The sequence below is a fragment of the Lytechinus pictus genome, chromosome 18 (genome assembly GCF_037042905.1).
Source record: "Lytechinus pictus isolate F3 Inbred chromosome 18, Lp3.0, whole genome shotgun sequence".
NCBI classification, from domain to species: domain Eukaryota; kingdom Metazoa; phylum Echinodermata; class Echinoidea; order Temnopleuroida; family Toxopneustidae; genus Lytechinus; species Lytechinus pictus.
In genome coordinates this window covers 6,014,099-6,086,187 of record NC_087262.1, presented here as the reverse complement: position 1 = coordinate 6,086,187, position 72,089 = coordinate 6,014,099, and the positions used below count along the sequence as shown (strand labels likewise).

General features: G+C 35.6%; 3 protein-coding genes across 5 annotated transcripts in view; 2 read left to right on the top strand and 1 right to left on the bottom strand.

Moving 5' to 3' along the window:
- Positions 1–8,685, top strand: part of LOC129281323 (PH and SEC7 domain-containing protein 3-like) — a 16,242-nt gene extending 7,557 nt beyond the window's left edge. Inside the window, exons 4-7 of one of the 2 annotated variants that reach the window (XM_054917264.2) lie at positions 353–497; positions 914–1,057; positions 2,365–2,739; positions 7,327–8,685. In XM_054917264.2, the coding sequence (XP_054773239.2) occupies positions 353–497; positions 914–1,057; positions 2,365–2,739; positions 7,327–7,332 (670 nt within the window). In that variant the 3' untranslated portion in view covers positions 7,333–8,685. Of the gene's footprint in view, positions 1–352; positions 498–913; positions 1,058–2,364; positions 6,392–7,326 lie in introns of those variants that run through there. The other variant, XM_054917263.2, reaches the window with a different exon arrangement.
- Positions 8,686–20,870: 12,185 nt separating this feature from the next.
- On the bottom strand, positions 20,871–33,838 carry LOC129281954 (cytochrome c oxidase assembly protein COX18, mitochondrial-like). The gene is made up of 7 exons (XM_064113136.1): positions 33,429–33,838; positions 29,053–29,148; positions 27,994–28,596; positions 26,994–27,144; positions 25,401–25,522; positions 24,402–24,509; positions 20,871–22,211 (listed from the first exon to the last, which is right to left on the bottom strand). The coding sequence occupies exons 2-7, from the start codon at positions 29,104–29,106 to the stop codon at positions 22,035–22,037; spliced, it is 1,215 nt and encodes a 404-aa protein (XP_063969206.1). The 5' UTR covers positions 29,107–29,148; positions 33,429–33,838; the 3' UTR covers positions 20,871–22,034.
- Positions 33,307–41,688, top strand: LOC129281628 (uncharacterized). 2 transcript variants are annotated; one of them, XM_064113137.1, is made up of 7 exons: positions 33,307–33,830; positions 36,289–36,420; positions 37,902–38,029; positions 38,659–38,869; positions 39,391–39,687; positions 40,433–40,553; positions 41,146–41,688. In XM_064113137.1, exons 2-7 carry the CDS (start codon positions 36,297–36,299, stop codon positions 41,303–41,305), a joined length of 1,041 nt encoding a protein of 346 aa, XP_063969207.1. In that variant the 5' UTR covers positions 33,307–33,830; positions 36,289–36,296; the 3' UTR covers positions 41,306–41,688. The 2 variants fall into 2 exon arrangements, with proteins under 2 accessions (XP_063969207.1, XP_063969208.1); XM_064113138.1 differs by lacking the exon at positions 33,307–33,830 and adding an exon at positions 35,914–36,014.
- Positions 41,689–72,089: the final 30,401 nt, after the last annotated feature.

Sequence of the window (72,089 nt, the reverse complement as noted above, 5' to 3'; positions counted from 1 at the left end):
TGTAAAATAGCACGCTATTTACGAATTATCCCGCTAATTCGCAGATGTAGACGCATTCGCAATTCAACTCGGGATTATTTATTCACGGCGTCAGACCACAATGCGTTGATGCCTTGCTCGAGCACGAATTGCTCTTCTTGCGCTCTTGAATCTCGAGATTAATCGCGAAGAGGGCTGATCGGTCTAAAATCTTGAGATCGAGCAAAGTCGGGCTGGTGCAGCATCGCCTACAGGGTCTAGAGGAAATGAGATTAGCCATAGAGGGATTAGCTAAAATTGGAGTTATTCTTGTAACTATTGGACCACTGTTTAGCAGAAACTGAATTTCTATCTTGTTCTTATTTTATTCCAGTGATGTTCGAGATATGCAGTCCTGGATGCAGGCAGTAAACCTAGCAGCGGCAGTTCATTCCTCGCCGCCCCTTCCAGCAGCAGTGGGCTCGCAGATGGCATTCAGGAGACCCATATTACCAAGTGCTTCTTCAAAACTTGAACCAGTAAGATAGAACCTGTACAATAATGAGTGGTTTTTGTCTCATGCCCCTATTGCCAACTCACACTGACTTGTTCACTAAAACTGCTAGTACAGAATGGTAAATGGTAAATTGCGGTGATTTTTTACCAGATTGCTAAGAAAGCATGAATGCTTGTATAAAGCAAACAACCAGAGGACCGTCGGCTTAAGGTCCTCTCCCAGGGACCTGGTAATGAGGATTAATGCCTTACCAAAGGGCACTAGCGCACCAAGTAGGAATCGATCCCAGATCACCGGAATTTGAAACCCCCGCTCTACCAACTGAGCTATCGCGCCTCTTGTTTTTGGTATGTGGCATTATATATCAACAGGCTTTCATATTCTGGATCTGTGATTATTACATTCAAATTTGTATACATTTGTCTCTTTTTTTTTAAGGCTCAACAGCTAGCTAGTCATGACGAGAAGATTGAAGCTTTAGAACGGGATTTAGAGGATCACAGAAGCTATCCTCCCGACAAGAAAACCAAGACGAAGATCATCAAGGATTTCAAGACCAAGGATGAATATTTGGAATATGAGGTTTGCAAATCCCATGGTGTCTTTGGTGTTGATGTCAGCATTGCTGTTGGTGTTGATATGAGTCTTAAGTGTCAGTATTGGTGTTGGAATCGATGTTGGTTTATGGTATTATTATTGTTATGATTATTATTTTTTATCATTTATACTGCGCTTTCCCATTCAGCCCAAAGCGCTTCCAAAGAATCAATAGAACCTATGATAAAGTTGGGGTTTTAATGCTTTTCTTAAAAAAAGTGCTAGTAATGGACACTGTCTAAGTGGCAAATCATTCCATTATTGAAGCTGGTATCATTGCTGGTGTCGGTGATGTTGTGAGCGATCTGGTGTTGGTGTTGGTATTGGTTTTGGTATCAGTATTGGTATTTGTGATGGAATTGGTGTTGGTGATGTGGGTGATCTGGTGTTGGTGTGTGGATGTCAGTGTTGATGTGGACGTCAGTGTTAATATTGTTTGTGATGTTAGTGTTAAGCGTATAGAGTTCTGTGATCCCGATGCCTCTCTTCTAAGTCTAAAGATTAAGACTGCTATTGTGTGTTTTGAGCCTGCAAACTAATGGATATATCAGCTTTTATCACCAAGCCAGGGCCCCGTCTTACACAGAGTTACGATTGATCCAATCAATCGTAACTCTATGGAAATCCATCAGTGTCATAACTTTTTCTATAGGAAATTTGCACAGTGTCCTTTGTAAACAAAGAGAAGCACAGTGAATTTTCAAGAAAACAATAAATGCATGAATATACATCATAGTTAGAACATATTTTGAACAAACATGAATAATGCATGTTGATGTTGCTGGCCGTCCATAGTTTTGATTGATCCGATCAATCGCAACTCTTTGCAAGATGGGGCCCAGAAATCCCCTGGTGATCTGTGTTTGATTTACCTTTTATTCTGGAAGTAAAGACCTCAAGATTGTAAAATAGTTGACCAATTCTATTAGTGTGAAGATCTGGCCCGCTTTGTGTGTGGGACTTACCTGAAAGAATCTGTCTCTCTTTTCTCATATGGTAATTTGAATGCTCTCAAGTTACCATGACTCGAGGAGATCATGAATTGAAGTAAAAATGGAGGAAAATGGGGCGGTGCTTTAAAAAAAAATGTTGCCATGGAAATGGAAGTCTCATGGAAATGCTCAGTTGAGGGATTTACCATTGTCTCGTTGTTTGGTGTATCATCTCACATTGGGATTGTATTGAAGTCGAAATTTAAATCATAATATGTGTCATCATTTAACTAGAACCAAATGAATGATAACTCTCATCCATTCTGCTAACCTTTTTTTATTTTTTTTATTCTCCTACAGGTTTCAAGATTCAAGACATACATCTACCTGCTACGTTCCCAGCCTTTCAGCTCCTTGCCAGTCCGATGTGCCCCGCCCGCGCCGTTGTCATCATCATCAGTCGCCAAGCGATCGTCTCCCGCTCCCGTTCCGAAGTTCGCATCCTCTCATTCCTCCACGTTATCGCGGTCCGCATCGGCTCCGAACCAACTGCCGAAGGTCACATCGTCGTCGTCATCGCTCTCTAAATCGTCGTCGTCAATGAAGGCCACCGTTGGGCAAAAGTCCCCAGAGACCAACTCCAAGTCGAACCTGCGTCGAAGCAACTCCAACGCGGGAAGCCATCCCGATCCTTCCGAAGAATCGCGACCGTTCCTCAGGGATAACACCAACAAGGTACACCGAAGCTTTTCGGATCGCTATAGCTACCGTATGGCAATTAATAATAGTATAAAGATGACTGAATGATTGCATTTGAGATATAAACCTACTTCCTGTTCAGCATTGAGAAATATCCCTTTTTGCTACATAATTATTGTATTGCTTCTGATAATGACTGCAGGAGAGGGATCTCATATCACTCTTAGATTTATGGAGCATTGCAAGAAATATGCAAGCGATTGCAAGTCTATTTTGGGTTCCGAAATCAGTCTTGAGTCCTGCAATTAATTGCAAATTTGCACTCAACTGCTGCTTTGCTTATTCTAACAAGGAGTATAAATTGAGTGTGCCAGAGTTTGAATTGATCTATGAATTGTAAAATTGCAATGGAAAGTTGCGATTGATTGCAAATATTTTCCTCCAACCCCCTAAAGTCTTTACATAATATGGTTTCTTATCAATAAGAGCCTTCACTTGGATTCATCTGTTTAAGTATTATTTTTACTAACAGTATCAATAACAGTATAATTGGTTCAAGTATTATGGATTGACTGAACTGTCTTTGCCATATTGCAGACTAACAGTATCAAATAACAGTATAATTGGTATTCCTCCTCGGTCTGCTAAAAAAAAAAAAATATTTGCTGAAAAACATTAAATGCAGATTATTGTGGGTTTTTTTCATGGGTAATTTTACACCATTTGAATATACATAACCCAGAGTAGAACAAGATTCATGACCAGTAGACGTTATGTAACACCACTGGAATTTGCCTTATGGTTAAGTTAAAGCCATCATCTCACGATTCCCTGGCCTGACCATTGTCCGAGGCTAAGCAGGCTTGGCCGAAGAATTTCTCGCTGATACACCGAGTTTGCTCTCCCCCAAAGATGTCTCTGTTACAGGCATTTCCAATGCTTTTCACAAAGTCTGGGGTCAGCCAATGATAAGCTACTCCTCATGAAAGCTGATGCCCATATTACTTTAATGCCCGGAGCAGGGTTTGAGCCAACGACCCTCTTATTAAATGTCAAGTCCACCCCAGAAAAATTTTGAATTGAATCAATAGAGAAAAATCAAACAAGCGCAACGCTGAAAATTTAATTGAAATCGATGTAAAATAAGAAAGTTATGATATTTTAAAGTTTTGCTTATTTTATATGCACAACTCACTGACATGCAAATGAGAGAGTCTATGATGTCCCTCACTCACTATTTCTTTTGTTTATTATTGTTCAAATTATCAATTTTTACAGATTTGACTATAAGGTCCAACTTCACTGAACTATAAAATGTAAAAAAATGGTAATTCCACATGTTAAGGGATGAATTAAACTCCTTTCACATGCCAATGACGAGAAAATTAGAATATTTCATATAAAAAATAGAAAAGAATAGCAAGTGGGTGATGTCATCAGTCCCCTCATTTGCATACCGACCAAGATGTTCATATACTAGTAACTGTGTTGTGAAATTAAGTAAAACTTCAAAATGTCATAATTTTCTTATTTTACATCCAATTTTGATGAAATTTTCAGTGTTATGCTTCTTTTTTTTTTCTTTTTTATTGAAATCAACTTTTTGTTGAGGTGGACATGCCTTTTAAGAGAAGGGAGTCCCAACTATTACAACCATGACGTTTCACCAAGCACTTACATACTCTGATACAAAGTCTATTTTCGACGAGACCGAACATGATTTAATGATAAACAAAATTGAATCAAGCCAAGGGGTACTAGGGCAGTGAAAATTGGTCACTCAGTTTCTAATCCATGTAGTTGATATAAACATGAAAAATATTGGATTAAGCTTACTATTAAAACCTCTATTTACAGTGCAATAGAAAGAGCACATTATCTCGTTATGAGCTGCGTTTATTGGTATTTTGATATAATAAATTCCATCATTATGCTTTGCTTTGTTTTTTTACATGGCAATACAAATGCCAAATACTACTTTGTACATAAAACTGTCAAGTATTTTAATTGATATCTGTATATTTCACTCAAAATGTTTTTTATACGAGCTTTTATCTTGTCAAGTCTAAATGAGTTGTGAACATTGTAACTTTGATTGAAAATGTTGCAAAACGTTTGATAGTTGTCTCTCTGTATTAATTTTCAAAAGTATATTCACGACTACAATAATCTAGCAATATACATGTATGCCTGCAGTACATTGAGTTTTATAGTATTTATTCAACAGTCAATGTTTGTGTAGATAGTAATGTATCTTTTACAAGGTATTTTAAAGTATCTTTTACAAGGAAAATTGTTCAGCTTTCCTTGTCTGTGCAATTAAGTTTTTATATATGAGATTGTGACGAATTAGAAGTTACTTGGGATATTTGGGGATTTTATTAATATAACACTTTGTTTGCCTGTAAGACTAATAGTTCAGTACAATGATCTAGTTTACTTTTATTTATATAATACGAGCTATATTTCTACAGGTTTCTGACATTAATGATAATAACGGTATATTTACCCAGGGTAGACACTTTCAAGTTTCAAGTTCCGAAAACTGTTCTTCCAGCGGGCTTTGCTATTATTATTACTCGGCTAAGTTAGGCTACCTATTCAGGTGCACACGGCGTTTTGAGGAATTACTTCCTGCCGGTACCCAATTACCTCCCCTGGGTCGAGTGCAGCACACTGTGGATGAATTCCTTGCTGAAGGAAATTACGCCATGGCTGGGTTTTGAACCCACGACCCTCTGTTTCAAAGTCCAAAGGCTAATCCACTGGGCCACAACGCTCCACTGAGTAATTGGTTATATTGCCATGGCTGACAAGTATTTATTCCTCAGGGGATGTCGAAAACTTCAAAGAATATTCTTCTTCCGATCTTATTTCAATACTGCATGTCTGCTATTGATTCTAACGATACCATCGTCAGTGCGAGTCAGAGAGAGGTTGACACATATAAACTGTCCATTTATTCAAAAATTATTCTTCAACAGAAATAATTTGTCATCGTTTTGCGAAATTGTTTTTTATATTATACCATAATTCTGTGGTGAATATTCATGCTTGGACGAATAGAAGAGCATGTCAATAACATGAGTTGTCTGACAAGTTGACCGATCTGGCAACTTTCCCTGATTTTGATTGGTTGAGAAGCGCTGTCACTATGGTAACTGTCGGATAAAATGTCTGACAAGTCCTTTCATTAAACATTTCCCATTCATGGAGTTCACCTTTTTTATAAAAGTAGTATATTTATTAATGCATTCAACACTGGGTTTAAAATCCATTTTTGACTCACATAGTGAATAATAATTTGACCAGAAAAAAAAAGAAATACCATTCATACAGAATCCCTTTCTATAATGGTAATGTAAAAAAATGAGATATTTTGTTGAAAACTTTGTTTTAAAATTCAATCCTATTTTGACTTGCTCTGTGAATGTTAAAGTGACCGAGTCTATTCATTTTTACAGGGTATTAACACCGAATTATACAAACCAATGCTTATCAGTATTTAATGGCAATAATATGGCCACAACTACCATACATATCATATCAAATCTGTAATTAGCCTTTTGTCATATAGCTTTTAATTAAAGACTGGCACTTGCTTCTGCTAATGCAGTTACTACGTACATGTAGCATATGTATTTGTTTTCATGGGATATCATTTTAGGGGTGAAATTGCCTACATGTTAATAAAAAGAAAAGTCAATCAATAGATTAAAATGAAAGTTCAATGAAAAATGGATTTATTTAAATCCAATCTTGGAACTCATATTGAATTGTCCAGATTTTTCCAAAAGAACCTTCATTTTATAGGCACCTTACACAAGGTTTGTGCCGTGTTTGATAATGATAATAAAAATGATGTTCTGGTTTATATAGGGCTTCATACTTTAGAACAAAGTCTCTTAACAGGTGTATTACAGGAAATCCCGCCATAAAGGTGCCAGTCCTTTTTTTTTTTACATTGGTGTTTTCATCTCCCCATTATTTTGCGTATGATGAAATATGGAGATTAGCAATCCTTAAATTGCTTGCCGGATTCCTGCAGGAAACTTTTAAGGGAAAATAAAGTAATTTCAGCAAGCAATTATTTCATGAGAAAGCCTTTAAAATCAAGGATAATTACCACCATATTATCATAGATCTAGTTCTGGTACATTGAAATCAACTCGTTTTCGTGAAATCACGAAATCTTAGCTGAAAACCGATAATTCTGATGATCACTAACACAAAAAGGCATATGTGGGACAGTGTATTAAAATTGTTGGGGAAAAATATCCGACATTTTATGGAATTCCGTGCTTATTTTGCTCATTTCTCAGCAATTACGCACTTTTTTCCAGAGACATTTGGCACATATTTTTTTATTTATTCATACATGTACAAACACTTGGGTGGTCATTTAATTGGATTCTGTTCTAACTCATTTTGAGATCGTTACCAGAACTGATATTTATCTTTAAGAAATTGTCCTCTATTTTCATATACCTGATTAAGAGCACTTACCTTCTATTAAACCAGCACTCAGCACACTGATTCCCATGTTTTTGTTTATTTAAAAAATGTATTGTAAAGTGAATCATTCTAATTTTATTATCAATCTTTTTTTTATTCCTCTTTTAGGTATGATCTTCATACACTTTTGGATGCAATGCTAAGTATAACTAAAGAAAATCTCAGTAATTATTTGAGAGAAAAAAAAATGCTGAATATAAAAGATTTTTTTTTTAACCAAGTAGCAACCCATGCCAAAGTATGAATTCCAATTTTTGTTTTTATTAATATTTGCATGCAGTGATATTACATGACTAACTCATTCTAATAATGCAATTTTATAGTTTTATTTGTACTAAAACCTAATTGCTCACATTGAACAAGAAAGCGCACAAAAAATATATAATTTTATTTACGGTCAATTGAAACCTTTCCTGACAAAAACAGTAACAGTAGATTTTAAAAGTTTTATAGTTGTCTTAAAATGTGAGCAATTAGGTACTTATTTATTTGCAGTTCAAAGGGCCCCTTTCTGAAAGAGACACAATCAGCCGCAGCTTCTAAAATCAATCTCAACTTGGCTTTCGACCAATCATAAAAGCTCTTGTAGGACTTGTGTTTGATTTTCTGAGTTGTGTTTAAATGGTTGAACTCTTTCTGCAAAAGGCCTGGATCTTTGTTTCATTTTATTATCTATAATTGTTCATCATCTTCAACCTGTATAATCTTAATCATTTCATTATCTTATATTTATCCCACACTTTCTGTTTTTGTGCTTATGGGCCAAGATTTTGAACTCCAGTGTGCTCAAACCATAGTCTTAATCAATGGTTTAACTATGGAAAGCCAACCGTGATGCAAATCTTTAAACTAGATAATCATATTTTTAATCACTATTGGTTGTCAAATCTTTACAAATTATCTGGAAATGACAATACATTACCATTCATTCATGGAAAATTGGCCTTGTAGTTAACACAAGAAGCATACAGTTTAAACACTTGTATTAATTAGGGTCTCAATTTTTTTATGCTAAGGTGGGATAGATATGCTGAAAATATTCAATATATATATACACTTTTATCTTTCCATGATTTTAATCCAGACGTGGACCATGGTTTTTTGTTAAATCAGAGCTCAGAATATGTGACCGTGTGTTTAAAAAAGCACATTGTGTCAGGTTTTCCTTTTTGAAGGGCTGGCAAGGTTTAGTTATGTTGGGTTTTATTTTTCAGAGTAAACAATGTAGTAGTTACATTACCTCAGCACTCCATCTTCATTATTCACAAAAGTGTTTCATGATTGTCAATTTTTTTATGAGTTTCATTTTATTACAACTACAATTTTTTTTAATTTCTAATATGATTATACGAATTGAGCAAAAATGCATTGAATTCATGATTTTTAATTCTAGAGAATTTCTCATCTCATTTTGATAAAAAATTATGGACTATGTTCCAAAATTTATGCCATAAATCTGTTTTCATTTAATTGATGTTTCTCTTATATTTTCCTGCTTTTATAGACATAAACTTTAACTTTTAAGATGGACTTTATGTTTAAAACTGGGGTGCAAATTACAGGCCCTTGACCTTTGTTACTTTTAGTCCTCAATACACTGCAAAAACTCCGGTGTTGATTTAACACCAGCCCGGAATCTACATGTATATATGTCCACACCGGAGAAGTATTGAAACAACACCAGTTTGGAATCAAACCGATGCTGTTTTAATACTAATTGGTGTTGTATATACACCTACATGTATCTGGTGTAAGACCAAAACGAAACTGGTGTTGTTTAACACTTCTCTGGTGTGGACATATATAGATTCCGGGCTTGTGTTAAATCAACACCAGAGTGTTTGCAGTGTATACTCACACCTCTGCCTTATTACACAATCCATCATGATTAATCATACAATTGATAAGTGTGATTGATTGCACGTCATAATCAGTGCAATCAATCATGTAGTTTTGTGTAACAGGTCCGTTGTTATTCTGTTGGTTCCCGGTTTCACGAGCGTCTTATGAAGTAGCTCTGTAGGGAAATGTTGTGGTACGGGAAGGTGTGGCATAATTCTGGTTAATTTGGACTTGTGCTCATACCAGTTAGTCAAATCTCAATATTGCTCCAAGCCACTAGGGCCGTCTGTACCAGCCCGAGTTTTCAAATTAGCGCGCTATTTCTGATCCGGCAAATTATCCCGATCTGAACAATCTCGAGATTGTTTAAACTGGAGACGCAATTATCGCGCTAGTTCTAAGGATTAATCTTGAGATTGCAATCTCAAGTGAACTTGGGATTATTTGCAAAATAACACGCTATTGTACGAATCATCACGCTAATTTGCAGGTGCAGACGCACTCGGGATTATTTATTCACGGCGTCAGACCACAATGCATCGATGCCTCGCTCGAAATTAATCGCAAAGAGGGCCGATCGGGCTAAAATCTCGAGATTGAGCAAACTCGGGCTGGTGCAGCACCGCCTCCTGTGACTAAAGCCAATTAGCGGTATTCTCATAGCAGTGGTTCAGATAATTCTAGGCTAACGTAAACCACATTTTTATGGAGTGCCATTTGCTGCCTCGTTCATGAGAAGAAATCATTTTTAATTGGTGAAAAGTTCTTTAAAACATGAACATTTTGTTGTGAAAGGACAAGCATGGGATAAAACAAGGATACAATGGATTATTTCTTCATTTTATTTGTAGTGAATGATAATAGCTATAATGATAATAGAATGATATTGTATACCCAGTGCAGCCACTTCATTTCCAAAAACTGTTCTCCCTCCGGGCCCTGCGTAAAATGATAATGTCATTATTACCCCGGATATAGCTGGGCTGCCATAAGCATTTAATGAATTTCTTCTCAAATACCGGGTATCCATCTACTACGCCAGGGTGGAGAGTAACAAGGGTAGATAAATGCCTTTCCAAAGTGAATATCAAAGAAGTGGGCTGAAACCTGGCATTTCATCGGAGTGTGGAATAAAATTCTTGTTTAGTCTGGAGCTAAGCCTAGTTTTAATGATGAGAGTATCAACCAATGGGATTAGACCAATTGGCAATTTACTCACATGTTCCATTTTGGTTAGTTTGTTGTTAAAACTTTCCATTTTGTTTATTTTTGTTGTTTAAATAATTTTATGGCATCTCCCATACCACAACATGTTTTCTATTGAGCTATTGTATTAATCCCACATTAGTTTTTTTTTTTTTTTTTATAATTTAACATTTTCTTTTGCAGAATCTCAGATTTCCATCAACAGTCTTATTTCAATTTTTTATTACTATTTTTCTTTCTATATACCAAGTTTTTAATATTAAAATTATGTGATATTTGCCCCATTCCAAAGTTATGTCATTCCCCGTCACAATGTTGCACCGTTTTTCCTCATATTTGAATAGTGATTTCATCATATTTATAAAGTATTTTGTCAATTCATAATAAAAGCCATACTGTAAATCCAAGTTTGATATATGTTCTACTTAATACATGGAGATAAGTTTAACAGGGTCTGAATTGTTGTGGATTTATATTGTAGACTATCCAGTTTTGTATCAGATAACATAGTAGATGAGACTGAATAGTCTCTGTGCTTCAGACTTGTTTTCATCACAACTCTTACAGAGAGGGCAAGCGCATAGTTGAATGAAAATATGATTATCATGAAATCATAACAATCGCGTTTACCTGTTTTTTCTTTGCTACATAAACTTTGATACTTGGCAAATTTTAAGTTGATTTTTAAACATCAATTTCTACGGGGATCAGTTTTTAAGAGAGGGCAAGCAAATATAGACAACTTTCTCAATATCTAACTTTTCTATAACAAGTGGTAAAATGGACATCGCACAAACAAGTTACACATTATTTATTTATTTATTTTGTTTTATTTATTTTATACTGCAGGGTAGGCCTGTTCAGTTCTTAAAACTGCTTTACAAAGGCGCCCTGCAGTTTAAAATACATGTCAAGATAACTATGAACAACAACAACAACAACAACAAACAACATCAAAAAATGCATATGAACTTCACAAGACCTCTGAATGTAAAATGACTCACTAATATTTATTTCTTTTCAAATAAAAAAAAATGTATATATAACGTTTTGACATGGTAAAAGTAGTTTATATTTTTCAAACATGTATACAAATTATTAAAACAATGGAATGTGCTTTATCTTACAAAACAAAGCTACGCATGATTATTAAAGGGGTTGTTTTATTACATGTGCTTCAGGGCCAATTATTTATTGTGTTCAGTGATCAAATTGGCAATCTTGATGAAGACAAGGCTCAAACAGAAGCCAATTTTTAGTGTGATGTGCCATTCAATGCCTCATTCTTCTATGCTGCATGTAGGGTCGCAAAAATCAAAGTTCTGTTCTGAAATGGGGTGGTACATGTATTTTTAATTTGTCTCAGTCAAAAGTAGAAAAGAATTAAAGCAATTTATTGGAGATAAGTATGCTGCTGAACAATATTTTCTTATGAATGAAAATTGTGAAATTTATATAAATGAACTTCACACTTCTCAATTGGATTATGAATAATCTTAGTATATTTTTTATAATGAAGAGGCACAATTGTAATTCCAAAGGTCCACAAGCTGACAAGCATTGGATTAAAATTGAATTTTAATCCAATGCTATATATGAGAGACTTTATTGCAACCATTAATTGGGGTTGGATTCAATTAAATTTAACTTGATTTGATTTGTGAATGTATTCAGATCATGAAATGTGCAGTCAGCTAAATGTACTTATATTCAAATAAGCTTTTGCCTACCCCTTCTGCCCCCAGAAGTTTTTTTAAATCTTTTTTTAATAATGCAATTTATGATAATTATAAAAATATTGTTGAAAGGAATGTTAAGGATATGCACCCTTAAGCGGTCATTATTTTATTTTTCTGTTAGGATGAATAAATATGGATTTTAATTCGAATGTCATAAAAGGTCACATTCTTTTAGGTAAATAATTTTTGAAACTACTTTATACTGTACTATTTAAAAATTAAATATTTAAAAAAGATTATTTTTTTTTGTTAAAACAAATTTTTAGCTTCCTTTATTTTATTTCAGACATGTGCTTGTACTATGATAAAAATTATGTTGCTGCCATATTTTGATTTTGATATATTAATTTGAAGATGAATAAATTCCAGATAAAGATTTTAAAACTTAATTTTGTATTCCATCAATTCATGCTTAGCCACTGATAACATATTTTTCACTACTTATTTTGTTTTAATTTATAAGGTCTCAATTTTCTTATGCTGAGGTGGGATAGTCAGGATTTGCTGAAAATATTCAATATATATATATTTAGATGTATTACTTTCATAGTGTCAATGACGAAAGTGTTGAATCTGTATCTGGACTAAACAGATTAGTTTTATTTATCTTTTTATATCTCTGTCAGAAATAGAAAAAAACCTAATTTGATATTGTTTGCAATGAAATGTCAAGTACAGTAAATGTTGATGATGAATTTTAGAGATATTTTTTGTATTATTTTAACGTGAAGGATAGTTAATATGAATGTCTGTATAGAATGTGTAAATTCTGAAAACAAAACAGAAATGACAATTCAATATGGTTCAGATGAAATTTATATTCTTCCAAAATGTTTATAGTTAAGTAATATTTAATATCAAAAGGTATTGATAGAATAAACTTTGTCAGAAACAACCAGTGGTGCTTTGTTTTTGTTTTATTTCTTTGTTATTTGCTGGGGAAATCGTTGTATAACTCTTTTTTTTCTGGTAATTCACGTAAAGTGTGCATGGATTAATTTGTTTTTATAAATGGCATTTTAGTTATTGCATGCATTCATTGTGCGAGTCTTTAGAAATGTAACTTGCCCTTTCCGATGTGCATAGACATTGAGACTATAAAGGACCTCCATGTATTCTGCATCTGCACAATGACATAGTGAAGGAGACCAGCTCCAAGGGGCGATCTTGTGCGGACAAGTGCCGACCTGAACCAGACCAGACGGGAGACCTGTGTTGGAACCAAGCCTGCACAAGTGCAGTTCATTCTTATGTACAAAATCAAATTTTATTTTGTGTGGGATGAGATGCAAATAATGCTGCTTACATGTACAAGTCAAGAAATAGATGAGAAAAGATAAACTGTGTTACATTCAAGTTATCAAGACTTATGCTTAGACACATCTGAAGACATTTGACACATAACAACATTTTCTTAAAATCTGGACACTTTTTATCAAAACAGTAGAAAAGGAACCGGTTCATTTCCAATTCATCCAATTGCCAACTCATCTACTTTCATTTGGTCTACCATCATTTCGTTCCACTATCCACATGGTCTTATTGCCAATTCGTCCACTCACCATTTTATCTGATAACCAGTAGGTCCAATAGCCATTTAGTCCATATACCAGTTGGTCTAATTGGACTAAGTGTTCATTGTGCAAAATGAATGAAATGGATATTAGACCAACTGGTTATGAGACGAAATGGTGATTAGACAAAGTGATGATTGGGCCAAATGGTTAATGGACCCAATTGTTGTTAGACAAAAATGTTGATGGATGGAATGGCATTAGACTAAATGAAAATAGACCATGTTGCGACTGGACGAGTTGGTAGTGGGTGAATTGGCAAATTACCCATGCAGGAACCTACATGTTGGCATGTGTAGCATGTATCATTTCAAAGATGGGCTAGAAACTTGAATTTACAGTCCCTAACTTCCCATCCCTGTTATGGGTGTCAAATAAGCAAATTTTGCATGGCTACATCACCCTGTAAACATAAAAAGATACAAATGATCTTTACAATCCGGGGCCCGTTTCATGAGACTTGTTACAAAAACAAATTTTCGATAACAGTTAAAAGCTACTGAAATCTTTCAATCTGATTGGATGATAGTAAATTTGTTATAGAAACTGATCATTTTCTTATAACAAGTCTGTATGAAACTTGACCCAGGTTTGACTATTTGTATATAGAGTGCCATAGACTTATATTTATAATTAATTGAAAAATTAATTTGTATCAGATTCTGTTACAGGGTCCTGATGCAGTACAGGATGGCATTTGTGTGTGGGTGTGTGTGTGACAAACTTAAAGGGGTACTCCAGGCTGAAAATATGTACTGGTGTATCTAAATAAATAGAGTAAAATGCTGAAAATTTCATCAAAATCGGATAACAAATCACAAAGTTATTGAATTTTAAAGTTATGCAATATTATGAATTTTGTCATAAATATTCATCAGGTAGGCTGATAATGTCACATCCCCACTTTCCTTTTTCTTATGTTATATGAAATCATAATTATTTACTTTTTTCATACATGTGTGAATGATATGAATCCCTTATGATGAAATAAGTTGCAGTAATGAATTTCTAATGCACTAAATCAGTTGTCAATACAATTTTTTAAGTTCTAGGTAGAAAATATTTGAATAAACCTAATTTCATACAATAAAATACAAAAGAACAAGTTGAGATATGACATCAACAGTTTGCTCATTAAATATTCATGAAGACATGCCTAGAACTGTTTCACTGGAATAATGCAAATCTATAAACTGCCATATCTTTGTTATTCCTTGTCCGATTTTGATCAAATTTTCAATGTTTTGTTGTCTGATTTTTCTCTATCTATTCAAATCGTATTACTTTCGGCCTGGAACATCCCTTTAACAGTGATTTTTCTAAGCATCAACACTCTTATTTCTCAGCAAGATACTGCTACATTAATTTGACTGCAGATCGACTTTCTGTGAAATGCACCGGGCTGCATTGTTTGCTGCTGCAAGATTTTTTTTTTTTCCCCGACAGTGGTTGCTATGGAAAGTTTGACCTGAAAGCTCATTTGAATACAATACTGATTTTTTTTAACTTTGTGTTTCATTACATTTTTTATTGTAAAAGATTAATCATTAATATGTGAAATTATTTTGTAAAAACTGTTGATTGCTGCTGCTTATTTTTAAGAAGTTCATGCATTTGGTGATACTTATATCTTCAGTAAACTCATGAATTATGGATGCTTTTAGAATGACTCGGTCAGTAAAAATAAAACAACAAAAAACAATACTATACAGTACTTCACTATAGATACATACATGTATCTGTTACAATTTTAAACTTCTTATGAGGAAAAATTGTCAAATATGTAACTATGCACCCATAAATACTGAGAACTGCTGCATGAAATTAGTGAAACACTTTTTTTTTGCATGAGACTATACATTATGCTACTGTGTTTCAAAATGTTTTCATCTAAGGCCTAATGTCTTCAGTAAACTCGTGAATTATGGATGCTTTTAGAATGACATGGTCAGTAAAAACAAAACAAAACAAAAACAGTACTATACAGTACTTCACTATAAATACATACATGTATCTGTTACAATTTCAAACTTTTCTTTTATGAGGAAAAATTGTCAAATGTGTAACTATGCACGCATAAATACAGAGAACTGCTGCATGAAATTAGTGAAGCACTTTTTTTTTGCATGAGGCTATACAACATGCTACTGTGTTTCAAAATGTTGTCATCTAAGGCTTAATTTTGTAGTTTGAGATCAAATATTTACACCAATATAATTACCCATAATTGAAATTTCCTTTATACACAAATCTGCATGTTTGGATTTTTTTGCATGATGCATGAAATCAATACACCTGTATCACAGCACTTCCACTGCAATATTGTATTTTGTATTTTTGAATATGTAAGCATGTATATAATTGAATGAAAATTTGCGGGGGAGGGAGGGGGCAGGATAAACCCCTGTGCATGTAAAACTTTCAGATTATCAGATTATTAGCTCCACCTTCAATGTAGATTATCTTGCTATTTTTATTTCTTGTTGATTAATAGTATCGTGTCATAGTAAAAACATGTTTCATAAGGTAGATGTGATATAATACCCCTCTAGACAGAACCTCCGAAAGTGACACTACGTAGGATTTTATCCTAGAAATATGATTTTTTTTTTTTTGTTAACTTGTAAAAAAGATGATTTTTAAAAAATGTTTTTCATAATTTTAATGAAAATAGGAAATTATTATTGAAAATTGGATTAAAGAAAAAAAAAATAGGATTTTTTTCTACAATTAAGATTGGCAGATCTCCCCCCCCCCCTTCCTCTCCCCCATTAAAGAATAGAAAAATTCCACATATTTTGTCCTGAATCCTTATAGTGAATTTGTAATTTGCACTCGCTATTGTGACCGTTTTAACCCCTTCTTAACCCGGCCTGTGTATTTTTGGCCCTTTAGCTGCCCCACTCTCTATCTCCATCCACCTCTCTTCCTTTGTAGTCTGCTGTGCAAACCCTTCACTCGAGTAAAGGGTCTGAATTGCAGCCTACTCATGCCTTGTGTACTCATGAAGGCCCTCTTGCTGAATTGAAACAGCAAGTTTTGTATTGTGCCAGTCTTTGCGTGGAGACACACTTGTTGATCAAAGTTTCAATCAGGGTCTGTGCCTGCAGACTACTTCCATTGTACCATACCCCCTCCCTATCTCTCTTTCTCAACCAGGGTGACCAGATTTGGACAGTCGAAATACAGGACACTTCAAGGATAGATCAGTGGCGTGATGAGCCCAATATTTTCAGAGGGCTTAGCAAGGCATATGGGGCAAAATTTCTTTTTAAAAGCTGAAAATTTTGACCTTTTTATAATTGGATTTTTTGAAAGAATTTGACAGAATATTTTTTTTTTCAAATGTCATAATATTTCACCCTTTTTCCTTTCTTCCCACTATGCATATGAGGGGGGGGAATGCAATTCTTGAATATTCTCAAATAAATGTGTTCAAAATGGTGAAATACGGGATAAAACGGCGTCCCGGGCAGGGTCCTACGTGACTTGGGACAAAGTGCTGAAATAGGGGACTGTCCCTTGAAATACAGGACGTCTGGTCACCCTGCCCTCAATGTCCAACTCTGATGGTAATAATTTATGTACGTGTTAGTGTAACTTGTTAATGTTTGTCTCTATCCATCCATTCTCTCTCTCTCTTCCTCTCTGTTTCCCTGTAGATGTTGGAAGTGGAACCAGTCTTTCAGCTCCCTCTGTTGAATGAGGATACCTTCTCAACCGATCTTTAATAAATAATGATGAATGATTTAATATATCGTTAGTAGGATGAAGTATAATGATTTTTTTTTTTTAATGAAAAAAACTGTGCCCCAAGTAGGCTGAATATTGCTGAATTGTATGTTGTCTCTTTATGAAAGCTTAAAAGATTTTTTTTTAAGGTTAAATAGAGATCTGATTTTAATGTGTACAAAATATATCAGTGAGGTCAAACCGTTTTTCTAACGAGCTGAATTCTATTCATAAGAGATTTAATATTGTTAATGTCCATAGGTCATTTCTGCCGTCAGATGGTAAAACGGTGTTCTGAGAAAAATGACTTTAAAGTTTAGAGGTTTGCGCTTTTTTATGAGACAGGTATAATGCATTTTAGCAATGGGAAAAGAAGAAGCATAATTAACACTAATAACTGAAAAATTTTGTGCTTATTTGGGGTTATAATTATGAAATAAATGAGATTTTTGTGTAGATAGACTGTTTAACCACAGCACATGTATACACTCATACTACACATCATAAGATGGTAAAATGGTCTATCTTCTAGGTAGATCATGAACACAGTATTGCCTTACTACATAAAAAAAATACATAAAAAATGCTAAAACCTCTTAACTTTAAAGTCATTTTTCTCAGAACAGCGATTTTCGAGATAGACCGTTTTACATGTACCTCCAAACGATATTACCAACAATGGGCTAACTCAAAGATAGACCATTTTACCATCAAATCTGCAGGAAAATACAAAAAAGTACCAAGATAGCAGAAATTATCTCTAAATCAAGACATGATGGGATTTTCTCGATAGCACCTTTGGAAAGAGCGCCCTCACATTAACAGGAAAGTGAATTTACCTCAAAAAGTCAAATTTTCGAGTTGGACCGTTTTACCATCTGATGGCCGATTTACAAAGGAATAGATGCTAATTTTTTTTAAACCACTGCAGTACTCTTTTGAGTTTGTGTATTTTTATACAAAATCAATACTTTTAATGCCACATACTTGCGTAGTCATAAAAACTAAGAAAACCACATTTTCCATACTGTAAAGAGAGTAATATCTGGAATCTTTGCCTTCTGATAATTGTTGATTCTTCCAAAATCTTAAATAGCATTTATTTTGAAATTTATGTATAATTACATGTATGCTTTAAACAAAATTTATATTTTATACAAATTACTCTTAAATGTGATTTGCCTTTGTTTATGTGTGAAGTGAAGGATTATTTGATAATGCAAGCCTGACACATTTTATTCAATTATACAAATATTCTGCAAAGGCAAATAATTTGTAGATTAATCAATAACAAATGTCTATTGTATTTTGTACTTAAGAAATTATTTTTTAAATATATCTTTGTGATGTCAATATTAGTGTCTTACCCTCTCTGCTTCTTTCTATCCCTTACTCTCCCCTTTTCTCTTTATTTTCTCATTTCTCATATAAATGTACGATGAAGTTGGCACTAATAAATATATAAGCTTTAACTTTCTTGTTCTCATTGCATGTATATTACATGGTGTATTACAATACATTGATTGAGCTTGTATCGTATTTTATGAGAATGTGCAATGTATGCATCTTGAAAAGTGAGCTTGAAGAAAACTATTAATTTACATAAAATGTTGACATGTTGACATCAAGCAATAATAAATTGCATTCATTTTTCTTTCAAGAGCATGAATGACTTTCATAGAAGTCATTATCTTTTTTTTATATAACGGTATATTGTTATAATTAGCTGTGCATGAGCACTATGACCGGCCATTTATTTGGCCCAACGCGTAGATCAACTAATAACCAGTGAAGAGTGGTCATTAATAAAGCATAATTAAAAGTCATGATTATGAGGATGGTTTCTCAAATAACAAGGATTCCTGTCATTCTCTTTAAATATAAAACATGTATTCATACACATCATTTTTCGTAGGTATTAATTGTCAGCATTTGTTACCTTTAAAGACGGTCCAAATGCGCTCGGCTATGCCTTGGGCGTGTTATAACTGTTCCAACGGTACTTTTTGTGTATATTTTTTACTAATGCCCTTGCTGATGTGCATCATTTGTATTATAACTATCAAGATACGCATTCATTTATATCATTATGGCCTTCTTTACTCTGTACGTCCCTTTTGAACATGTTGTGAAAGAGGGTCCTCTTACTCTCTCACTCCCTTCCCCCTCTCTCTCTTCTCTCATTTTATCTTCTCTCTCTCTATTCCTTACTACTCTCTTTACTACTTTACCTTACTACTCTTCCCTTTATGGCCCATATTCTCAAAAGAGGGTTCAATTCTCGCTACCCCAAATAGGAACAAAAATCTCATAATGGGCGAGACGAGATAATTTTCACTCTGTCGGGTCGTCATCACCACTTCCGGTTTAGAGTCATGCTCGCGCGATGTTCGCGATACTGAGTTTTCCACCACGCTGAAATCGATGCCAATCAGCGTAATATGTACAGAGTATAATACTTTTTATTTCATTTGGTCAGTTTTTATTCCATTTGAATTATAAATAAAAAAAAAATATATATTTCACGTGAAAATAATTTTTATTCATGTTTTTATTTGGTTATAAAAAAATCAAACAAATAATGAATATCTTAAAATTTTGCATTTAGCGACCGGCCTGACATCACGATCGTATTCAACTAGACGCTAAATATATACAGCATTCATTTCGTTCAATTTTTCGTCGACCACAAAATGGATAAAAATCAGTTTCGGAACTTAAAAAAATCTTAACTGACAGATGAATACCGTGCAATGGAAAGCGTCGGGCAGAATTAGTGACTTTAGCAGAAAAGGCCGTTAAACTGTATCATGAAAGAGAGGGTTGTGATCACGAACTTTCCGAGCGAAAGCGACGTTGTGTTGTTGTGCATGACGGCACTGTTGATCTGAATTGCAAAACAGTGCATTGGACTTCCGAACAGGAAGTTATAATACCGAAAAGCTATCCCATAATGCAATGCGCGTTACAGGGATTTTTCCGGATCTCGGCGAAATCGCTATTTGGGGTAGCGAGAATTGTACCATGGTACAAAACCATGGACTGCAGATTTTTAACATAATTCTGCTATTTCATCGCGTACATGAAGTTAAATCCAATTAAATGCGCGCATTTGGCAAAGTGCGCTTAAAATGAAGCGCGTTAATGAAATCTGCATAGTCCATGGTTTTGTAGTGTACCACGGTACAATTGAAACCTCTTTTGCGAATACAGGCTTATGTGTCTGCCCGTGCTTCATTTTATATGCCTCTCTCTCTTTTTATCACTCTCTCTTTGTGGCTCTCTCATTCTTTTATTTAAATCAGTGGTGTTCTTTTCACTCTCACCTTCCATTTTCAATTTCTTCCATGTGTATTCAATACTCCTCTAATATTTCATGTACATACTGGTATTCTTATTGTACCATTACACCCTAAATTCTCTCTAAAAAATACCCTAATTTAGACCCGAGCCCACATGTGAGCTGGGGTCCATGGAAAATGGTTGTGAAAACATAATCTGCCAATCTCCCACAGGTTAGTAAATGTTTAAACAATCATACATCCAAACAGCAAAACAATTTATTGTTAACATGTTTATTACATTTCATAGATTTTTTTCAATACAATATGAACAAATATCTAATAATACATCACACAAGCTTTGATAGCAATTCCCATATTGGAACTCTTGGCATAATCATACACCACATTCCTAGACTCAATCACAGGTTTGATATAAGAAATATCTTTTTATCTTAGCATACCCTTTGGAGCAGCAAATGTCATAAAGGCGACAAATAATCCTTTTATCACATTTCCAACATTTTTGAAGCATTAGAGTGAAAAATAATGTGACTGCCTGAGCACCATATCCAATTGAAGTCTATTCATTGACATGGTTAAGTGACTTCATTGTTTTTTTTTTTAGATTAAGAGCTAAGACCTGAAAAAAATGATTTTCTCATAATTTGAGGTACAAGGTCTTGTCACCAAAGAGATGATTAATGACGATGTGCATCTCTCAGATCACGTGGCAGTGCTTGCTTATTCCATTTCAACAGGGATCTCTCTTCCTGACATAATAATAATACATTAGTAAGTGTGCCATTCCCAAATAGAAGCACTTCAATGAGTTGGAGGATGTGTGGAAGATGCATATCATTACCATATCAACCAGTCTCCATTGGATTAAAGAGGAATAGGAATGATGATAGAAAACCAATAATATATCCCATGACAGTGAAAGTTAAAAGTAATAAGCCAAACCTTGGTTTCCATAATACAGTTAAACTGACCCAAAGTTCCCTTAGTCACATAATTGCCTTTAGTAAAAGATTTTTTAAACTAGACTGTATGCAACACACATCAAGTTATTTACCTGTTCTGAGCCAAATTTCTGTGAGGTTGATTAGCTTCCTTTTAAGAGATAAAACTAAGACAAAGTTTTCAGTATTTTTAGGGGCTTAATTGAATAAATGTTACTGGTGCATCAAAAGGCTTTCTTGGCGTATCTAGCTTTGATAGCTGCTTTCATTTCATCGACTGGTTTGTTCCATTTCGCTGAGGGCATGAGGGATACCAAACATTCTGCAGATGGGAGGACTTCTTGCTGGTGAATCGGAAGGCTTTTTTTGGCGTATCGAGCTTTGAGAGCTGCTTTCATCTCATCGACCGGTCTCTTCAGTTCGCTGGGTGCATGGGGGATACCTAATTTTCGTCTCACAAGAAGACTTCTAAGTAGATCAAAAGGCTTTCTTGGCATATCTGGCTTTAAGAGCTGCTTTCATCTCATCGACCGGTCTCTTCATTTCGCTTGGTGCATGGGGGATACCTAACTTTCGTCTGACAGGAGGACTTCTTAAGAGAGCTAGTTGACCTAATCCACATAGACTGGACACCAACCAGTAGAAACTCACCGCCTGCAACAAAAGAAGATAATCACATATGTTGAAGATTATAGGTAAAATACAGAGCGGAATGCCCACGGTGGTCTCACCTACAACATGCTATTTGCATACTTGCCAAAAAATAATATATATTATATTTCTTATCCAATACTCCACAACAGTTGTCACAGTAATATGAATACACAGGGTAAAACAGCAATTTTCTTTTCCCCAAAATAAGAATATTCCTATTTTAAGAAGAACAGTTGACAGGCATGTATTTGTTTTTCTGTGGTTATGTGACCTGGAAATTGTTTCACATGATCTTGTTTTTTTTTATTTATATTTTTTATTGTGTACTCAAAACTGATTCACAAGGTACAATTACAGGTTTATACAAGTTAGATAAAAAAAAAAAACATTAAAAAATGCTGCATAATCTTATCATGTTTTTTCAGCAGTAAGATATTCAGATTTTTACTTCATCTTAATGAAGGAAAGAAGGGAATGAAAATTAGGCTTTTCTTTTCTAACCTTACATCAGTCAATATAAAAACGAGTCCAGAGAAGGAAAAAAAATGTATACAAAAATAATTGTGACGGTCTTTGCTACATCCAAACATTCTTTGGAAAGTTGACAATTGCACTCCATGTTTAACTCCAATGAAAGGTGTCACTCTAAAATTCATGCCAGCATATTGGCGGTAACTTGATCCCTCATTTATGGTTCTCTAGTAAAGGGTGGGGAGATTCCTGCTCAAAAATATACAATGCATCTTTCAGTGGTTAGTTTCTTCACTCGAGGACAATGGTCTGATTCTCAGTGTTGTAGTCAAGGCTCAAACCTCCAAGGCCAAGGCTTTAAAACCCAAGGCCAAGGCATTTCAAACTTTCGATATGTGGAACAATGAGCAAACAATGATTAGGCGACAGACATGGCACACAGGGCAAAATGTATAAAAGGTGTGAGCGAGCGAACTGAGTGAGCAAAAGTTTTGACCCTTGTACAAGTGATTATGCAGCCCAAAGTCCCGGGTAGTGACTAGTCACTTGTAGGTAGTAGGTCCCTCAAGTTGTATTTGTCAGAGTTTTGTGGAAAGATCCACTTGTTGATCAACGTTTTAATAAAGGTCTGTGCCTGCAGACTATTAAGTGGGTGGGGACTATGAATAGTTTTCATAACTACTTTTAATATTCTGATTGAATAGTATTTAAAGGGGAATGAAACCTTTGGAACAAGTTGGCTTGTGTGGAAACAGAAACATCAAAGAAAGTTTGAGAAAAATCAGACAAATAATGAGAAAGTTATGAGCATTTAAATATTGAGATCAGTAATGCTATGGAGATCCTCCTTTTGGCAATGCGACAAAGATGTGTGATGTCACATGTGAACAACTTTCCCTTTGAAGGACTATAAAATACCCCCCAAATGTTTCTTTTTGCTCTTTCTTATGATGATACAAACTCTTCATCCATAATGTATTCTTTGAAAATCTGTATTACATGCCATCATATAGAAAGAATACATGATCTACTGATAGATGTGATGAAGGGGCAGTTTATTAAAGTGAAATATATACAAAAGTAATGGGAAAGTTGATCACATGTGACATCACATATCTTTGTCGCATTGCCAATGGGACGATCTACATTACAACGATGATCTAAACTTCAAATGCTCATAACTTTCTAATCATTTATTAAAATTTTCTCAAACTTTCGTTGATCTGTTTCTTTGATATTTCGGTTTTCGTACAAGGTATCTTGTTCCAAAGGTTTCATATTCCTTTAATATTAAATGGAAAAAAAAATGTTATGGTATTTAAATATTTCTGATAAAAGTATTTCCCAACTTCCATACTGAATAGTATCTAATATAATCTGGAAATAATATGGTACTGAAATATATGGCATTGCTCATTACTGATGATTTGGAATAATTTGATCAAACAAATGACACCTTGTTGGTTCCATGACATTTGCTCTGGCGACAATTGCTCCAATGGAAAATCTGCACGTTAAGTTAAACCAAACATAAAACATAACCTCCAAAACTGAATAAACCCTAATCCTTATCTTTACATTGTTCTGAACCAAAAACTCTTTTACAATCCTAACTCTAACCCTATGCCCTCTGAGATAATTAAGACCGGAGCAAATGTAGCAGGACCCAATGTTGTGTCACCACCTTGACATGCTGAATTTAAAGAATGAAGTAGTTACCGATGGTAGCATAGCAGCAGCTGGTACAGAACAGATGGCCAATATCCTAAAGGTATTCTGAAGATAGTGCTGGGTTCTCGTTAACGGACCTCTCCTCAGTGACCATAGCTATCAGGTTACAAGAAACCGATTTAAGGAAAGAAGTGGGAAGATATCATTATCACCATGCAGATGAATTTCAAAATTAAATGTAAAAGAAGGTTATTGCAGCAAACAATTATTACATGAGAAAGTCTTTAAAATCAAGGTTAATTGCCACCATATTATCGTAGATCAAGACCAGGTACATTGAAATACACTCATTTTTGTGAAATCATGAAATCTTAGCTGAAAACCGATAATTCTGATGATAGCTAACACAAAAAGGCACATGTAGGACAATGTATTAATATTGCTTGGAAAAATATCAGACATTTTATGGAATTCTGTTCTTATTTTGCGCATTTCTCAGCAATTACACTTTTTTTCCATAGACAATTTGCACATATTTTTATTTATACATACGCACACTTAGGTGGATATTTTATTGGATTCTGTTCGAACTCATTTTGAGATCGTTACCACAACTCGTATTTTATCTTTTAAGCCCATTTCTAACTATTTGAACTTCAAAACCTATTTACATGAGGTAAATTCTATACCGTGCACAGGGTAAACTTAGCAAAGGAAGATAAGTGAGATTCCAAGACTGCCAGGAATTTTAGTAACTTTACCCTATACTTTCCCTTGTAAACTGCAATGGGAAAAGAATTGCAATTAGACTCCAACATGAAAGCATCGCACAGTCTCAAGCACAAACAAAAATATTTAAGACTTGTTTCAGATTCTCATTTTACAGGGCCCTTTCCATATTTTTTCAATAAATCGTGAATACTAAATCTATGTTTATCAAATCTTAAATGATGCAACCTGATTCCATAAGTGCAAATTTGTCATAAAATTTTTATATTCTTTTTATTGAAAAGCTTTACGAAACAACAAACTGATTATAATAATTACCTCAACTAAGGTGACATTAACAAGCCCAAGAAGAATTGCTAAAGTGAGATCAGTCTGCATAAGGTCTGAAAACCAAAGGAAGCCCTCGCTGGCCAATGCTGGTAAGACATCAATGTCGAGTTCTGGGAATAATGAAATATATGACAAAAAACACAATGTTGATTTTAACATTCTACATATGTTATCACGGTCAATGAAAATCCATATTTAAAAGAAAAATGAAAATCCATATTTTATTGTTCAAAATAGACATGAAATGAAAAACTTAAAAATTTGCTTTGTCCAATTGATCATGGGCTCGGCAGCCGCTGAACAACACCAGATCGACGAGGCTCTATCCCTTTTATTGTTGAACACAAAACATGGTAGCAGCAACTCCCATCTTTTTACGTCTTTTGGTCTGACGCGGCCAGGGTTTGAACTCCCGACCTCCCGGTTGTGAGACGCTCTACCAACTGAGCCAACACACCGGTCATCATATTAAGAGTTACAATCAAACACAACTTCAAAAAATCAAATGTAGCTAGGTTTTCAAGAATCAGAAGCAGTCATTTTGAGACATGCTTTTGATTTTCTACTTATGATTAAATGCAACAGTTTCTGCAACCAGCTCCAAGAATACAAAAACATGACTGTTAAAGTCAAGGGTTAAAAATTATACAAAGTTTGCCACAATTAGCTAACCATTTTTTTTGTTTGGATAACCGGAATCCCACCGAGGTTTGCATATCAATAATTAAATCAGAGTTCACAACTTAAAGATATTGTTTAACTTTGTGAGCAGCCGATTAAAAAAATTCTCAAACCAAGATGAAACATGTGTACAAGTGCATGTATTAGAACTAATAAACCCTGAAAACAACCATTATTGAGAATGAAAAGCTAAAACTACAAGGCAAACCCCGATTTTGTAAATAGGCGTCTTATAGACGCCTAAATAGTACACATAAGTGTATGGGATGAAATTAAGATGGTGTTTTCGGTCACTTTATATTTCAATTTTTGAAGCACTAAATAATTATTTTCGAACGCAATTTTTTCTGGGCTTCATTTTTGTAACATATCACAGACACATGTGACAAGTATGACCTTCTAGCTCAGATTTTTAAAAAGTCAAACCAATGTTAGCCAATCACTTTAAGTGAATAAGGCATTAGTTATACTAAAGTAACAAATACCTATACGAACACCGTACAAACAATTTCTATACAAAGCAATGGTATAATAATACCGGTAATAATAATGCAGTTCTTGTATATCGCATATCACATTACTGTACGTCATAACGTCCCTATGCGTTTCCAGTTGACTTTGAGAATGGACACTGAGATATTACCTGGCTTTCGCTCCCGCAGCCCTTTACAGCGCGGTGGCATTTCAAGGAATAAATTCCTGCCAGGTACCCATTCATCTCACCTGGGTTGAGTGCAGCACAATGTGGATGAATTTCTTGCTGAAGGAAATAATGCCATGGCTGGGATTCAAACCCACGACCCCGTTTCAAAATCATACGACTAATCCACTGGGCCACAACGCTCCACTATAAAATCATTTGTACGGAGCTCGTAAAGGTATTTGTGACCGTAGCTTTACCTGTTGAGAAAAGTTCTGGGTATTTCCCTGTCATCTGACCAATAGAGGTGGTCATGCACGACCACACACCAGCCTGCCAGAAGGGGAGGTAAGAAAGCTTGTAGGAACTGCAGTGGTTGCGATAGTGGACGTTACTGACCAGCATTCGGACCTGTAGAGAAAGAAAGAAAATAAGAATCGAACCAGTTTGACCGATGGCAGTTGCGTACGACCACAGACCAGCCTGTCCATGGGGTATATAGGGAAGCTTGTATGAGCTGCATCAGTTGTGGTAGTGGACATTAATAATAGGCATTTGTATTGCGCCATCTATCTAGATATAATCTATTCCGAGGCATAATTACTATGAGCAGCCTTCCAGCACCCAGTGCATGGGTACCCATTCACCTCACCTGGGTTGAGTGCAGCACAATGTGGGTAAATTTCTTGCTGAAGGAAAACATGTCATGGCTGGGATTTGAACCCACGTCCCTCTGATTGAGAGACGAGAGTCGTAACAACTAGACCACGACGCCCCCAGACATGACGTCCATTAAGCCCCTCTCACATTAAGCGATCCGATGCGACGCGATTTTTCACGAAATAGCATTTTGCATTAAATATGAAAGTTCCAAGAAGTAAAATTATTTCATTTAAAGTTTGGCATACTGTTAGGAAAACTACGATCATATTTTTACTTTGCGGCAAGCCGTATGGTCGGAGTAAAGTCCAAAGCGGCTTCAAGTCGCAGACGATGATGATGCCATTACGATTTGGAACTGAATTTGTTTTTATTCATTCAGGGAGGCTCTAACTGGACTGAATTTCAATTTCAGTAGTCCTACCACTATTCTGAACTCTGATCCGTAATATTTTATTAGTTGGAATATCCATATGTTATCACTATTAATTTTAAATTCGGATTGCAACGAATCGCATAGTGTGAGACAGGCTTTACTGACCAGTGAACCTGGATCCATGACAGATATAGATAAGAATTGAATAATAAAATAAGACTTACCTCAGTAGTAAAGACCTTAGCCATGTGCCTCTGAGACCAGCCTTTCTCCTTGGCGAGTATGGCTAGCTGCTGCTTGATCTGCTCGACGTAGGCATTGATCATCGGCTGAGCATTCTCAATCCTTGCAAAAATCATCTGCTGCCACACGGCAAAGGGGAAGACAACCACCCCTCTCAGCAGAATGGTTGTGGCCAGAATAGTCAGCCACCAGGGCAGTCCAGCATTGTCGTGAATGTACTCCAGCAGCTCGTAGCATTTTTCTGTAGGGGTGGGGACGTATATGCTTGAGGTGGCCTCCTCCCCTCCGGAAATCGTGATTCCAAAGGAGCGTGTCGACGTGTACACGGGAAATAAGTTTACAGGCGACGGTTTTGCGGTGATTCCTAGTATTTGCTTAGCGTTCATTTGTAAATGGGTACGTCCATGTTGATGGTTTACATTGCAAGTTTGTAGAAAATGTGAAGGGAAAGTTCTTCTGCTGCATTGGCTTAATGTCCTGACGTGAATCTTGAAAGACCGCTCCTCTCTCCTCATATGACACTGACTGCATGGATGAACTAACCTTACATACAGCATGCGATTCGAACTTGCTAGATGGGAAACCTAGATATAAAGATATCAAAATATTCACAAAAATATTTAGAATTCCTTTTTTTTCTTCTTCATTTCAGAGGGATGCTCAGATGTATTTTTATTTTAAAACCAGTAATTTTGACTTCAAATACTAAAAATGTTCTGTAAATAGCATTGCATAGTATCCAAAGTCACCATTATCATCACTTCATCATCATTATCTATTTATCATCTTAATCTATCTAGAATGATTAAAGTATAAAGAACAGTTTGGCATCATCATCATCACAACTGATCAATTCTAGTCATTGCGTGTATTTCTAGGCATTCAGGTAAAATAGCAAACAAAAAACTACCAATAGTACCATCCATTACTAACGATTTTTCATTGTTTGTCGGGGGGGGGGGGGTGGGGGGCGCTGTGCTTATTTTTTTCCGAACTTTCTTTCCTTTCTTCTTAAACAAAAGCCTTCTTCATAGACTCACCTGGGAGCAGACCACAGGAATTCTCATTCCTAGTTGTGTTGATATCAAATACATGGTCAAATTATTTTAAATTCTTCTCCATGAATTCGCTGGGCTCTGAATAAAATGAATTCAAACAAGAAAAAAAAACATATAATGACTTTCATATTAATCACATGAAGGACTACCTTAATTCTTTACTTTCAACATCATTGTACAGTACAGGGGAGACCAGGGTTAGTTGGAACATTTTTTACAAAAATGGCTGTAAAATCCAAATAGATTTTTTTCGAGAAACAATCAATATATCAGCTTGAAGCATATATCTCAGGGCTTCAAATGTACCCCATAAAATTTTTAACTCTATTATGGTTACTGAAAAAATCCACCTTGAAAAAGACTTTCGCAAACGATCCAACTTACCCCCATATCGGGGTAAGTTGGAACATGGTATGGGGTAAGTTGGAACACTGCATGGTCAATTAAGAATTATACTAAAACTACTTAAAACTGTAATATTACATGGTTTTAGCCTATTTGCTTTATCTTATTCAAGTTCAAAATATTAAAGTGTGGATTCGTTGAACTTTATGTAAGAATTATACTAAAACTACTTAAAACTGTAATATTACATGGTTTTAGCCTATTTGCTTTATCTTATTCAAGTTCAAAATATTAAAGTGTGGATTCGTTGAACTTTATGTTTTCTATTATACAGCCACTCACGCAAGCAGACTGTGTAGTAGAATTCCGCATATTTGGGTGCGTTTGAGTTTACATGCAATTAAGTGTACTATCAGCAATTTCATGTACTTCTGCATCAAATTTATAAGACAAAAATTGATTGTTTTTATTTTTTTCATAATTATGCAAATAAGCATATAAAATTTTCCAGAATTTTTTTTTTTTGGTATGTTTTTGCCTTTAACTCTATTTATTAAGCTAGTAAAATTTTTTGTGAGAGTATCAATTTTCACATTTATAACAAATATCCACCAAAAAATGCAAAAAATATAATTTCTTATGTATTTTTTGTTTTTTCGAACTTTGTTTTTTCCGATGGACTTTGTCGGGAGTCTTTTGCGATCATAAATAGCATAAAATGAATCTATTTGAACCAGCAAAAGTAAAAATATAATCATACATTTATGACTTTTGGTTGAAAAACACAATTTGCATTGACCTTGTACATGGAATCACCTTTTTGAACAATTTTGGGTCCGAACATGCACATACAATTTGTTGCGTAATTTTGAAACCGCGCACACAGGCATCACAAATTTGGTCTCAAATGATGCGCAAGACTTGAAAGTAAAAAGTCAGCTAGCAGTGTAGTAAAAAAAAATTTGTGCGACGGCGTAGTGACAAAATTTCTTGAGGGGGGCTCAAATTGACCCCCCCCCCCTTTTGATAAGGGTTAACATTGCATTAGGTGCCTACAATAGGCCTTAAATGCACACTCAGACCTAACTGATAAACAAAACAAGCATGGTATACAATACCGGTACATGTTCAGAAGAGTGTGAATTTTTTTTTTCTCTCATACTTTATATCCAATATTTTCATTCATAATTAGGTTTGAGGTAAGTTGGAACATGTTCCAACTAGCCCCTTCAATTTTGTTCCAACTAACCCCGGAGGCTCATTTGACGTTTATAAGCTTACAGCACAAAAAAGGGACTTCACCATGGCATATTAATAACCTCATTTTGTAGCTTGGTATAAGTGTATATTATACCCCTAAACTGGCCAACTTGATCTGTAAACTTCTCTGAGATAATCAAACATTTCTGAACGAGAAAAAATTTACTCAGAAGGTCAAAAAACAAAAATTTGTTTCTAACTTCACCAGGCTTGTTGCACATGTGTTGTCTGTAATATGGTGGATGGCCGTTGATAATGACAATAACTTGAGGGCAGTATTGCAGAAATTTATTTAAAGACGTTAAAGAAAATTACAATGTTTCAACTTACCCCATGTTCCAACTAACCCCGGTCTCCCCTAAAGTTTGCACAAAAGAAGTACTCATTTTCATTTATACCGGTACTTTAAATTGCGAAGGAGCTCAATCCCAGGAGATGGCACATCCATTGTCCAAGATTAGTATGCTAACTATTGGTGTCGATAACTGGATAAATCAGCAGATACCTGTAGCTGATTACTCACCTGTTCACAGTGGCAAATTGTATAGAACGGATAGCGGTGCGTTCAACGCTAGCGGGCATGTATATTTTGCTTATTACATGACGTCATCCAGCTACTGCCGAGAGCCAATTTATGAATGAAAATATAGTAAGCATGCGTAGTGAAGGCCTTCCATAGCCCCACACAGTATTCCACCAAAAGAAGTGTGCAATTCTCTATCACCTCGTACCAAATCGAACAAGAATTTCACTTTCCTATAATTTATATGAAATATGAAAGGTATTCTCGGAGGATCTATTTTCTCAACGATACCGCACAGGTAAGCAAATTTCGATTACTTCTTGCTTTTCTGTCAAAATCTTACGAATTAGTGTCGTTATGGCATCGTGTTCGTTGGAGTTTGTAGAGTCTATCGCAACGTGCACAAAGTCAATTGATTTCCGGGTTTTGGAGCGTCGCGTGAATATGCATGAAATTGCAGAGTCTTGATAATTTTCGATCGATACTGGAGCGATCCGATCGCAAACCAAGACCGTTTCCTAGACCAATCAGCGGTCTGCGATTCGCTGAGCTGAGACGGTCCATCCGTTGTACACAGTCTATGGACAATTTGCCACTGTGCTGTTCACTTATTGTGACGTCGATGCGCATGGCGTAAAATATGCGCAGATAGGGATGCACACAAACATAACTGGGGAACGTCCTTAAAAAATTCATTTAGATATCACTTTTCTCACGAAAAATACTTATTTCCATACAGTTTCAATTTATTTCTCATTAATTAGTAAATTCAATTGTCTTGAGGATCATTTTTGTATTCACCAGATCATTAAAAAACTTGAACATTGGGAATATTTACTGTAGGCCCTCTATTGTTGGAAAATAAAATGGCAAGAAAATTGTCATTTTACAATCTCTAGATATATTTTTAATTAAAAAACAAAAATTAAAAGAATTCAATTTAGAATCTAGATCTACTTGAACTGTTCAACTTAAGACAAGTTAAGTCTTTAAGAGCCAAGTTCTTCACGTTCTTCAAGCTACATTGACTGCCTCCTTCAATCCTGAAGATTCTTGCAGTATTGTAGTACCGGGGACCGGCAGGTGCAATACACCGGGTGAACACCCTACTCTTTGATGAATACCGGTAGTGTATTTGTTTTAATGTGCATAGGTTGTGACTCTCCTATACACGGGACCAACATTGGCAACAATTGCGTCCTTTCCGATGGACGGAGTGTTTTCCAACTGCATTCACACCTGCACTGAATACAGTGGTGAGGCACGTCAACACACAATGCTATAGCATCAGATTTTTTTGTTAGGCGCGTTTCGGCATGAGCGGGACTTGAACCCCTCACGTTGAGATCTACGATCTTATCCGAAACATGCACTCTAACCGACTGAGCTACGCTGCCTCCCTGAATTTAGAATATATGTAATGGAAACTGTCTGATAGTGTCATAAAATCAAGCATTTGTCCCCATGGGCCTGGGGACAAATGCTTGAAACTAACCACACATTGCCAACTTTATTTCCCAAAAAGGCACACGGATTAGTTCGGAGAACAGGCCAACCCAAAGCAGGCAAGCCAGCTTTTTGTTTTGGGTTCTTTCACATCACAAATCACATCATATCAGGATACGAATGAATAGGATTTCTCCTGGCTGTAGGCTATCCGGTCTTAACGTCGAGGTTGATTGCTACACAATCCTTAAGTTCTATGGCCAATTCAAACTTGAAATGAAAGTGCGTCTGGAATTACTTTTTTTCTTCTTCTTCTTCTCTATAAGTACAGGCCACCATCTGGCGTATTGTCGTACTGTTTCATTTGAATTAACGTAATAAAAGTTAGCCTTGCCCTGGCTCACTCACACATATTGTGAGGTTATTATTACTACTAATGGCCCTGGCTTAGCCTTACTCCTTAGCGTTTTAATTTATCGATATCGGATCCGTTATTGTCTGCCTCCTCCTTTTTCCTCTCCATTATAGTTCAATCTCAATTTATATCATTCCTATTACGCATCAGGCCTATATTTAGCTTTACATGTGGTTTCAAATATTTGCAAACTGGATTTAAAATGCAAATCATCGCTATTTGACATAGGCCCAACATGAAAACCAACACACGGGACTGAAATGACAATCTTGCACGATTCTGTTTATTTGAAATCAAAACTCCAACATGCTCATTGGATTATACGATACATTGTGGATACAAACCGCATGATTTTTAGGATTATCTTACCTTGCACTAAACTACACAATAATATTATGGATTTCCACGGTCATTTGATCTCTTAGTTGTGCAAATCAACATACAAAATTTGAGCTAATGTGAGGTTCGAGCGACATCAGTCCCACGTGTGTATAATCATGCTGCTATAGTTAAATTAGCGACTCTAGTATCTCGCTTCTCGTAATTCGCTCCGGTTTGCCTGTTCGCACTGAAGAGCTGCTGGGCAGACATTACTGGATACTGAAATTGGACTGGTAAAAAAGTAAAACTTTCACAAGAAAGAGCTCCAAGAGCAACACTAAATAGAACGCAACATCAGAGGGGATGAAAAGGACACTGATCGAGAAAGAAAAACGGAAACGTCGGGAAGAACAAAAATGTCGAAACTATAATGTTTAAACTTTAATAGAGGTGAATATATAATTATTGCTTTATGAGATTTCCTTATCAATTTTGTTTTTGTTTTTTAATCATTTATTTATCAATTTTGTTGCTCATATTAACACTTTCGGCATTTTCGAGAAGATTAGACTACATGTATGTTACAGTTAAAAATATATTTCACTTTTTTTTAATATGAATATATTTCATTTTTTTATTAGTCATTTTTACGTCGTCCTGGCTAAAGTCGGGAGTGGGCGTGGCACCTACTGCATTTTGGCGCTATATATATACGGTATTTTCATCAGTTTTTCCTTCTAAGCTTTCAGTAAGCCATGCCTAGGCTGTCCGCCGCCTGGTTCTGGGCTTATTACTTTACCATATCTGCCAATCACAATCTCCGTGGAAGTATAATGACAAATTTACGATAGATCAATCTGACTGTTTGCCATGCAGGCATGTTGTTCACTTTCATTGTTTTATAGTTAGTGCATGGTCTTGTCATAATTGTAGATATCCCTTTTTTAGCTTATGAAAGCATATATTTTTGCCTTTTTGCTAGTTTATTGAATCTTAATTCGTATAAATATCCTTTTTAAATGTACCTGACATGCCTCGATCGAACATGCCTACAAAACATTTTTTTATGTACAAAAATATTGGGTAACATTTAACCAGCACGTGGGTAATTAGGTCTATCTGTCCAACCAATGTGGGACAGTATTTTACCCAATGCGGGAAGCATATTGTCCAGTAAAGTTAAAAAAATGAGCAGCAATTACTTTAGAATGGGCAGAATTTTCATCACACTGGATAAATAAAAATGCTCCAAAGAAATGCCCAATGTTGGTTGGACATGCATTACCCTCATGGAGCATATTTACCCAATATTTTTAGAGTGTAGCATCCACACGTACAATGTAGGGCATATAAACTGGAACATTGAGTTTCTTTATCTATCTTTCTGAATGGGGGGGGGGGGTGCAAACTTGGTCATAAAATGTTGTACGGAAAAGGAGTAAACAAGTGAAAACTGGTAAAAGTTTGAAATAAATCGGACAAGCAACAAGAAAGTTATGACCGTTTTTTTAATTGAGATCCCTAAAACTATGTAAATATCAGATTGGCAAGTGGGGATGTCAGCTTTCCTACAGGTTATGACGTTATGTAGATTTGTTGTTTTTCTCAAGTACTTGTTCCCTTGGGGCAGTAATCCAAATTTAACCAATGTAATGCAAGGCTTCATATCCTCATGAAAGAAAAATAAAGGTTGAAAATTGAAAAAATAGGAAAAAAATCCGACAATTTAACAATTCTATGTATTGGAGTATTGGGAGAGCAGACCTTGCCTTACATCACTATGGCATCGCTATAAATGCGGTCAATTTGTAGTCTCCATGGATAAAGCGATTGCCAATTTTTACAACTTTTAGAAATTCATTTCTTTCTCATAGTTTGTCCGAATTTGTCAAAACTTTCACCCATGTACATGCCTGATTTTTCTTCTTCCGATAATTTTTTTTTTTAATTTGGGTTGGATTTGCATTCCGATGTTGTATGATTTTAAGGGCTATTCAGTGACATAGGCGGAAATCTCTCCCCAGAGTTAGGGGGACCAATGGATGGAAAATTTGACAAGAATTAAAAAAAAAGGTTATCACCCAAATAAGGTCATCTCGTCCAAAATACATGTTTTATGTCGATTTTGAATGATGTATTTATTTTCATCATAAAAGACCAAAAAATAGTAGGGGGACATTTGATATTGCGTCCCTCCTACTATTTTGGGTAGGGGGCGCGACCCCCTGTCCCCCCTGGGATTTCCGCCCATGTTCAGTGATTGTGCACCCTTATCATTAATAAGTTATTATTGGACAAGAAAAGACAAGATTTTCATTTTGATCGGGTACTATATGTTCCTGTTATGTTCGGATTGATGGCCCATGAATCACAATACCAATATACAATAACATACTTTAGACAAACATAAAACATATCAATTGGACATTTTCCTAAGTCAAATTAGTGTTAACCCCTGACTTTAATTATGTTTGCATTATTACGTCATGGGGCTGAGATATAATCATGACAGATAACGTCAGATTTTCATGGCAAGGTAACTGATTCATAGTCGGTTCACGTACGTTTGTTTAAAATGGTAAATCCTGGGATAACTATATAACAACATGTCTCGCAGCCCATTTCGATAAATAGGTAATGATTTACTGTATGTTTCCGAGTATTCATTGATTTGTTTTGTGTAACAGATTCAAAATCATATAGTTGAATCAATCATATTTTGTAAAATCTCCATGAAAACATCATAATCGTAATTGCGATTTTCGCTGTCTTTAATTGCCTACTTCAATGATCGAACTTCAGCACGGTCAACTGAAGGTAATCATTAATCGAATGGTGCTGTCCTTCATTGGCTGATGTTATTTTGAATAAGCTTTATTTCTAAAATATTTATTTGTTTTGTTGAAAGCAAAAGATATGACTGAATCTACTAGCTACCATGCTGTCCCGGTCATGCCGGTGGTGTTGATCCGGATGAAAAGAGCTATACTTTTCGGACTTGGTGCTCTTTTTACAGCAATACTCGCGACAGGATTAAGAGGTAAATATTCATACAATATACTAAAATCTAATGATGCAGGGCTGATTTCATTTTATTTTCTTGAACTGGATATTAAAAAAAGTAAAATAATTGTTTTATTTCCATACATTGCCGCCCTTCAAATAAAATAAACATTAATTAATAAATTGAAAGAAATTTGTAATGATACACTTTGTGCATGGATATCATATCCCCTGCATTAAAGTTGGTCATAATTACTTTCCAGCTACTATCCGGGGGGGGGGGTAGGGGGAGGGGGTGGAGGCAAAATATTGTGACCTTTGCGGATAATCATTGCATAGATTAGTGGCGAATATTGTTCTGTTCCTTACTTGTTCGAAGCATATGAAGAGTTCACTTGCAAAAGGGGTTAGGTCCATTTTTCATCCGATCAAATTTGATTTTTATGTCTTAAATTTGATTTTTAGTAGCTCTATAAGATGATACCAAAGAAAAGTTGAAATTCCTATTAAAAAATGAACTAAAATGGCAAAGAAAAATCACTTTTTTTTTCAAAAGGAGTTAGGTCCACTTCAGTTTAGTTGCAAAAGGGGTTAGGTCCACACAGATTTTTTTTGGAAAAGAATATCTTAAAAAATATGAAGACAGGTAGATTTCTCTTATACCCAATTTTATGTACTCATGGTAGGGTATCATGAAAATTCAGTTTCGCATAAGAATATTGCAATATGGGAGAATTAAAAAAATGATTTTCTTGGAGTGGACCTAACCCCTTTTGCAACTAAACTCTTCTGAAGAACTCATTTGTCAAAAGGGGTTAGGTCCATTTTTCATAAATTTTATTGTTTTCTGTCTCTAAACCTCTAAATTTTTAGTCACTCTGATGATAGCAAAAACAATTTGAAATTCAAATGACAACGTGAATGAAAGTGGCAAAGAAAAATCACTTTTTTAATCAAAAGAGATTGGATTCATTTCAGTTTACTTGCAAAAGGGTAGGTCCACAATGATGATTTTTTTTAAATATATCGAAAAAAATTGAAGACAGGTAGATTTCTTTTATACCCAATTTTATGTTCACATGATAGGGTAGTACATCATGACAATTTAGTTTCTCATAAGAATATTGCAATAAGTCAGAATAAAAAACATGGTTTTTCTCGGAATGGTCCAAAGTGGACCTAACCCCTTTTGCAACTAAACTCTTCATATACGACTGACCATTATTATCTTGCATGTAAGAAATGTTTCTGATATGATAGTAGACATGGTAGATAATGGTAGTTAAAGTATCTTAGGGGCATAAGTATGTCCGACACTCCCCACATGTGGGACTTTTTCTGTTTCTGATTTCTGGTTCTTATGACAGTCTGTAATGCTGTCAAATGACCAGGACTTGGTCAGTTTATAAAGTGAAGTAAGACTTGAGAAAAATGGGGGTCGGACGTCCAAATAAGGTTGATCATTTTATGGAATTTCCCTTAGCGATACATGTACATGGTTATATTCTTCCTTTTCAGGGGAATGGTTGTTTATTTTCATCCAAGCTAAAAGACTATGGCAAGGAGACGCAACCTGGAGGGCAGGAGTTAAGGATCGAACAAATATGACGGATGATGGCTCTGTCATTAATGATCATTTCATGAAAGTATGTTATATATCTAACAGTAGAAAAAATAGTAATATTCCTTGTTATTCTAATAATATGTTTTTGTAGTTTTTTTAATGATCTATGACGTTGAAAAGACGGGTCTCATTTTGGTGAAAACTATACTATGCAACCATGATTATTGTTATTACATTATGTATATTTTGTCGCCAGAGGCGGCGCCGTCAGGTGGGTGGCAAGACTAAAAATTAGATATTTTTATCAATTGAATTAATCAGACTGGAAATGCCAGCCGTATAGGTTTTTGCAGCACGCCGATGACAAATTGGAATTTTAACAAGAAACAAAGCTCTCTTTTATAATATTATTCTCTTTTAATTTTTCTTAATTTCTTCCATTTTCTCTTTTCTTCACTACTTGAAAAAAATCACGGGGGTGCCACCCCTGTCCCCTGTAGCGCCGCCTTTGGTAGTCACTGGTTGATCGCACCAATGAGACTGAAGAATTTCACAAAATGTAAATTCCTTATTCTATGATTGACTAATGATATAAAGGCCCTCTAATTATAACCGATCAACATGAAAATCAAGAAAATTGTGGAAATTATTCGTCATACTTTTTGTCAAACATATCATCATTAAATTATCTTAATTTTATTTATTGAACAGGATATACAATATTACCTTCCCTTGTCATTTGTTGGAGCATTTTTCATCTTTTATGGAGTTGGTGGTTTTCTCAAATGGTACTACTATATCCAACGTCGTGAGAGGGCGACAGACTGGAAATGCCAGCCGGATCGGTTCTTGCAGCCCGCCGACGACAAATTGGAATTTTGGTTAGGGTCTTTCAACATGGCAATCGGTGCAATTTCATCAGGTAAGGATGACTTCCTGCTGGCGGGAGGGGGGGGGGGGAGGGATGAGTTATCAGGACCGCGTGATTAATAAACGGGGTAAATTTAAATATGGAATGTCTGAAAGAAAGGGATATTTGCTGGTTCGAAAAAAATATATATGTTTTGAGTCACTGCTTTCCTCATCGAACACTCCTGCCCCTGGTCTTCGTCAAATACACAAGATTTGTCCTTGGTGATCTTATTTTAACTGGTATGATTTGAGCATAAGATAGGCCTAAGGCCAAATGGTAAAAATATCGATTTTTTTTTTAAATGAAGTATTTTAGAAAATATGAATTTAGTTGAGAGATGATTCAGTTATTATATCGCGGGTTATATCCTTACATATTTTTTTTCTCAAAGGACTCAGAAAATGTGTGCTTTCCTTGAGGAACTTTTTTTCCATTTGTATATATTCACTCAGTCAGTCATATTGTCCCTATGCCTTGAAGCTAAAAATTCAGTCAGATTACGTTTACCGGAGACTTTTATTTATCAATAGGTATTTTAGTCACTTATATCATGAACGGAGGCGAGACGAAACTTTATTACAACATCGGAGACTACGGATGGGGCTACTTCCTTCTTTCCATCCCCGGTTTCTATGTGTACAACGAAGCGTCCACGTATTACACCCACCGAACGATGCACCATCCAGTCTTTTACCGTCGATATCACAAGCTTCATCATCGCTTCAAAGCTCCAACCCCCTGGTCAGCAGCTGCCATGCATCCGTATGAATTCATCATCTTCCAGTTTCTCCTCGAGGTTCCGATTTTCCTGGTCCCATTACACGCGGGTAAATCATTTGATTGTACGCGATCATGACGTCATTAAAGTATATGCCAATCAGAACGCGCCATAATGCGATCAAGAATGGATGCCTCGATCTGATTGGCTAGTTATTGAAAGTATCAAACTATATATGGTCACCATGTAACGGAAGCTATCAATCATTTGTCTACTTTGAACAGATCATTGCGGTAGACCAGTCAACCATGTTGAAATTGAAAGTGGAAAATAAAACAATTGAATTGAATTGATTTGAACCTTTTTTTAAGGGTTCTATCTTTTTTTTATTTATTTTTTTTAATGTTTTTATTATAACAAATTGAAATAAATCACAAAATTTCCAAATGATCTTTGTTTGAAACAAAATGCCCATACCCAAATCCCATATGCGCGTTTATGACTACTTACTCCTCGAGGCATAATTACGTCATTATTTACAAATCATGATCTCTCATTGGCTGAAAGTTTGATTGAGCTTGTTATTTTCCGAGATCTATGAATACGCCTACACGAGGGGCGTGTTTCCACAGACATGGTCCTTTAGTACAGTTAGAAAGATATCAATCGTAAAATACTGTTTTACTGCATATAGAGGTTCTTTGCCGTTGAATTATAATCTAGGAAAAATTTCATTCAATTTAGATATGAAAATTGATTTTCAATGTTATGCTTGTTTCATTTTTGTCTCTTTATACAAATCAACATATTGTTGGGATGGACTTGACCTAGGATATTTTGATTTCATTTTCTAGGTGTATATCTCTTCTGGTTGGTCTATGGAGTATACCACGGTATTCTGTCTCATTCGGGCATTGATCTACATTCTGCATTACCATGGCAACCTAGTGTAATGTTTCATGACGATCACCATAGGTACTGTTCAAATGATATTCGAAACCCAGCAAGAGTTTTTTTTTTATAGTAGTATTGTAACAAACTTCATTGTTATTTTACTGAGAAACGAACCCACTCAAAATTGAATCCGCAGAACACTGTACAGTAAAGAGGACAAATGCCTTAAGTTCTGTCTCCGCTAAACTATTTGATTGAAGGTGAATGCATATATTCAGTTATTGATTCCATTATGTAAATAAGTGTTACTTTCTCTTCGATAATTTTAAATTGAAAGACTCGAATGAAAAGAAGTCTTGCCGAATGAAGTTAGTTTATAAAAAAAACGAGTTTGATCCAGATACCTGGAATTCAATTCCATTTGTGCTCAATTTTATACTGCTTTTTTACGATTGTAAGAATGTAAAAATCTGTAAAATTGTATATGATTTATGTTGCTTTGTATTATGTTTTTAATGGAAAAAAAATTGAAAACTTAATAATAGCGAGCGTATCTATTCAGATCAACATTTGCCTTTTGTCAACATTGTTATTATTCAAAAGAAAAGGCACTCAATGTAATTATTTTTCATGTAAGATATATTTCTGTTTTTTTTTTGTCTCTCAATTTTAGGTATTTCCATTGTAATTTCGGAGTGAACACGATGATGTTTGACCGGCTTCACGGCACACTGAGAAAATACGACAGATTCTACTCGGAAACAACTTTCGGAGGGGAGGGCGCCCCCATCCAAGATTCGTCGACCGCCAGACTCATTGATAAAAATAAATGATAGGACTTTCCTTTTTATGCTACTGTTTCACCACATGCAAAGCTGACTCAAGACCGACCAAAGCCTCTACGTTATTTCCAATGACATAGCATCGGTCGGTTTGGAGTCGGTTTCGTGTGTGCAACTGTAGCACGACCGTCTCTCTTATGTACATGGTCACATCGGCGAACCAACTAGACCGATCATCTATTACGTTATTTCCAACATGGACTCTGACCATTGACCTACAAGTAGGTCCATGCTCTGACTCAGAGTAGGTCCATATTTCCAATGACATGCCATCGGTCGGTTTGAAGTCGGTTTCGTTTGTGTCACGGTAGCATAATTCTGTTTTGTGTGTGCTTAGATCTTTTTCATTCTTGATATTACAATCTCAACTATTATTTGGGTTTTACATTGGAGTCGATTTTCATTTGAATGTATTTTGTTAGGGCTTGTTGTTCTTCCTCTTCTTTTCGGGTCACTACACACGTCTTGTCCAGTGGAGGGTACAAGATCTGGCTGGGGGGGGGGGGTTAAAGGACTCCAGGGGCCCGTTTCATAAGGGACTTGCAACTGTTGTAACGTTGCCATAATGGCAACTGCCATGGTAACCGGGCTCAGCAACCAATCATAATCAAGGTTTCCATGGTAGTTGCCATGATGGCAACGTTACAACAGTTGCAAGTCCTTTATGAAACGGGGCCCAGCAGGGCACTCGGCTCTGGTAGAAGGGGCAGACCAAAAGTGTTGCATCGTCTGATCCTCCCCGGCCACAGTCGCATGCAGCGCCTCCATCCCTGCTGTAGCCCCATTTCTGCATGAGGGCGTGGCATACATATTCTTAAACCGAAAGCTTCAGTCTCTGTTTCGTCGGTTGTTGCAATGGACTACATATTGCTCCGCTACAATTGAGAGGAAGTAAAAAAAGGTTTATTCTTTGTTCGCTGCATTAATTTTTGGGGATAATAATGACTATTGTCTCCCGGGGGGGGGGGGGCACTTACATTGACGAGTGGATACCATGCGCGACCAAAAAAACACGTAAAAAGGGTGTCTTTTTCAAGACAGGGCACGTTACGTACGTAACGTGATAAGGGTGTCAAAAACACAAAAATAATGAAAAAGGGGTATCTATTTCGCTAGGAAAGCTACGTGTTAAGGGTCAAATTTGCGGGGATGATAAAACAAAATTAAACTGTTTTATAAAGGATGTCCTTTTTGCCCCAACACTACGTGATTAGAGTCCTTTTTGCCCCAACACTACGTGATTAGAGTCCGATTTGCAAGAGGTGTGGAAGGTGGGGCCGTACTAAACCAAAATGGTGTGTAAAGGTAAAACCGACGACCGACGGATCCGTGACATAACATAAAATATCGCTGTAGGACCTACTTGTTTAGGGGTTCATTTCAGGGAATACTTGCCAAGAGTATCATTTTGTTTCCAATACTTGTTAAGGGTAGGGTTTCAGACGCCAATACTTGTTAAGGGGTGCATTTTCAGAATATGGAAAATACGTGTTTAGGGTGCTTTTCGAGACCACAATGGTCGCGCATGGTATCCACTTGTCAATGGAAGTGGCCCCCCCCCCCCGGGTATTGTCTCCATGTTACTTTCTTTGAATCAAGAATTCTAAATTGCACAATCGATACTGTTGATTATTAAACAGATGTTATCCAAGAATGATTGCCATTTACTAGCTTTTCTAATATGAAGGCAGGGAAGGTAACTGATTATTACTATTGTTTAATTTATTTGTACAATGTGCAACAATGCAACACCAGCGTGCAAAGGGTTAAAAACGCCTCCAAACAGACGGATTTCAGCTGTCTAACACTTAATTGTGTGCTATTTTCGAAAAAATGAACTATTACACTATCTAAAATTGATGGGATTATGATTAAATCTGTGAGATTGTAAATCAATGACCATTTCGTCTGATAACCAAGTGGTCTAATACCCAATTTCCTTTCAATCACTTCGCCCAATTAACACTTACTCCATTTAGACCAAATGGTACATGGACTAAATGACTATTGGACCAACTGGTTATTAGACAAAATGGTGAGTGGACGAAATGGCAATTAGTCCATGTGGATAGTGGACGAACTGCTGGTAGACCAAATGATAGTAGACGAGTTCGCCATTGGACGAATTGGCATTAGACCAAATGGAAATACAACCGCCACTGATAGTATACAGATCAGCGTGCATTACTTGCCAACATCATTATGAAACGCCACCCTAAATTGATTTAAAAGTATCATTTGGTGCGCTCTAAAAAAGTGAGATATATATAGGCCTATACATTTACACTGTAATAGGAACATTTAGACTGGCTCTATATCAAGTGGAATTATTGTTTCCAATTTCTTGGATTTAGCAAATTAATAATTTTGCTAAATTATGATTATCTTTGTAACGTGCCTTATGATGAAATTTATACTTTGGTGAGAATTTGATTACCATGATGTGAGTAATGTCAAGTATTCACCATTACATTCTTTCCATTTCAACTTAATTTAAATACCGTATACAATAAAACCAAGGCAACTCTTGGAGACTATGCATTTAGCTATACGCAGCTCCAAAATTATGGAACCAACTTCCCCTTAGAATAAGAATTATAGAATGACACAATCTGTACCTGCTTTAAAAACATTAATGAAGACACATCTGGGTCCATGGTATAAGTATATAGGAGTAATCAAAGCGCAGTAGAGTATATTTATATAGTGGCTGCGATTTTCAAATTTATCATATTTTTGTAATATTATTATAAAAAATAAATTATCTGCTTACTTATGAAGAAAACAATACAGCGAGGGTGAGAGAAAATAAATTTCTCCTTTCTTTTTTTTTTTTGATTTTTTTCTTTGAAATTTATAATCAGATTAAAAATCAATGTATTTGATTGTGGTGGGAGACCAATCCCAAATTAGATTAAAAATAAGATTGAGTTCTAAATTTCGTGGATTGAGATTTTCGCTCAAGGTTTGGATCGGGGGATCGGTCCCTCATCTGAAGAAACTAGAGAGCCCGAACTTCGGTTTAGGTAAATGATCATTTTGAAAACGACTGGAATCCCATTTGACTTTATTTTATTTTTTCCACTCCTTTTTGTTTCTTATTTGGTAATTCTCATACCCCCTTCCACTTTCTCAATTTGACCATTTTCCCTCCCACGTTTACCCCTTCTTGATAACTTGAATTTGATTACACAATTACAAATAATTGTCTCTACTTAAAGGGGTAATCCAGGATAAAAATTATTTAATTTGAACAGATAAAGAAAATCAGACAAACTAAACACTGAAAATTTGATCAAAATCGGACAAGGAATAACAAAATTATGACATATCAAAGATTTGCATTATTTCGGTGAAACATTTCTGTGCATGTCCTCAATTCAATAAGCAAACTGATAATGTCGTAACCCCCACTTGTTCGTTTTGTATTTGTTATATTTTTATTCAAATATTTCCCCAAATAACTAAAAAAAAAGTTGGATTGACGACTGATTTAATGCATAAGATATTACTTGCTGCAAATTATTAAGGGAGACATGTCGTCCACACTTGTATGTAAAAAATGAAATGATTATGATTTCATATAATAACACAAGAAAAAGGTATAGTGTGGATGTGACGTCATCAGCCCATCTAATTAATATTCATGACGACGTTCACTAAACTGTTTACACAAAATATTGCTAAACTTTAAAATTAAATAACTTAATTTGTTATCAGATGTCGATAACAAATTTGCTCGGTGAATTTTACTCTATTTAGATATAAATACTTTCAGCACGGAGTGCCCCTTTAATTAATATTCATATTTCTGTGTTACTTTGCATTTTGATTACTATTTGCCTTGCTATTTTTTTCATGACATGGACTAGTTGTAATGGTCCTTTGATTGATATATTTATCTTCAAGGCCTATACTCCCGGGCCCCTCTACAAGAGCGGAGGACTTTGAAAACTTCTCAAGACGGGTAAACGCATTATTATATCGAAACATTCCAAACTTCATGGTCAATACGTTCAATAATTTTACTCCAACCTCAATGAAGATATTTTTATGCAAAATAAAACAATAAAATTGCGTATATGCTTATAAAAATATTTTTATTCAAAACGATTTTTGCATGGATTAACATTAAGTCATTTCCCTTTTCGAATTGCCGAAAGTGCAAGAGTGTTAAAAAGAACTTTGAAGGGGGAGGGGGAATGCGTAATGTCACTGTACGTACCTCACACCAAAATTAATGTGTAGAAGAAAAAAAAAGGTGAAAGAGATGGAGACAGAAACAGAGAGAGGAATGGGGATGCCGTTAAATCCATGTTATTATCAGAATATTTCAAAAAAAAATTCTGTATCAACAATCATTTCACCATTAGCTCCACCATCATCATCTCCATGGCCTTCATCTTCACCATTGTCACCATCATCCTTATCATCTCCATCTTCAGTATTCAAATTATGAACTGATATTCCCATTCTGCTGTATAAAGGTATTATTGATTTTAATGAGCTTTGAAATATTATGGGGTTGTCATTTTCTTTCAAGCAATCTGCGTATGATGATAGTCCTCCTGCAAATTGTGTTTATTATAATTTGGTAGTAGATCACATTTGTAAAGAATTATATTTTTTTTAATTCTCTATGATTCATGCTGAAAACAGTTTTTTTAATATATCATGTTTTTTATGTTATGAAAAACATATATATAATATATATATATATATATATATATATATATATATATATATATATATATATATATATATATATATATATATATATATATATATATATATATATCAGAGAGAGAGAGACGGCAACTGTCAGAGAAGGACTGGCGGTGAATGCGATTGTGGCATGATCAACATGAGTTCTCCAAAAATGAAAAGTATTTCAACTGTGACAAGTTGACGTCTGTCTGTTCGAATTACTGATTACTGTTCCGTTTTTTTTATACAAAATAATAAATTCGTCACTGGTTTATGATATTATTTTGTTTAGGCATGGTGGGCACAATGTCGCCTCAACAATATCATAGATTATCATGCTGTTTAATGGGCAAGCGGAAAGCAGTAAGAATCAAATTAGTATCTCGCATTTATTTTCCCATTCTCGAGAATCTTGTTTTTATTAGATAATGGGCACGCCCTGACCAATTTTACGCTCAGATGATATAATTGGGAATAATGCGTGTCGCGTAGAAATTTTAATTATTACTCCGGTAAGCGGAATGAGAAAGGGAAAAGGGAACAAAACGCCATTACGAGCCATTCATCCGGGGTTTATATCTATGGAAGCAGGAGACCGTCAAAAACACGGATATACGTCGTGTCGTAATTCAATTTACTACACGACGTAAATAATTACGTAGTGTAGTAATTCGAATTACTACACGACGTAATTATTTACGTAGTGTAGTAATTCGAATTACTACACGACGCAATTCTGAATTACTGCCCAACGATTTAATGTCATGACGTTAAATGAATTAGTGTCGCTACATCAAATAATTAAGGTCGTGTAGTAATTCGAATTACTACACGACGTAAATAATTACGTAGTGTAGTAATTCCAATTACTACACTACCTAAAGAATTACGTCGTGTAGTAAATAATTACTACACGACGTAATTCCGAATTACTGCTCAACGATTTAATGTCATGACGTTAAATCAACCAATGGGATCGTTCGTTATAAACATATAAAGCAATGCCAGCGCGGGGGAACTTGAATGCCGGCCGATCGCGCCGGAGTTATCGACCAATAGCGCCCGACCAATAAGGATTTTGAAGATAGTGAACTATAAATCAATAGATTTTGTGTACCGTGTCTACAAAAGCACGAATTGAAATTGAAAGTAAGTTAAAAGATATCGGTATCAAGAGTAAACGATTATCTAATGAAGTTGGAACGAAAAAACTTATAAACATCGATTAGCATTGGTAATGATTAATAATTATGTATTGGAAGATGTCTGACATTGTGTTTTATTGCAACACTTAAGGGGAAGAAAATGATGTTTAATTTATGAGTTGTCAAGGTATGCATCAATTTGTAAAGACATCCAACTTCTATTTGTTATATGTATTTTATTTTGTATATGAATTGAAGTTGTAAAAAAAAAACTACTGAATACAACAAAAAATAATAATGATAAGAATAAAAAAACTCATACTGATTGGTGGTTCCGGGAGCCGGATGAGGGGCGCGTATGGATGACAACAAAACTAAGAAGGTGATTTTTTGGGTCTTTAAAAAAAAAATTATGCCCACAATTCAAAACCAGGATAAAAACACACAGACCATGACCCATAGGAGTAGTTAATGGTGTATGTGTTTGGGAGGGAAGGGGTGACGGACACAACTTTTGTTCTCTTCAGTGAGGATTTCTATTAATTTTTTTTGCTTTTTTGTTGTTGGAGAGGCTAGTTGTTTTTTGCAGGCGTAACCGTTATTCCAAATAATTATGGGCCACGGGGGGGGGGGGGTGGCAAACATGGCGTAAAAGACAAAATCTGTTAAAAATGCAAGAGAGCAAAAAAATGAAACTATACAGGAACATCAGTCACTCAATTTTGTTGCATGCACAAGAGCGTAAAATGAAATGTGCCGTTTTTCGAAATGAAATATATTTTTTAAATTTGAGTGACTGATGTCTTTTACGCCATGTTTGCCCACCCCCCCCCCCCCCGTGGCCCATAATTATTTTGGACTAACGGTTACGCCTGCAAAAAACAACTAGCCTCCCCAACAAAAAAAAAGCAAAAAAAAATAATAGAAATCCTCACTGAAGAGAACAAAAGTTGTGTCCGTCGCCCCTTCCCTCCCAAACACATACACCATTAACTACTCCTATGGGTCATGGTCTGTGTGTTTTTATCCTGGTTTTGAATTGTGGGCATAAATAAACCCGAAAAATCACCGTCTTTGTTTTGTTGTCATCCATACGCGCCCCTCATCCGGCTCCCGCAACCACCAATCAGTATGAGTTTTTTTATTCTTATCATTATTATTTTTTTTTTGTATTCAGTAGGTTTTTTTTACAACTTCAATTCATATAAAAAATAAAATACATATAACAAATAGAAGATGGATGTCTTTACAAATTGATGCATACCTTGACAAACTCATAAATTAAACATCATTTTCTTCCCCTTAAGTGTTGCAATAAAACACAATGTCAGACATCTTCCAATACATAATTATTAATCATTACCAATGCTAATCGATGTTTATAAGTTTTTTCGTTTCAACTTTAATAGATAATCGTTTACTCTTGATACCGATATCTTTTAACTTACTTTCAATTTCAATTCGTGCTTTTGTAGACACGGTTCACAAAATCTATTGATTTATAGTTCACTATCTTCAAAATCCTTATTGGTCGGGCGCTATTGGTCGATAACTCCGGCGCGATCGGCCGGCATTCAAGTTCCCCCGCGCTGGCATTGCTTTATAGGTTTATAACGAACGATCCCATTGGTTGATTTAACGTCATGACATTAAATCGTTGAGCAGTAATTCGGAATTACGTCGTGTAGTAATTATTTACTACACGACGTAATTCTTTAGGTAGTGTAGTAATTGGAATTACTACACTACGTAATTATTTACGTCGTGTAGTAATTCGAATTACTACACGACCTTAATCATTTGATGTAGCGACACTAATTCATTTAACGTCATGACATTAAATCGTTGGGCAGTAATTCAGAATTGCGTCGTGTAGTAATTCGAATTACTACACTACGTAATTATTTACGTCGTGTAGTAATTCGAATTACTACACTACGTAATTATTTACGTCGTGTAGTAAATTGAATTACGACACGACGTATATCCGTGTTTTTGACGGTCTCCTGCTTCCATATATATCTACTCATCGACTCGTACAAGAAATGATAATTGAATTTACCCTCAAATCTACGTCGGGAATAAAAGCATTATTATCGGATGGGCTGTTGCATTTAGTCCGCCGTTTTGGAGAAAAGATTTTCGTTTCAATGTGGGGGAAGGAAATGCTTAGGCAGTGCGTGCACTGTACGAACAGAATCCATTATCAACGCGTAATGGTTCGAGAACCCCCAAATCAAATCACTGCATTGTTCATAATTGACGTTTTAAGTGCTGACAATAGAGGAAGAAAGATTGTGGTGACTTCCAATTAGCAATTATTATACGAACATTGCTTCTAACCGGCTAATGAGTTTAAGTGTACGGTTGTTTGATAATGCCATTATAAAGAGCCGAATCAAAGTCATAATAAATCGAGGCTGATCCTCGTTAAGGGTTTTTTTAAACTGTACAAGAAATTACATTTCTATTCGGTAATTGCGACCTACTTTAGTGTAGGATTACATACTCTATGAATATTATTATCCGCTATTAGACTATATGACATATGCAATTCGTGTTTCTATTTCAAAATTTTATATTTTCTCGAGGAGAGTGGGTTGGAGTGGGACACAAAATCTTGATGACAAACTCGAACCATTTTCTACGTAGTTTGGTAAAAACGAATTTAAACAACCTGTATAGAAGTTTAAACCTGTGCTGTTACTTGAACTACTCTGTTATTCTTTATGAGTTTGTTAAAAGATTAACAATTTTTTTCATTCAAACTGCAATGTTCAGTTTAAAGGGTTTTTTTTTCAAACAATAAATGCTAGAAATTGAAGATTGTTGAAAAGCTTTGTTCCGACTTTAAACAATATATTTCATAGTTTTCATGATTATATAGTAAAAAAAATACTGTTTGGGTTTAACAGGGCCCGCGGAACGGTTTTCAAAGTGGGGGAAGGGACCGACCATGTGAAAAGTCACAATCAGATGGTAATTTTTACGTTTTTGTACACAGTTTTGGTTTAAAAAAAAGGTTGGAGCTGAAGCCCCCGAGCCCCCCCCCCCCCCCCCCGTTCCGCAGCCCCTGCTTAAGGTGGTAAATAATTTGAATATACTATATGCCATAAAAGTTATTTGACAAAGTCCTACAATATATACTTTTTTATTCAAATGTTGTAAAAGAAAGAGAATAATGGTAGGCCTAGCTTAAATCAAAGTCCCCCAGAGCTATCCTCCCTTTTGAAAACTTTGGTGAGCATGGTGAGGCTGAAAGATTGTTTCTTCCCACTCTAAAAACAATTAGTAAAATTTTACCCAATATTGGGTAGAAAGGAAGCATGCATGTTTGCTGGGTTTTTTACACTACATTTCAACGCAACATTGCAGCGTAACATTTACAAAATATTGGGTATCTTTTTACCCAACCAACATGCATGTTCCCATTTTACCCAATATTGGGTAAACCTTTCCTCTTAGAGTGCCGTGAATCGAACCCGGGCCCCCAGCAAAGTTCTTCTCGATAAGGTAATGTATTTAGCTCAAATTCATTTATTCAACTCAAATCCAACTTTTCGGCGCCACGTCTTTTTTTTTCAGGGATACACGATAAACTAACAATTACGAGATACTGAATATTAAAATAATTGATTTTATATTACGTACAATAATTTATTACAAAAATATGATAATAATTATATTGTTATTTTAATTATACTTTACAAACAAAATTTGAAACCATCAGATTGTCCTTTTGGTTAGATATTCCTTTACCCTGATGCACTTTCATCTCAAATGCCCTCCTAAAAAGGAATCGAGGAAAACACTGCACCAACGTTGTACAAAAACAATAATAATCAAAGATGTTAGTTTCTATTTTTCCTTGGTTCCCCTGTAGGGGGCCTTGCCTTTTTAATCCGCTTTTGTTGGTGAAGTGAAAATGTAGAGTATATTGAATTATGCGAGGCATTAAGTGGTTTAGCAGCAAATTAGATTAGCTTCATCGGAGGCTACTTATGCCTCTTTCACATCGGTAGAAATCATGACAGATATATTTCGACTTGGTGCTGCGCTCCACTCGATTGCACATCTACATGTATAATGCTACAGTTGCATCAGCGAAAATAACGCCACACCGATCAACGCTATTACGTTATTTCGAATGACATGTAATTTTATCAGTTTCAACTCGGTTTCATTGGTAGGACTATAGGGGCGGATCCAGGATGTTCCAAACTAAGAGGGGGGGGGGCAAACAAATTGAAAAGCAAAAAAAAAAAAGTTTTCATCCAAAATTTAAGGTCATTTCCTCCACGGAAAATTTGACAAGCATGAGGTAAATTTGACTTGCCCGAATGCTACTTTTATGAGAGCCACACTCTTTAAAAAAAATTATTAGCCAATGTTTTCGACTTTCAGAATGGTCAAAATCAACAAAACGTCTGGGTACATTTTTAACAATTAATTTGGTCATAGTGACCATCACAATCGATATACCCTCTTTAGACAAAAAATCCTGGTCAGAAGGACTCGGGTATCAGTATATTATTTGGGACACACTCCGTTCTGGATTTTTTTTGTACCCGGAAGTCTGGTCACATCTGACCCTTTTTCGGGTCATTTTGAATCCGGAATGGATAGTGGTTTTTGACTGATTTCCGAGTCGAATTCGATCCACTCTTTAATTTCAAGGTGTCTTCGTCACACCTTAGAATGTGGTCATCTCATATCACCGAACGCTGACTAGTGCTATCTTGGCACAATCTCCCTCTCTTTCTTCAGACTGGGATTCGAACCAGGCCCCTAGACAGAGAGACCATTGATATGACCATTAAGATTTAATATCTGCTAGTGTACTTGAAAAACCTAAGTCTTTGTATAACATTAAGCCAAAATAAAAATGATTGAATAAAAAAGAAAAATGTAATATTGGTATTTCTAAGTAACAAAAATATGCCATATGTCACATTTGATGTATTTTGGATTGCGTGAACCAGAGAGTTGCTAAGATTTTGTAAAGGGATGTATTATGAAAATCTTAGTCAATGAACCTATACAAATTTTAAATCTTTAATCTTGATAAAACTCGTGCTATATCTTCATACTAATTTAATTGATTTTAAACTGTGTTAATTTCAAAATATGTGACACTTATGATTTAGATAAAACGCTGATAATTTACAAAAAACGGTGAAACGAAATGAAATATTGAGTACTATTCCTGTGTTTGTTAAGACATATGTATAATGTTAATTTTCTTATTACATATAAATCTTAAAAGAATGATGCATTTTCTACAAATATGATACCATCAAAAACACATTACCCAAAATCGTGAGTGGTGGTATAAAAAAATGTCGTTAGTAACAAAGATTATATGTTAACCTCGTTGCAATAGTCAATATAAAATTTAGTTTTCTTTAATAACTTTAACATGAATTTGGTTAAATGTCTGGCTTTTGACTGACTTCTATTATTAAGAAATCGTGCTATAGAACGGAAATGAAAATCCAGTTAATACAGGTCGTTATATTTAAAGGGATATTCGCAAAAAAAATTTAGAAAAAAACCCCGCTATATGGCGCAGTTTCGCACTCGAGATATTCACCCAGACCATGGACCTGGGTCCAAGCCCAGACACGAGTGTCGACATTGCGTTTATATTTTGGATGTGAACGGGGCTCATTTCACGCGGTTTGTGTATCACTTCAGATCTTGTTTTATGCGTGTTAAGGCGGATTAGGAACTCAGTCTTGACAAGATTTGTCATCCTAGCATCTCCTTCGCGTGAGTGATGCTCACCTGAACAGAATTGAAAGAGAGGAAGGAATAAGGGGGTTCCGCCACAAATGGATTGCTTTTACTTGTCTTAGCATTTACAGTCTTCGTGAAATCGATTGAATAATGTGCACATTATACAATACAAGGAAAGGACAACATTTAGAGGATAACCCTTAATGTAACGTGTCGGTGACAGTGGAAAATTTAGATGTAAGCAGTTGCACAAATCGACCCCGAGACATGGGTATAAACAAACAATGCTGAAATAAAATCCATATCATCCTTTTTCCATCAGTTTTCATGCCCCTTCCATTCACCTACCCCTCTCTCATATTCTTCGTTGTTTTTGTCTTTGTGTTTTTGCCAAATTTGTGGCAAATTTGTGTTAATGTCAAATATCACACACACACACACTTTGCACGCAATACACACACGCACACTTTGACTCAAAGATGCCACGCCCTCACTTTTTCTCTCATTTTTTTCCCATTTTTATATTTACATCCCCTCACTTTAGCCCTTCCTCTTTCCCTTGTCCAATTCTCTACCCACCCCACCCCTCTATCTTTCTCTATCTATCTCTTGTCACCATCCCGCACACACTTATGTTAAACAATAAATTGTGTCTTATGTCGTCCTCATTAAACAAGAAATTGCTTCAATAAATCATGTATAATGATAGATTAACTAATATAAAAAAATTCATGTATGTTTTCCCTTTTTACAATAAAAGTATTACTATACAAAACACGTTATTCAGTATAATAACGTCATAAGATTCCTTACATTAGTCAGTAAAAAGTGAAGAGCAAGTTACATTTTTCCATACAAAGAATATTCATAAACTTAATCATATTTCAATTTATTTAAAGGAACTCAAGAATCATAGAAAATCTCAAATTATGTTCATACTTTCCAACAGCTTATACGCAAAATAGGAGAGAAAAAGTACCCATACTCCACCCCCTCCACCCACTTTCCCTTTTCTCCTCCCTATCCCGTGCGGGCGCGCGAACAGACACAGACACACCTACACACACACGCCACCCCCTCTCCCCCCTCTCTCTCTCCCTCTCTCATACACCCACAAACACACCCTTTCTCGCCCCTCCCACACCTCTCTCTCTCCGTGTCTCTCTTCCTCCGACTCCTTCACAAAATTTCTGTCTCTAACTTCTTCACCAACCCCCCCCCCCCTCCCTAATTGTCTCTCTAACTTATTCCCTTTTCTTTGTCTACATCCCTCTTTCTTTTATCCATTTCCCAATCATGCTAATTATATGAGTCGTATTAGCAAGTTAATTAATCAGGGCTGAGATTCTAATATCACGTAATTACATTTTATCTAAATAATGGAAATGAATGTTTCTTAATTAGATAATAGTCTTCCGCGTCTCAATTGATCAACAGTTAAATTACACACTCATTTACCAATTCAATGTTGCGTGTGTGAGGGTGTGTGTGTGCGTGTGTGTATTTGAGTTAATTCAGACGTGTAACAATTAGATATGACTATTTACGTCTGGGACCGACCTTTAACGTCACCATCCGAAAGACGCGACCAGGACTCGAACCCGTGCGTCAATTTGGATATTCCGCTATCTATATCTAGCTTGGATTACAAGTGTACGCCACTATGCCCAGTCAAACATGTCAAATGATATAAGTTGTTATTTTCAAGATATATATTTAATTTTCAGTTGAGCGGTAACAAATTTCGATATTATATTTTTTTAACAGCGTTTTAGAGAATGTACCAACGTCAGATTTATATACAATATTTAGCACATGAATGATGAAATTAGATTTGACTCCATTAATTCCAAATAAAATATACTTAAAGGTCAAGTCCACCCCAGGAAAATGCTGACTTGAATAAAAAGAGAAAAATCAAACTAGCATAGTGCTGAAAATTTCATCAAAATCGGATGTAAAATAAGAAAGTTATGATATTTTAAAGTTTCTCTTATTTTTCACAAAACAGTGATATGCACAACTAGGTGAGTCAGTCGATGATGTCCATCACTCACTATTTTTTTTGTTTTTTATTGTTTGAATTATACAATATTTCATTTTTTTATAGATTTGACAATAAGGACGAACTTGACTGAACCATATAGTATCAAACAATGCTAATTACACATGTTCAGGGAGGAATCAATCGTTGTATCACTTGACAATGAGGAGAAAATTATAATATTTCATATTTCATATAATAAAATACAAAAGAAATAGTGAGTGGATGACGTCATAGTCTCCTCATTTGCATACCAGCCAGGATGTGCATATAACTGTTTTGTGAAATTAAGCAAAACTTTAAAATGTCATAACTTTCTTATTTTACATCCGATTTTGGCGAAATTTTCAGTGTTATGCTTGTTGGATTTTTCTCTTTTTATTCAAATCAACTTTTTGTTGGGGTAGACTTGTCCTTTAAAGTTACACTATCTTCTATAGATGTGCATCTACAATAAAGCTTCTTTCCAAGATTTTGTTGCAATCAGTAACTTCATGCTCCTTATAATAAAAGGTTAATAAATTAAGCGTGAATAACAATGTACTTGTTTGCTATTTATGAAAAAGGCAGATAAAGATGTCCCCGGCTCTGCAAAATGTTTTAAAGTTGTATACAAAATTTATAATGATTAGTACGAAATCAAAGACTTTTTTTTTTTAAACTATATTTTAGAGAAATCAAAATTTTAAGAATGTATTGAGATATTTGTTTTTATCACGTATACTGCTCATCTCCTCAGAAAAAAAAAAGATGTTGCTTTGTTCTTTCATTAGTAGACACAATCATTGTACGATATTTTTTAGCTTTAGACTAAAATAACGGCTTAGAATTCTATTTTATTTCATTGTTTCACGTTCCATGAATCAAGTAGAGTTTATGTCCCATCTTCTCCAAAGTCGGTAATAAACGAACAAATACTTTGGTAATTATTCCTTTACCGTGTTAGCAGCCTTATACTGACAATGAAAGCAGCTAATCACCTTCCCCTAACCCAGCCCCCTAAATATTTATAATATTATGAGAGAAAGTATGAATCCATCAAAATTGACATAAAAGATACTATATCATACGAAATTGTCAAGTTTTCGGCGTGCTTCGCGCGCAAAAGTATGAATTATAGTTTTTATCATAAGTGAACATTGTTTTTATACTCCCTTCCCCTTCCGAAACATGGGTCAACACTTCTGACTCCAAACTATATGTTTTGAATAACTTAAGTCTCGGTCAGGGAGAATATAGCGACTGAGTCCTTTTATTAAAAAAAAATATCCTAAAAAGGGCCAAAAAATTTCAGAGCGCTTTCGACAAAAATAGACAAATGTAAATTTGACACTTCAGTTTTACAGAATTATTATTGTTATTATATGGGTGACGTAGGAAAGTTAATTTGGAAGAAAAAGCTGCAAGACAGTCTATTGTATTACAGGGGGTCATTGACTTGCAATATACTCTCACGTTAAGAGGTTATTAATTTGTTATACATTTAGATATTATTTTGCGAAGGAGCGTGTAGCGACCGAGCGAGAAAATTTTCGAATTTTGATAGTAAAAGCTTTGATTTTAGCGCACTTGACATAATGAATGGAATATTGCATTTTTCAATACGAAAACACGCATATATGGCCTACATAATATTTGTATTTTTTCTTTGTGGTCGAACTTTGGGGGGTGGGGAGGGGGCTTTGGCGATTTTTGTTGGGGGGGAGGGGGCTTGACCCAGAAGCTCCCCTAGAACAGCACCGTGGCCCTGATAAGCGAGGTTCTGGGGCTGTTGCGTGTATTATTTTCCATAGGCGACACCCCCAGAAATTCTGATCTTTGTGACAAAATGGAGAAATGTAACCGAAATGACCTTTATTTTTAACAGAAACCTTTTTTTTTGCTTGTCAAATTGCTCGGGACGAAATAACTTTTCTTTTGGAGTAAAACAGCACGAACATATGATAAAATAAATCCAAAATTTGTTTGTAATCTATGGTTTCCCTAATTGTGTTTGTTTACATCAAAATGTTTTCCGCTAATTAGCGGATTTTTCGATGTAAATGGAACTGTACTCTTTAAAAACACAATAGTCTTTTCAACCACGTAGAAGTAAAGTATGTAACTTCCCGACATGTTTTGAAACCGAGCTTGGCAGGCTATAAAATATATGTGATGTAGACAAACATGAAAAACGTGGTTTGGGAAGATCCCTAGCTGTTTAGACACATTTGAATGAAAACATTTTGGTAATATAATTACTGATAGAAATTACAATTATCCTGTACCATAAGCCCCCGAAGATAATGTCACATAGTCCATTAAAGAGTCCCGGGATTCCAGATTCAAATCCAAGCCGGTGCAATTTGATTTTGTCCCAGTCTTTTCCTGTGGATGTATCTTCTTTTTTTCCACCCCATCTTCTAAAAAAATAGATAACGATGATTGTTTGAAATGTTTTCCTCTTATTACACACGTTACAGTTAAACAAGAAAAAAAAAACATCTTTATCAAAATTTACTTCTAATTTAATTTCAGTGAAGTTAAACAGACAATGGTAAAAGAAAGTTAAGTTGGGAAATCTATAAATGAATTAGTCTTGGAACTTGCTGGGTTTTTAAAATCAAATATTCTTTAATACTTTAGATACAATAATTGTAGGAGATAGATATGCGTGTGCAGGCGAATATTGAATAGGTTACGCCTTTTCCATTCAGTGTGTGTGTGTGTGTGTGTCGGGGTGGGTGAGTGTGAGGGGTGTATGTGTGTGTGTGTGTGTGTTTTTGCCATAGTTTATAGGAGATCTCGTGTCGTAAATTGTCAGAGTATACTCAGAAAAGTTCACATTCGTATTAATTTTCTTAGATGTGGTTTATTAAAAGGTGTCTTTTTATGGTCGTAAATTGAATTTAAAAACACTCTGAAATTTTCACATACGTATCTTTATGAGATATGACTGAAATTCTTAAACCCAATCATGTCAAAATTAAAATCTATAATTTTCTAATTTATAGGAATGATCATTGAGTACTCCTTGGCGAGTAAAAATGCAGTGGAAAACGAGTGTAGAAATTTACTCGTTCTTTCAAAAAGCAGATAAAAAAGAGTTGTATTTACTCCCAAACGAGTGAGCCCTATCCATAATGCCAGGGAAGTGATATTTAGTAGTGAAATTTAATGTGATCCTTCAAGAGTGAAAAAGTAAATTATGATTTAAAAATAGAGGTGGAAAAACATGATTTAACACTTGATCGGCATACTTTGGGCCCACACCCCATTGCTAACCCAGGGATGTAGAGTGTATGCCTACTTTTAGTGACTTTAAAACATGTAACTGAATTCCGATTGTTAACTAAAACCTGAAGTTATTTTGTAGTCTAGCTAGCTAGTTAGTCATTCGAATCCATGTCTTGTCAATAATTGTTAATGAAACCGGTATACCATAACCGGAGCCCTTGGTAAGTTGATTACCGTGCAGCATTTCTCGGGCGTTCCACCGTCACTTTAGGCTAACGTGATTTGCTAATCACATCCCTACACGCCATCACGTTTTATAGCCGACTCATTAGTCTCCCATCAAGCACGATGGTAATTTCATTAGGCGTGAGTGTTTCGAGACGTTTCGAATGAAGGCAGTTATGCCGTTTAAAAGAATTAAGTTTGGAATGGGGGATACCGGTAAAATAGAGCAACTTATAGGGCTGGTGAGAATTAAAGAGATGAGGGGGAAAATATTTCTCTTTCAATATTTTGGGGAATCGGATGGTAATCGTTTTCGTACAATATTCAAACCTGTTGAAATAAAATGTTTGTATGACGGAACAAAGAGAGAGAATGATTGGGAGAGGAGGGGGGGTGGGGGAGAGAGAGAAGGGAGGGGAGAGAGAGGGAGGGGGAGAGAGAAGGAGATTCCGTGGGAAGAGTGTGTGGGGGTGCGTGTGAGGGTGTGTGTTTGAGGGCTGTGACAATGACAATGTGTTTTTTTCGTCATGTCACCCGAAATGGTTATTGAAGAAAACCATAAGTTAACATTTACAATCAGAACAATAATTTGAATATTTACAGTTTCTTTACAGATTTTACACTAATTCAGTAACTTATTAAATAGACATATGAAGAAAAAAAAATGAAAATAAATAATAAAAAATAATAAAAATAAAATGTATGCGTGTGGGGTTGTACGCGCACGTGTGTGCGTGTTTGCGCGTGACGTGAGTTAACGTGTCATGGGTAAGAAATTAGGGTTTTGGTGAGAGAGAAGAAGAAGAAAGAAGTAAGGAGAAAGAGATACGAAAAAGAGATATAAAGGAAAACATACATACATGCATGAGTGAATGGATTTAATTTGGTATGTGGTTACGCGCATGTGTTAGAGTGGTATAAAGAGTTCACTCCAAAAAAAAAGTTCTCAAAATAATGGTTGTAGAGATTTTTTATTAGCTAATTATTATAATCCAATCTTATTGATTAATATCCTAATCTGTTTTCGGATTGTGTACGGCCGTTCTTTAGAGACCCATTTGGAGAAAATAAAGCCATTTTTATAAAAAATTGTGGATCTTCTAAATTCCATTTCCAGTATCCTCTCTGCAAAAGGAGTCATATAAATGAAACCAAGAGTTAAAAGAATATATCATTGTTTGTTTACTCGATGATCCAAAATTATGGTTGTTTATTTTTCAGGTATTTGCAACATCATGTAAATACCCTTGAATGCGCTGTATCGTCACAACACATCCATAAATGTGATATTGTATTTACCACCCTTTCACACGGTAAAAATGTAATATGAATAATGATTCCAGTGGAAAATAAGGCTAATGACGAATATTCAGCACGTGCGAAACCACACTAGAACATAATTAGAATCACGAACGCTAATCACAGTCACGATTACAAAGGCAATCATCATTACAATAATGATACAAGATTCACGCGTGAAAAAGCCCATAGTATACAATGTTACAATAACTGCATTTTCAACATTCGCTGCAACAACAACAACAACAAAGAATGGAAGCTCGGAATCTGGATCAAAGAATGGTTGATGGAGAATCGTATTTAGTCTAAACTTTTGAAGGGCCAAGTTTCGAATAAGTTTCATTATTTCAAGAAATGCCGAGGAAGCAGATGCAGATGGGCCTATTCCAGAAATCTATTAAAAAACGATTCTTTTCGTCAAGAAAGTCTCTCTGCGCAACACAACGAACTTTGGGCATTGGTATTTTTGCATGCATGATTGTATACTAGTTTATTCACGGTTTATCTATGGGCCTTTTCACACCTGAATTTTAGAATCATCGGACCTTTCACACGGAAAATTCGTACCGTAATTTGAATGAAACTTAACTGGAATTCACCTCCAGAGTAGAATTTGAATTCGTGATTGCGATTAGCGTTCGTGATTCTAGTTTGGTTTCACACGTGCTAAAAAAAAATCGTCAATAGCCTTATTTTCACTGGAATCATCATTCAAATAACGATTTTTTTTTTAACCGTGTGAAAGGGCGGTAAGATGAACAGCAATATTATTTCACTCTGTTATTTATATCATTTTAATCTGTTTCACGATTTAACTTTCCACTACCATGACTGCTAGCTGGAGATTATTTTGTGCTTCCTTGAGAATGGGCAGCTGCTTGGAATATTTTGTTAGCAGTCGAGAAATTCAGCTTTTCAAACTCTCTGGTTCAACGAATTGTTCCATTTCATCATGTATTGTATGAGAAGGTCTCCAAACGACATACTTAGCCGATTTTAATTCGATAACACCATGTTTTCTCAACTGCGTCAGTTGTATGATTTGATTAAAGTGTTAAAAATCAGATTAGCGATATGAAAACTAAGGAGATCCTTCTTTGTATCCCGCGTAATGGATAGCGATCCGGGATTTTCCCTTTAAAGGGTTGCGTCAGGCGAACTTAGAGAGGCCAATTATGGGAGGATAATTTGATTCCAACTTGATGGAACAAGTATGACAACCGAAGCCCGAAGTCCCAACTCATATTCATCCTGAAGATTCAAAGAGGTAAGTAAGAGTTTTTTTAATGCAAACTATTCTTCCTCAGCTTGGCGCAAAGCAGCCAATTGAGCAAGTTGATTCGATTGTCCCGCGTTTATCACCCCTTTTCCTGATTAAGTTTCTGCTTTTTAAGCTGCGAGCGAGACAAGACAAACTTCATTGAAGTGCGCCAAATATTTAACATGAACACACCCTTTCCGTATACACTGTACTGGCCCTCGCGGTGTTGCGCGCGGCACTGCTCCCCCATCCTGAATAATGTATGTTGGAAGTTCGCTGATAAATTGTTGAAGTGCATTTCGACATCGAAGGTTTCAGTTCTTTCAATGGTAAAAAGGTCTAAGTGAAAAAAATGTAATTTCCTGCTGTACCTTTCATAATAAAAATGATACACTAACGTCAATGACATTATGCCTTGCCTGACATGTCTCTTATGCAGGATCGAGAGTAAGCATGCAATTTTTATTAAAAGACCAACACACTATCGGTTAACAGTGGAGAATTGACATAAGTTTGGTAAATATGTAACTTGTTCCCTTTCATCACTAAAAGATGGTATGGCTCATGGGGTAAATTGTCACTGACACTTCTTACACGAGGGAGAAGATAATTATTTAGGTTTATCACCTGCAAGTAAATTCAATATGTGTACAGTCATTGCACAGACGAATTAGGACCTAAATTACTCTTTTTTTCAGGAAGGAGATCTATTTTGTTACTGTTTATGCCATATTTCTTTATTTTCATCGTGCACTTCCCTTTTTTGCCATGTACTGAAGTTTAAGTCATCCTTGATCCCCACTGGCGGATCCAGGGGGGGCACAGCGTGCCCCCTTTGAGAAGCAAAATTAAAATTTGTAATGTAAAAATGCCATTAAGACAGAGGCGTGCCCCCTCTTTTGAAATTGAAGACCTTTTTTTTTATTTTGCTTTTGGTACGAAATATCCTTAATTTGTGGTTTAATTTTTTTTTTGCGTGTCAAAATTTTCCTTTGAAAAATTTGCCCCTCCCCCCTTTGGAAAATCCTGGATCCGCCCCTGTTGATCCCCAATTCTCTTTCCACTATTCTCCTCGTCCATTGAACTTTGTCTTTCTTGTATACTCTCTAAATACAAAAGAGCTTATCTGGTCCCGTATCACACTCCTCCCAGAGTGAGACGAGGGACCAGTCGTTTTGGAGTGGGATTTACATCTTTTGAGAGTGCATTATAGCTCCTTCCGGAGTGAAAATGTCTAAAGATATACACTGTTCACTCCAGAAGGAGCTTTTATGCACTCTCAAAAGATGTGAATCTCACTCCAAAATGACTGGTCCCTCGTCTCCAAGGGCGTAGGTTGGTTTGAGGTGACATCCTGGGGAGGTGGAACTTAAATTAGCTGTTGAAAGCAGAAGAAGGGGTACAAATTTGAATTTTGATTTTGCATGCCAGTATCGGAACTCCTCTGCCTCAGCGGGAGTGGGAGGGTGCACGTGCACCCAGTGAACCCCAAGCCTACGCCCTTCATGCCCTTGGCCTCACTCTGAGCATGGATGCTCTGAGAGGAGTTTGATTCTTGATTCCCTCCCCCCCCCCCCCCTCTCTCTCTCCCTCTCTCTTTGAATACTGTTTTTATTCTGATTTCATGAACAAATAGTTACATAAAATTTCAATTTAACATTTCAAATCACAAATAATACTTTACATTTCATATTTTCACTTTTTTCACTAACTTAATATAATCATGAATCATATATATCTTAAAAGAAAACAATGAAATCAGTTATTTAAAAAATGCTCTCACTTTCACACACACACATACACCCACACACGCGCGCGTGCCCTACCCATTGGTAGAAAAATTGTTTTTCTTCAAGAACTAACTTTTCTCTATTATAGGTACGCTTCTCATCCAAGTTATCATTCCATCTTACCGACAGAGGCGGTTGTGAAAGGGGTCGGGGGATATCGGTCAGAGGTGACCACCCTTATGATAATATGTCCATTATTGGGGGGATAACATATGAAGAAAAAGGAAATAAAAGTATAAAACAAAAAGGATCTGTGCCTTGTACGTCTATAATCAGATAATCACTCTGGTTATTTCAGATTTAGTTCAATTGAGGGAAAAAATGACGTCAACTTCGAGTCTTCTTGCGCCTCCTATCGACATTCCGTGACGCCGCCCCATAAAAGGAGAAGCACCACGGGGGTGGGGGCAGGGAGTAATCTTAAAGTAGTGTAAAGTGGGCTAATGAGGAGAAATTGTGGGTAAAAGGAAAGAAAGAAAGAAATGAGATCATAAATAGGGAGGGGCCGTTATCATACAAATGAGACAAATCACGCAATTTTTAGATCATCTGGCCCCCATCCCCTATCTAAATGTCCGGGAGCCGCCCGAATCAATAATTTTCCAACCATGTCGTAGCGCATTGGCAAGTTATAGATATTGGTTGATTGCAATAAAGCAAAAATGCATAATGTTATCCTCAAAAACAACAAAGTAGACGATTGAATTTTCAAAATAAATATGGACAGTCAAAATGGAAGTTACGCAAATGTAATAACCAAACCTGGAAAAAAAAATCAATATTAGTTAAGATTAAAAGAAACACTTCATAAGAGGATAATCTACACAAATTTAAAAAAAAAAGCATTTATATAGACCTCAAGGTCTAAATTTACCACGAAATAACTGTTACTAATAATGTTCGCCCAACACGATGCGTAAAAGTTGCCCAACCTTTTTGGCAGTGCAGTAGCAAAAATGGAATTTAAAAAAAATCAAACAATATCCCTTAAAAATACAATTCATAAAATTATGATAAAAAGACTTTTACAAGTGGTGAAAGTGCATATTTACAACAAACAATAGTACAAAAGTGAAAAGACGAAACAGATCATTGTTGATACATTTCATGGTAAAAAGTATCGTGATGTGGTTTGCAATTTGATTCCAAATGAATTCCCTAGTCACATCAACGAAATAGTTTCCAAAATCGACCGATGGTATAATAACGTAATAGCATTGATCGTTCTGGAGTCGGTTTCAATGTGTGACCGATCCTCATCGGCAACAATCGTCGCAAACACACCTCGAGCCTTATCGTGTGAACACGTCGGACATGTTCTTGACAGACATTGAATAATAAAATGATTGAAAAACGTCATTAGGATACTGTTTATTTGATTTTTTTTGTTATCTGTTTCAAATTTTTATTCCGAATCGAATCCTCTTATCACACGATCCTGTCCTTAATTCTGTTCTATTGGAAGATGAACTCAATGCAGACCCAATCAAGCGATATCAACAGATCCTTTTGACGCTCCTGGTTCGTGTGGAAATCTAGTCAGTGACAAGATATTGATAATAGAATTCTGATTAAGATGACAAGCAGATACTGTCCAAGACAGGTAGTCGAAAAATTGACAAGATTCATTTCTGATTCTGCTTGAATAACTCAAAATACCCACATCGAGGAAATAATTCCCACTTTTATCAGACGATTCTACTGGAGATAAGTATATCATAGAGCGCTGAAAAAATGATTTTCAGCGGGAAAATAGATTTTGATCCCTTTCTTCTCTGACTATTTTCATCTTTCTGTTTATGATATATTTTCAACTTTTTTTCTATGACTTTGAAAAAAAAAGTTTTGAAACTGAATGATGGTAAAAGCAGAAATGCACGATCAGAGAAGTAACGAGTTTAACGGAATCCTGAAAAAGCCAAAGGCGAGTTAATGTGACTGCATGTAACATTGCACCATGTCGTTTGTCTATATATTTTTAAGAGTGGTCAATATTACATCCAGGGCCTCTAAGTATAACAGTGTTTGAACCACTGACAGAGTCACCCTGGTAAAATAAGACGTAATAAATAAAAAATAAATAAATAAATCTTTTCTTCGAAAAATATGATATTTTGGGTTGCTATTACGCCTCCTCAATCCTTGCAGGGATTCGCTATTTATTACACTTTTTAAGGAATTGACAAGGGCTTCAAGAGTTTAAAGGCCAGAAATTAAATGACGTACACGCATCAAGGAATTGGAATTGAGAAGAGAACTTTAAAGATTTAAGTGTGAATGTTTTGTTGTCTTGATGGATCAAATTGTCCAATCGTCAATCGATTTTTGTCTTTAAAGGACAAGTTCACTCCAACAAAAAGTGGAATAATTTTTTTTTTTAAATCAAATAAGCATAACACTAAAAATTTCATCAAAATTTGACGTAAAATAAGAACGTTATAACATTTCAAAGATCCGCTTTTTTCACAAAACAGATATATGCACATCCTGCTCCTTATGCAAATGCAAAGACTGATGACATCACCCACTTATTATTTATTTTTATATTTTATTACGATGTATGCAATATTTGTATTTTATTCATATTGTTGTGTGAAACACCGTTTTATTACTCACTGAACATGTGGAAATACCATTGTTTTAACATGTTATGGTTCAATAAAGTTGGTCCTTCTTGTCTAAACTGTAAAGATTAACATATTGTATAATTCAAACAATAAAAAACAAACGAAATAGTGAGTGAGGGACATCATCGACTCTCTAATTTCAATTTCACTAAATTGGGCCCATAACCATGATAACTGTTTTTCGAAAACTAAGCGAACCTTTCTTATTTTACATCCGATTCTGATGAAATTTTTAGAGTTCAACATTTTTCTGGGGCGGACTTGACTTTTACTAAGATTCATTCTCTAGTCATAGTCAATTGCCATTAGAACGATCTTTAAAAAATTATATTTGGAGAACATGCAAAGATACTTAATATCGTCTTTTTTTATTGTTTTAGGTTGTCAATTATTGATAACGTATAGGATCCGCGTTTCGAGTCTTAAGTAGTTTGTAATATATTGCTTTAAAATTTGATTGCCTCGAGAAATAATATTTATATCAATAAACAAAAATCGTCATCCCGTACGCAGCCTGTTCTATCTAATCAAATAAACACACGCCGTCTCATTTCATAGAGCTAAATGCGCCTATACTATGACGTACATGGACACAATAAGCAACCGGTCATATTTCTATTCTTGAAATAATATATAAATTGAATGATATATTCGATAAGTTCATCCAAGCATCAATCTACACTTCATATCATTGTCAAGTGTCAACACGGTGATGCTTGCATTAAGTGCTAAATAAACGCGATCTGTACGAACGTGAACACAAAGTAAATTCAATATGCAATTAAGAATATAAAAAAGGAAAAAGAATATCGAGGTAAGATAGTTACATCCTCAAACGCCTCTGAAACCATTGTCTGTCTCAGCATTTTCTTCACCAATAGTAATCAATTCATAATAAACGATCAAAGAAGCAGTATCCAAACACAGTTAAAATATTTTTTAGACTAAAATATTGTTTCAAGTCAAATTGATCTTAAGCAATTACAATGATATTTTTTGTTTAAAAATTTTCGGCATTACTCCTATTTGTTTAAGATCGGTATGCTCGATCTGTAATGAAAATCATACGTCAGAAAAAAAAATTATGATTTTCATTACAGATCGAGCATACCGATCTTAAACAAATAGGAGTAATGCCAAAAATTTGTAAACAAATTATAATTTCCTCCTATTAAAGCATCTTCATTTAATAATGATATTTTAAAAATGTTTTCGTGGTTCATTGTCTGTTGTTTATTCACTGTCTTTCGTCAAAGTTATTCCAATCACCTGTGTTACATAATTTATACATATTGATTGTTGTCACATTCTTTTCTACAATTCAGTGATAAATTATTTAAGTGAGTTCCACTCTGGGGGCCTGGGGACATCAACCTACATGTATAGACCAGTTCGTAGTTACTTCATGGACAATTTTGGTCAAATGACCTTTCATTTCTTTCATTAAGATAGGCAGATTTCAAAGCAAGATTACGTATGCATGCCTTACATAGCGAGATGAAGAAATTGAATAGACCAGATGACTAGAATAGCACATCAATGAACACTCTATGAAGGTATTTGTTGCATTTCTACTTTGAATGCATATTAGAGGATGTTGTACAATGTACTTGGCAAACTGTGAAATATACCAGTCATTCGTGGACGCATTGTTTTTTTGTGGATGTGAATGAAAAATACAATTTAAAAGAATATATGATTAATCAAGACATCGAAGTTGGTGCTTATCTCATTAAAATTTTAAACCACCATGTCACTTTAGTACAAATGACCTTCCTCTGATCATGCGCAGAATCTTCTGATCATGCGCAGAGTGGAACTACGAACTGGCTTAATGAGCTGCTGTCCCGTGGCCCTCAGCAGAAATATGAATTGTGTAGGCCAAAGTGTTATGTTCTTTAATCATGTCACTTAAATACTGTATACTTTAGTATGAGATTATTTGTATTCGTTCAATATATTTTGTGTGTATTATGAAATGTGAGCCATAATATGATTTTTATGCAACTTTTGTTTTGTGCGTGACAATTATTCAATTCAATTCATTTCACTTATCAATGATGATGGAATATAATTATGATTATATTCATTATTTTAATAGTTTATTCTATAAAGAGAACCCTGTGAAGGGCCATGAAAAAGTAGGAAAAATTGAGGCTAAATAGACTAGTCGGCCTCAATGTCACTCATGCAGTCGAGCGACTAGAAATCAATTCTGAAAGCATCATATGCATAAATGTTGTTTGTTTTTCACTTAATGTGAAACTTTGTCAGACTATATAGAGCACCGGGGTCCCGTAACCATAGGCGGCGGAAGCGGGGGGGGGGGGGTGGGGGGCGTGCCCCCCCTAAATTTGAGGTGGGGGGACGATCCCCCCTAAAATAGTTGTTGATGACTTTTTTTTTTTTTGGTCAAATTTTTTTGGTAGTCCCTCCCTGAAATTTTGGTTGATAACCTTTTTTTTTTAGGGGGGGGGGGCTTGTCAATATTGCTTCCTGCGTCCCCCCTAAAATTGTTGGCTTCCGCCGCCATTGCCCGTAACACAAAGGTTAGCGATTAATCGTACGCTTGATTTTCACGATTGATTGTACATTCACTGTAGTCTATGCAATCAATCGTAGAAAAAATGTTCTACGATCATTGCTAAGCTTTCTGTTACGGGCCCTGGATCGCAAGTCTACACAAACAACTTAAATCAAAACTGATTTTCACCTACTTGCATTTGAAGAGTATGTTGTGTATATACAATCATTGATGCAACTATAATGTATTCAAAGTAATGTTGTGGATGAACAGTTGAGATATTCAGGTCACCACCTGGTTAGTTACTGCATACATTGTAATCTTACATGTTTAAGTTGAGCTATTGAATTGCACTATCGTGCTTGAGTGAAGCCACACTTAAATGTACAATATTGAATCAGACATTAAACTGGACTCGAGAGTCAAGACTGAATTTCACTATATCTGCTGTCTACATTGGCTCTTATGTTATTTCAACAACTCTACAGAGTATTTTCTCCAAGTTAATCAATACAAATATTTCGCAAGCAAAATTACAAATGACGCTGTTTAACAATTTATCAGGGCTTAGTTGCCATGGTAACATAATGATAACGCGACGCCATTTTGTTTATTTAAACGCGCCGCCCTTCTACACAATCATGAAAACAGGAAGACGAGACTGATTTGGCCAGAAAGCTCGCCTGTGCAAGCCGTCGATAGGAATATAAGCGAACACCTAACCCTTCGCCCCTCGTGTTTGGATATAACCTAATTTTAAAATCAAATTTCTCTTTCTTAATTTCATTTGATATTTCAATTGAGTTATTTCACTCTCTTTGATTTCATTATGTTTCTCTTTTTATTATTATTCTATGAAAGCCCAATGGACAGGAAACAAGGAGAAAAATCAACTTCGTTAGTCCGGACTCAGTGACTCGACGTACGCAAGTGCTGTACATACGCGGGAGGTGAAAATATTACATTAAATTGAAAGACCTCGACAAAACGATGTAATGATATGAAGAAAATGGCGGGAAAATTTGATGAGGAAGAGGCAAATGAAATCATGCGAACGTAAATCAGTTACGCGGGTAGCGGCCAAAACAAGTATAGACGCGTGCGCATGCGCGATGGCATGCATTAGGGTATGAATCAGACGGCGAGGTTGATTTTATTTCCCTTGATTTATTATTGACCGTGTATGCTGGAATGAGAACAGATGAAATAGGGGAAATGGAGGATCATGACAAGCACTTGAAAACATGAAATAGATGACCACACGTCAAAATGACGAAAATGAATAATAGAAGAGAAAATTAAAAAATGGGACGACTGAAAGTTTACTCTCTCAAAATAAATGTAGAAAAGTCTTTGCCCTCATTCCGTTAATAGTGGAAATTGATATTTAATAACAAGAAATAAGAGTGAAATTTACCAATGCTCTTTGGAAATACTCTAAAACTAGATAGAAATTCGTTCTAAAAGTTATGATTTATTACTTCCGACATTTTGAAAAAGGGAAACTTATTTTTATATTCTTACATTTCGTCACAGTCTTTATGTTGTTGTTTTTTGGAGAGTATGAGGAGAATGCACGATGAAAAACACCCGTAGAACTGATGAGGAGATGAGTGAAAGAGAAAGGGAATGTAGAGTGAAACAGAGAGATGTTATAGGGAGTGGGAGAGGGGGAGATGGGGGAAAAGAGAGAGAGAGAGAGAGACGGTGTTTGTTAGCTGAGTAAAATAGCGACTATGAGAAAAAGGAGATGGAGGTGAAATTACTCGGTAACGCAATCATGAGAGTATTCAAAGCTAACCTGTCGATTGCTAAATTCAATCAAGCAGGGGCCGTAATCAAATAAGATAAATCATATTAGGACATTTTTTTGAATATTGTCAATTCAGTTTCACGGCAAAACTTGGGCGAGTGTTATGTCTTGGTTTCTGTACGGAACACTGAGCCATACGCGAAAGAAGATGGAAGAGTATGTTCCGTATCTTTCCTTTCCTACACATTTCCACTCTTAAAAAAATTTTGATCCAGCAAACAAGATCCAAAACATTGAAAGAGGACCGTAACCCGCATAGCACAATTAGGAGTATTTTTTTAAGAAGAATATCAATAACTCCTTTCAAAAAAATCTGAATTCACATTTCCAACAAACTAAGGGCATTTTCACACGTAAATCTTGAATCATCATTGTATTGTATTGATGATTGCAATTCGTCTTTAGAATCATCGGACCTTTCACACGCTCACTCGAAAACTGTGATTTGAATTCGAATTCCCGAGCGAAGGCGGTATGTGTCCTTGGTTACTTGTCAATCAAAGCACTGCAACGATACGATGAGTGTATGACAATTGTATCATCTACGGAAGTGCTTGAAAGAACACGTAAGCTCCGCCCCAATATGTTTTGGAGGTCAAGCCTTTCACACGTAAAATTTGTACCGTAATTTGAGTGAAACTAACTGGAATTCACCTCCGGAGTAGAATTTGAATTCGCGATTGTGATTAGCGTTCGTGATTCTAGTTTGGTTTCACACGTGCTAAAAATTCGTCATCAGCCTTATTTTTCACTAAAATCATTCAAATTACGATTGTTGTACCGTGTGAAAGGGCGGAAATATGCGTACTGAAACTAGAGGTATGGTTTAAGGAATGTGCGCACTTCAAAATTTTTCTCTTTACCTGCTGTTTACATAAAAACCGAAGTAAAGATTTTATAGGCCGAAATACTGCATCATCCTTTTAACTTCTATGTATTATTGATAACAGTAACATAACAAATTTTCAAGTTTGAAATGTCATGTGTTTAAGAGAAAAGTAGAGGGGAACGAGTTGCTGTTGAAGACATCTCTCTTGAACAATTTACACAGGCTTATCTATCTATCTATGTATCTATCTATCTATCCATCCATCCATCCATCTTTCTATCTACCTACCTACCTACCTCCATCTATCTATTTATCTATCTATCTATCTATCTATCTATCTATCTATCTATCTATCTATCTATCTATCTATCCATCCATCCATCCATCCATCCATCCATCCATCCATCCATCCATCCATCCATCCATCCATCCATCCATCCATCCATCCATCCATCCATCCATCCATCCATCCATCCATCCATCCATCCATCCATCCATCCATCCATCCATCCATCCATCCATCCATCCATCCATCCATCCATCCATCCATCCATCCATCCATCCATCCATCCATCAACCATGCCTATAGTCTCTCCCTGTCCATCTATCAAACATCCCTTTATCCTATCTTCTCCAATCTCTACCGTAGTACTCTTCTCCTCCCCCTCTCTCTCCTCTTACTCCCCCTCCCACTCCCCCCCCCCTTCCCCTCTCTCTCGCTCTCTCTACATGATGATAACATGATAGATACTGATATCTTTAATGCTAGTATATGGTTTCAAAAGTTACCAGAAATATGTCGCATCTTAATGACGCCAAGACCAAAGAAACAAGGAATCCACACGTGAACCTCTCGATTTAAGAAAATAATATACGTATTTCTAAAAGTCCATTTCAACCAAATAATCTGTGATGACGTATGGTTAAAGAAATACTCGTTTAGTGAAACATTGAGCTTCTTCTCATTATCTTTACTTATACAATTGCACAACCACGGCTTGATGATTTCTCTTTCCATTCGAACTTTTCTCATCTTTGTAAAAAAAAAAAACGACCAACTGCTTTATTCTGACGATCGGTTCGTGTTAGATGAGATAAAAAATACTGCAATAGGAATATAGCTGTATTCGTTTATTGATCATCCGAGCGCAATTTTATCTCTAAAATTAATAAGAATAGAAGGATTTCATTATCTCACAAACCTGTAGCAAGAGGAGATTCAAAAGGATTTTTGGGCTCGTGTTAGCGTGTCATTATTGTTCCATTGTTAATTCGAGTATAGGACTGAAATCGCGAGCTTTGTTAATCATCATATGACCATAAAGCAGATCAAATTTCACTCGTCACTGATCATAATCATTTATTTGTTTCCATTACTTTCATATTCCGAATATGAAAATAGTTTAATTCAATATCCTTCGCACTAATCAATACATCAATGAAATACAAAAATCAATAACTTCAAACAATCGGTCTCAGTAGTTTTGATTGATTTATACATTACCTCATTCTTATTATACACGCAGGCCTATATAATATTTTGCTATTGAAGCAAA

What these genes read in the sequence shown, in the direction of transcription:
- LOC129281954 (XM_064113136.1), bottom strand. Translation starts at nt 29,106, where the DNA reads ATGTATTTGATATCAACACAACTAGGAATGAGAATTCCTGTGGTCTGC. An exon ending in CTAAGGTCTTTACTACTGAG is followed by an intron (nt 27,145 to 27,993) that starts GTAAGTCTTATT and finishes CTTTCTCTACAG; the next exon opens with GTCCGAATGCTGGTCAGTAA. An exon ending in TTAATGTCACCTTAGTTGAG is followed by an intron (nt 24,510 to 25,400) that starts GTAATTATTATA and finishes GTAACCTGATAG; the next exon opens with CTATGGTCACTGAGGAGAGG.
- LOC129281628 (XM_064113137.1), top strand. Translation starts at nt 36,297, where the DNA reads ATGACTGAATCTACTAGCTACCATGCTGTCCCGGTCATGCCGGTGGTG. An exon ending in ACTCGCGACAGGATTAAGAG is followed by an intron (nt 36,421 to 37,901) that starts GTAAATATTCAT and finishes CTTCCTTTTCAG; the next exon opens with GGGAATGGTTGTTTATTTTC. An exon ending in CCTGGTCCCATTACACGCGG is followed by an intron (nt 39,688 to 40,432) that starts GTAAATCATTTG and finishes TTCATTTTCTAG; the next exon opens with GTGTATATCTCTTCTGGTTG.